This window comes from Gallinula chloropus, assembly GCF_964237585.1.
Source record: "Gallinula chloropus genome assembly, chromosome: 4".
Lineage (NCBI taxonomy): Eukaryota > Metazoa > Chordata > Aves > Gruiformes > Rallidae > Gallinula > Gallinula chloropus.
In genome coordinates this window covers 45,160,238-45,231,415 of record NC_140088.1, presented here as the reverse complement: position 1 = coordinate 45,231,415, position 71,178 = coordinate 45,160,238, and the positions used below count along the sequence as shown (strand labels likewise).

At 46.3% G+C, this 71,178-nt stretch overlaps 3 protein-coding genes across 3 annotated transcripts; 1 reads left to right on the top strand and 2 right to left on the bottom strand.

Moving 5' to 3' along the window:
* Positions 1 to 701: 701 nt before the first annotated feature.
* On the top strand, positions 702 to 21,504 carry MIDEAS (mitotic deacetylase associated SANT domain protein; the record flags this gene model as incomplete). The annotated part of the gene is made up of 12 exons (XM_084263803.1): positions 702 to 2,156; positions 8,791 to 9,102; positions 9,997 to 10,342; positions 10,983 to 11,049; positions 14,186 to 14,328; positions 15,552 to 15,655; positions 16,478 to 16,553; positions 17,574 to 17,662; positions 18,751 to 18,900; positions 19,103 to 19,279; positions 19,692 to 19,891; positions 21,291 to 21,504. The coding sequence occupies 12 exons, from the start codon at positions 702 to 704 to the stop codon at positions 21,502 to 21,504; spliced, it is 3,333 nt and encodes a 1,110-aa protein (XP_084119929.1).
* An 11,801-nt stretch (positions 21,505 to 33,305) lies between these two features.
* On the bottom strand, positions 33,306 to 54,745 carry DNAL1 (dynein axonemal light chain 1; the record flags this gene model as incomplete). The annotated part of the gene is made up of 10 exons (XM_084263238.1): positions 33,306 to 33,352; positions 35,668 to 35,814; positions 36,183 to 36,309; positions 37,431 to 37,486; positions 40,209 to 40,264; positions 40,912 to 41,021; positions 44,722 to 44,760; positions 50,303 to 50,755; positions 51,182 to 51,384; positions 54,190 to 54,745. 10 exons carry the CDS (start codon positions 54,743 to 54,745, stop codon positions 33,306 to 33,308), a joined length of 1,794 nt encoding a protein of 597 aa, XP_084119364.1.
* A 222-nt stretch (positions 54,746 to 54,967) lies between these two features.
* On the bottom strand, positions 54,968 to 67,888 carry LOC311191139 (uncharacterized protein; the record flags this gene model as incomplete). The annotated part of the gene is made up of 6 exons (XM_084263237.1): positions 54,968 to 56,718; positions 58,416 to 58,618; positions 60,274 to 61,378; positions 63,229 to 63,792; positions 64,403 to 64,605; positions 67,279 to 67,888. 6 exons carry the CDS (start codon positions 67,886 to 67,888, stop codon positions 56,113 to 56,115), a joined length of 3,291 nt encoding a protein of 1,096 aa, XP_084119363.1. The 3' UTR covers positions 54,968 to 56,112.
* Positions 67,889 to 71,178: the final 3,290 nt, after the last annotated feature.

The following is a 71,178-nucleotide window of genomic DNA, read 5'->3' as shown; positions in this document are numbered from 1 at the left end:
GTGAGCTTGGCTGCAGCCTTTGCATATATGTGTGTGTTTTATATGTCTCCGGGAAACGTGGTCTGACTTGTTTGTCTTTTGGTGAGTCAGGAGGGTTTTTTTGATTTGTGTTTTTGAGTTCAGATTAAAACCAGATTATTCTGGCTACAGGAAGACAGCAGTAATTGCCCAGATGAGAGGGAGTCAAAGAGAAAAACCTTCAGGATGAGCTTGAGTGATTAGTCAGAAGTCTGCATGCAATTGGGGGTTACGTCATGCAAATACAGTGTGATAACTTAGCTCTACAGAGCAGATGTTTTGTTTTGCATTCTTCTAGCAGGTCAGGTCTATTCTTTCTCTACACATATTATCCTGATCTTAGGTTCTGCGGGAAATGGGACAGACACACACTTGCTTATCACATTAGGGTTTGTGTGACAGTTATGTCTGTTGATGATTCATTGCAATTGCTTCTCTATTTCAGGACCTGTAACTGAGTGGACCCTACTGACCTCTGAACCACAAAGGATAAGAGTGAAAAGAAGCCGGAGAAGCAGCACACGAAGAAAAAGGAAGTGGAGGCACTTTCATCTGAACTTCTTTCCTGCCCTTCATTACTAAAACTGAATGGAAAAGAGAGACTTAGGTGCCTTTCCTCCCCCAGCCTCAGGGATGGGTGGATTGTAAACTCAGTGTGTGCAGCTGGGAGAATAGACTGAACCATGAATCTTCAGGCTCAGCAAAAGTCTTCAAGCAAAAGGACTGGGAAACGAATTGCCTATTTTAATGAGCAAGAAATAGCTGTGTCACCGAAAGAATCACAGCAGCAGCTTAAGGAAGGACAGTACTATGGTCACGGAGGGAATATTCCAGTCTCCCAAACTATGGAGATTTCTCACACAGGAGGATTAACAAGTCCCCCCAACAACGTTGCTTTGATGAACTCTGTTTATAGTCAAGATAGGGGAGAACCAATGATGATGTCCCAGACAGTAACAGCTGTCAAATGGCAGAATTCCCTAATGGCAAACCGGCTGCCAGAGAGGAGTGACAGCCACTGGCAGTCTCCACCTTCCATGTGGAACCATAGTATGGTTTTTGGGGGCAACCCAAAAGGACCTCACTCCAATACTGGTGCTCCAGGCTTCTATGGCCATCCAGAAGCCCTTAAAAGAAATCAAGAGAAAGGAGTGTTTGTGTCACAGCTGGACTTGTATGGAGATGCTGTCCAGCAGATGATGTCCCAGAAGGCTCAGCTGGAACAGCAAGCCCTGGTGAGACAGCAAGCTCAAATGAATTCTTTTCATCAGATGCAGAAACAGCAGCAACAGAATCAAAGCCTGCCATTGCAGCCTTTCCAACTTGCATTTGGTCACCAAGGCCAAAAGCAGGGTCTTCCTGAATTGTTACATGTCTTTCAAGAAGCCCCAGCTTCTTCCAGTCCAGCATTTACTGCTCAACAAAAACAGCAAGCTCTTCCCCAGCTACAACTGTTTGAAAACTTCTATCCTCAACAGCAGCAGCAGCAGGCTGCCACACAAGCCTTCAGTCTGCAGCAAACTACTTCCATAGGGCAGCCTCATGTGGCCGCTGCAGCACCTCAGCATCACATGATGGCACACCAGTTCCAGCAAACAGAGCGGAACCAGGAACTCTTCAAGGCTCTGACAGAGCAGAACCAACAGACTGTGCTACCTCAGACCCAAATTCCCTTTCCAAGACGATCACGGCGACTCTCCAAAGAAGGTGCCCTGCTGACATCTACAGGAGAAGCGTTGGCTTCCAAGCAGGCAGAAGAACAACCTAGCAATTTATTTTTGCATCACTGGCAATCACATCAGCAAGAAGTCCCGTTACAGCAGCCACCCGAATCACTGGCCCACAACAAAAGTAGCTATTCACACCCCAAGAGAATGGATCCAGGGCAGAAGGATGCCTTGGTCAATAGTGAGCTGTGCCAGATGGAAACAGACAGGCAAGCCACAGCCCAGAACGGCAGAGATGGGGAGAAACAGGCAGCAGAGGCTGAAGAAAACACTCAGAGAACTAATGATTTCCAGGGTGTCAGAGGTGGTGTAATCCAGAGCACGCGACGGAGACGGCGTGTTTCTCAAGAAGCCAACTTGTTAACTTTGGCCCAAAAAGCTGTTGAGCTGGCTTCTCTTCAGAATGTAAAGGTAAGGCATGCATCCTAACCAACAGAGCACGCTTTAGACTACAAAATAGAACTGAAATGAATTTATGTACACGTGCAGGATAGGATGGTGCATTGATGCCAGAAGTGGTGTACAGCAAAGGCTGCTCTGGAGCGGTACCATGTAATTTCAGCTACTGTAATTCATAGATGCAGGAGAGAACAGAGATCTGCTGCAGTGAAAACACCTAAGGGCAGTTTTATTTTACTAATGCTGAATATGGTTTTAGCCCAGGGCTTCAAAATGTGGATGCTGTCAGCCTAGGCCTCAATCCAATCAGGAATTTAGAGAGAGGAGTATAAGCAGTTCACCTGGTGTCTTTTTACCAATCTAACATTCTCTTCCTGTTTAACTGCAGTTTTAGCAGTAAAAGTGTTTCTAAATTGTGCACTCTGAAAATGACATAATGAAGTTTTACGTGTTCAGTGTTTCCCAAATATTCAAAACCTGAAGAAGCCTCACATGAAGAACTTGTACCAGGCATAACAAAGGTCTGGCTGATGCAGTATCCTGTTTCTGGCAATGGCCTGTAGCAGATGTTGAGAGATCCGTACCCTGAGGACAAAGTCTGCCTGTAGACTTTGTGGGGCTTGATGAGGGAGAAATAGCATTCACCAATTAAGTAGTTGACTACTCTTGTCCTCTTGTTCTCCCATCAGTCTAATCTCCGCAGTAGGTATTCCATATGGCAAGCTGATTGGTTTCAAAGTTATCTAGCCTAGAGGAAGCAAGTGGTGGGACTTTGGGGTTGGGTTGGGGCTGGTTTTGAGGGTTTTGGGGAGGTTTTCTTTCAGTTGTGGATTGACTGACCTTTCATTGAGCACCTCTTGTGATAAGTAAAGATAGGCTTTTCTTTGGAAGCTTTGTTGCCAGAGGCTGAGGAAATACCAGTGTACTGCACTGTCATGTACAGTTTTGCTATTTGAGTTGCTACGCAGTCAGGCAACAAATGGAAGGGAATTCTATTCCCTCTCTTGTTCTCATCATCACTTTTTTCCTAGTCTGGCTCTAGTGATTTTTTCCAATCTCTTCCTTAGAGGAATGTGGTATTTGGATGAAAGAGATGAACTAATAAACGATGAGGAAAATATCCATAGCCTGTTCCATCATTTGCACAGCAGACAGCAACTGGTGACTGGTGATGCTGCCTCAATCCTTTTTGCTCTAACTTCAGTTGAACAAGCAGATTTGATAGCAAAACAGTAGCAGTGTGAGCTATTTGCTTGTGCTCTCCCAGCTGCTGTATGTTTATATTTCAGGAGGGTCTGCAGTTCATACTGCAGTGTGATCACCAACACAGTGTCAAGAAAAAGCTATCAGAGCATCTAAGAAAATCCCCTGAGAGGCGAAGCAAGGAGTTGACTGTTTGAAGACGTCTGCTTGCAGCTCGATTCATAATGTAAAGACCAAATGGAGAAGTGTTTTGACATATGCTCTTTTGTTCTTTGCAGTTATGCAAGCAGCTTGTTTGTTTCTGTGATGGCACTAGCAGAACTCTTTCATGATTAGATTGGTTTTTTAGGCTGTCAGGATGAGTTTTTGAAAGATGTTAAGATTCTTACCTGAGGTCTGATGGATTTTGCATCTTTGGGGGGTTGGATATCATGTGAGGGAGGAAAAAAACCCCGAGTTTACTGGAGGAGAGTGGTCTGCTTCTTTTATCAATGCCTTTCTGCTGTAAACAACCTAGCAGCCTTCTCTAGTGTAGGTTGTGAAAAGCGTGTAAGGTGACCATAGGATTAACGTATTGATGAAAGAAGGTGCATTTATAATTTGAACCAGTTGTTTGAACATTCCAGTGCAGATGTCTGTAGCTTATGTGAATCGTTACTTTTGGACAGCAGCGTCTGTCGTAGTGTCACAGCTGATGCTTTGCACCAGAACTGCCCATTGTACTGTCTGGCTTTTTCAGATGGTGCAAGCTTATTGCTGCCTCCCCCTCTACTCTGCCCTGGTCAGGCCCTACCTGGAGTATTGTGTCCAGTTCTGGGCTCCCTGGTATGAAAAAGACAGGGACCTCCTGGAGACAGTCCAGCGAAGGGCTATGAAGATGATTAAGGGCCTGGAGCATCTCCCCTGTGAGGAAAGGCTGAGTGAGCTGGGGCTGTTAAGCCTTGAGAAAAGAAGACTGAGAGGGGATCTGACCAATGTTTATCAATATCTTAAGTATGGAATGCAGGGGGAAATGGCCAGCTCCTTGTCAGTGGTCTGTGGGGACAGGACAAGGGGCAGTGGCCTCAAGTTGGAGCACAGGAAGTTCTGCACCAATCTGTGGAAGAACTTTTTCACAGTGAGGGTGACAGAGCTCTGGGACAGGCTGCCCAGGGAGGTGGTAGAGTCTCCATCTCTGGAGATATTCAAGACCCGTCTGGACGCCTCCCTGTGCGACCTGTCCTAGGGACCCTGCTTTGGCAGGGGGGTTGGACCTGATGATCTCTGGAGGTCCCTTACAACCCCTATGATTCTGTGATCTATAACTTATTTTTGTGTCTTCATTTCACCTATAAAATTTGTATGCAAATAAGAAGCGTAATTTGCTTTTTTAATGTGCAAATTTTTTTTTTCTCAGGTCTTAAGTGGTCATCTTAGGGGTGTCTGGATTTAAATATTCCAGTATGGGAGATGGGTTTTTATTACCTGGCCTCTTTTCCCTTTTACAGGGCAGGGTACCAGCTGCTACATACAAAAGAAAAAGTTTTATTTGTGGAATTGCAGTTCTGGACTCACCTCCTTCATGGACAAGCTTCAGTTTGGCTGCAGTGAGAATGATGCAGAATGATGGTAGAAAGCACTGTACAGCTAGGTGTTTCTGAAAGGCTGGTGTGGTTCTTTGTCTGGTCACAGTAGTGGCCTTCAAACAGTTCTTCCATCCGCCACAATTAGGTGTTGTCTGTGAATTCTAAATTTAAGAAAAAACCAAAACACTTGAGGGTTAGACAGAATCAATGCCAGAATGACTGATGGGTGTCTGTGGGTGCCTTGCGGGACTCCAGATCACTAGCTCATCCCTCAGTGTTTATGCAATAGTCTAAATGGAAGTGCAACAAGTTACACTTGCTGGAGTTACCCAGCAGCCCTCCTGCCCCAAATTCTGCAGCAGAGATGCTGAGGCAGTTGAAAGCCCCCTTGCAGTTCCTCAAATGGAGGTCCTGTCCCTTGCTCAGTGACTCCTTTCCACTTACCTCTAAGTGTGATCAAACAGTTGAGAAACTATTTAGGGATCTGAAACCAGCAGCTTAATTCCAAAATCAGTTGTGTTCCCTCTTAGTAAACCTTAGATATATATAATATTTCATGACCAGAAGAGCTCTGATGAGGACCAGAACAACTTTAAAATTATTTCAATTACTTATATTAAGTTTCCAACTGATGCCTTCTCTCTGGCTTTACTACTGTTCAGGTCTCCTCCTTCCTCTTTCCTCATTAAGGGGTCATCTCTCCCTTTGTCTTCAAGGAAGAGACACCTTTACTAGTTACCTCCCAGTCTTGAAAATAAAAGAGGCATGGTTAACCGACCATACAGCCAAAGAAATGTGACATCTTTTGTGTGACTAGCTGCCAGAATTTCCTCCTCGCAGTCAGGAAATTAATTCATTTCTCTTGACCTACAGAGATCTGTGTAGCACACAGGAAGTATCTGAGGTTTGTAGATTGGTCAGAATTGGTGCTTGTTCACATACTCGTGTTTGGTTGCCATTATTCTCTGGGGTACCCAGAGCACTTGCACTGAGAACAGGAGAAAAAATAATTTGATGAAAATCAAGGCTTTTCTTGGCAGTGCTGTAAGGAATGTGGTGTAAACATACTGCTCTAAAAGGTGGTGTAAAACTGTCTGCTGTGGCTCTCACTGCCAGAAGATGACCCCCCAGAGCTATCCCAGGTGTTTCACTAGACTTCAGTAATCACATAACAGCATACATTTCCCTGATGTATTGGAGGCCCACATACTGCAGTGTGAAGCTGTATGTGAGCAGCTGTTTCAAGTGTGGGCAGGACTACTGGAAGTAGACATCTGTTTCCAGTAGATGACCTGTTTGGGTGTTTAAAAAGGTATCCTTGTTAGTCTCTCTTTCCTGGAGTAGAAGAGGGAGGCTGCAAACATTTACAAGAGCCTCTTACTACCTGGAGGTAGTGATCTGTAGTGATGTATCTGTCAGCATGATGAATGCCTTCCAAATCCAAAATGTACAGTATCCTGGGAAAATAAGGTGCATGTCATCAGCCTGGAGTGAAGGGAAGTACTCAGCTCCTTAATTCCTCCTGCAGAACAATCTGGGGCAGTTGATGCTGGTTGTGGCTTCTCAGTTGTGTATTTCATCGCTGAGTAGAGGGGGCAGATATCTCCAGTCACTGTGAAGAGGCAGTCAGGTGATGTGATGCGGTCAGTTTAGTGACTCTAAACTGCAGAGTCACTTGTGAGGTAAACCTTCTCATGCATGCTTAGCATCACTGTATGTCGTGGTTTTACCCCGGCTGAGAGCCAAGATCCACGCAGCTGTCTGCTCCTTAAAGGAAAAGACCAGGGGAAGGTGGGGGGGGGGGGGGCGGGGAGTGAGAGGCAAGGGAAGGGAAAAGGAAGGGGCAAATAACCCCAAAACCAAGAAACCAAAAGGCCCGTGGGTTGGCATAAGGATAGTTTACTAAAATAGCAGAAAGATACAATATAACAATGCTAACAGGACTTTAGAGCAAAAAAATATATGAAGTTGTTGATACACAATGCAGTTTCTCATCAAACCCACAACTCTGGCCGTGCCACCCAGAGCCGTCCTGGAACCCGTCCCCCAAAACCGCGCGTCCTGGAGCCGCCCCTATGCTCCCTCCCATCAGCCCCCCTTTATACTGAGCAGGATGTAGTTGGCATGGAATACTCTCTTTGGCCCGTTTGGGTCACCTGTCCTGCCTTCGCCCCTCCTTTCTCATGAATAGAGAAATATGAAGAGCTGAGAAAGTCCTTGATTGTCTGACAGCAACTAAAAACATCAGGGTGTTATCAGCACTGCTTTCATTTTAACTCTCAAACACAGCATTCCATCTGCTGCTACAAAAGAAGTTAACTCCATCCTGACCAAAACCAGGACACTGTATTAAAGTGTCTTGGAAGGAGGCAGTCCTGAATCTTCTTGATGTAATTGATTTGCTCAAGGTTGCCACCTGGCTGTTTTCTGAAGGCTCAGTGTCTCAGATTGGACCTGTTTGCTCTTAAAAGCAACAAAAATCACCAAGACTCTCATGTGGGGAGAGGACAGAGCACTAACTCCATGCCCTGATGCATGTTGTGACAGTACAGCTGTGCTTCCCTCAATATACTATCAGAGAGAGGGACTTCAGCCTAGTTAGTGGGTTGACTCTTCACAGGCCAACTGGAGCATATTGTCTTGTCCATCAGTGAAGCTGTCTTTCTCAATCAGTGACCACAGTGAAATGACAAGGGGTGTGCCTAAATCCTTAGGACAGAACCTGCTTATGCTAGCTTTTAAATTAGGATTAGGTACACAATGGCACACGAGATTCTTTTTGAGGACTTCAGTAAGTCTTTGCAAAAATGTCTGAAGTTCAGGTTGGAGACCTGATCATGTCTGAGAGGTAATGTGCCTTAGCTTCCTCCTACAAAGCAGAGCTGTTCAGGTAGATTCCTCAACTAAATTGTGGCTCTGCGTTTGTATCCAAAGGCTTTCCAAATAGAGCTCTAAGTTAGAAGTTCTGAAACACCAAAAGGAGCATCTTCTACAACTTCTGGATTGCACTTCAGAGTTCAAAAAGGACTTTTACATCTCTGAAGGGAGATGTTTATTAAAGTTGTACTTCAGCATTTGGCTTCTAAGTGAGCTGGCAACTGCTTTTGAATTGAGAGTGAAAGTATGGATGGTAATTTAAAGGACATTTAAATGATTTAAATTTAAATCATTTATCTGGCAGCACCTGAAGCCATTTGGTGTTATGCTATCCATGTGTTTATTCAGTAACTCATCCTCCATTCCCATTTCCTTGGAGCTCAATTTTCTAGGGTTTCCATGAGGAAGAGGAGACATGGAAGCTGTGATACCAATGCAGAAAATTCTGGCTTGCAGTTATGCCTTGTGGATTCTGCTGAGCCGAAGTCCTTCAGGCTCTAGCCTATTAGACAACAAACCTCAAAGGTTCTGACTATAAGAAGGAAGGTTGCTTCTGTTGTGTGAATAAATAAAAAAAGCCCTCAGTGAAAAGCTGGCTCTATTTTTTTGTATGAGAGATTTAATTAAGATTATCATGGTTCGGTCTTTCCTGAAGTGAAATAAATAACCTGCAGCTTCTGATCATTGCTAAAACCAAAGAACCTTTGTTGGAAGCTAGATGGCTGGGCATGGATTAATCTGCAACATAAAATGTCAAACCATATTAAGAATGAATTAGACAAATATTCTAGCAGTTGAGACTTCAATTAATCCCCAAGTAATTAAAAGAAATTTTGGTAACATTTTTGGGAAGCATTTTTTTTCCTCCAGTAATGCTTTTCCAAATCCATTTTGGCTTGCAAAACATATTGAGAAGCTTGATATACCCTGAAAGTGAGATATTGGCTGATTGGTTATGTAAGTATTTCAGAACTTTTAAGGAATGTATTTTTCCTTTTCAGGAGCTGGATACCTCAGAAGAGAAGAGGAGTGTGTTGATAGCAGCTCCAGGATCTACAGCTGCAAAAAGCGTGGTGGAATTTGCTTCAACTCCGAAAAGAGCCAGGGAGGATAATAGCTTGGTGCCTCTTATCATTCCTGTGTCTGTGCCAGTGAGAAAAATTGACTTGCAGAGCCTTGGAAAGGACAAGCCTGAGGATGGAAAGCTCCAGAGAGGCCCAGTAAACGATCGTACTCCTTGTGAGCGCAAGCCTTCTGTGATAGTCACACGGAGGCGATCTAATCGTAATACTAACACGGAAACCTCAAATCAGGTATGGATAAACTAAGAAACCAAAGATGAGCCAAATCTGTTGGATTTAATTTTGTAGGCTTTATCCATAAGCTTTTCGATTAAAGTAGCTTTATCTCAAGGCTTGAACTTGGAATGGATGTTGTCTGGGAACTGTGGATTTTTTTCACTGTAATATGGCCATGTATTTGAGCATCACTGCCTTTTCATGACCTGCAGCTAATGCAGAAATGCCCTGCTACTAAACAGTGTGAATAAAACCAGATGGATAAATAGCCCAAGTAAAGAGTGCTTTCTCCATAGGTGCGTAGATAACAAACTGTGAGTAGTGCACCTATGCGAATAAAATCTGACATGAAGATTTAGTCTTACTTGCTGAGGTTCTGCAGGTCAATACTTGAGTGCTCCCCTTCTGTGGTGTGACAGGGGTTTTTGTTTTGGTGGTATTTCTTGTGTCTTCTCTTCAAAGTACAACAGAATGTTCACATACCAGAGGAGTGGCAGGCATTTAAGGAGGCTTCTCTGCAGTTAAATTCTTGACAGTATCCTTACACTGTCTTCTGTTCTTACTGTTATTTGGTGTCAGTATATATCTGTCCCAGGGTTCTGCTATACTTTTATGTTCTCTTTTAAGGCTACCATGAGGTCATTATCTTTCCAATCAAAGGTTAGACCAGACATATGTGTAATTGTTCTATTTTATAACTTCATAAGCACTCGGAGCTAGTGTGGCTACCTAACTGTTCCCGTGACCATTTTCTTCCTACCATTTTCTTCCTCCCTCATTATTAAGACACCCTCTGACTGCACTATCCAGATTTCAAGCTGCTACTAAAAAATGTCTCACTGAAGTTTTTCAAGTGACCCAAGATTTTAAAATGAAATTAAGCATGTAATATTTTTTTTTTGGTAATAGCATGAAGATGCTGTTCCGAAGGATGAAGCAGAGGGCTTTGCCCGGAAACCAAAGCAGCGGCCAAGACCTGAACCACTCTTCATACCACCAAAAGCTGGCACCTTTATTGCACCACCTGTTTATTCTAACATTACTCCATATCAGAGCCACTTACGATCACCTGTCCGCCTGGCAGATCATCCTTCGGATAGGAACTTTGAGCTACCTCCTTACACTCCTCCACCAATTCTAAGTCCAGTGAGAGAAGGATCTGGGCTGTATTTTAATGCCATCCTCTCTTCAAGTGGTCATTCAGTTCCACCTCCAATGACTCCTAAAAGTGCACACAGAACTCTGCTTAGATCAAGTAAGTTCCACTTTGTTCCTCCTTTCTTGGTTAACTTATCATAGAATCATAGAATGCTCTGGGTTGGAAGGGATCCCAAGGATTACAGAGTTCCAACCCGCCTGCCACAGGCAGGGACACCAACCTCCAGGCCTGGATCTACACAAGGTTGCCCAGGGCCCCATGCAGTCTGGCCTTGAACACCTCCAGGGACGGGGCATCCACCCCCTCTCTGGGCAGCCTGTTATCATTAGGAACTGTGGAATAATAGGACAAAGATCATGACTTGAGGAGATGTGGTTATGCGGAACACGGATTTCTTCATGGTAGTTGGGAGAGTTAGGATGTAGGAAATGCTGTGTTGCTTCCACCTGGGTGTGCAGGTTAAGATGCATTCACAATCTGCAACACCCCCTGCTGACGATCTTAGGAATAGAAGAGTAGGCGACCATCATCTTCAACTGACAGGACAGTAAATAGTTGTTACTAAAAAGTAGTAAGGATGTAGTAAGTAGTAATTTCGTGGTCATCTTAAACTGCTTTAGTGTATGGGTGCCGTTTTTGAGAGATGAGTAGTTCTGACAGGCTTATGAGCTGTATGAGGAATTGAAGCTCAAGTGGGAAGATGAAGTATCTGAGCAGTTTTTTCTTTATCTTTCAGATAGTTCAGAAGTTACCCCTCCTGTTCTCACAGTAGTGGGGGAAGCCACACCGGTCAGCATTGAACCGTAAGTACCCAGGAAGGAGATTCTTAGCTCGGTAGTAAATGTGCTGCTTTTCTTCCTCCTAAATCTTCAGGATGCTCCCTGGACAGTTGATCTCTCTCTAGGAAACGTTGAAGCTATTTCTATTAGTGACTTAAAACATAAATTGCCTTTATTAAACAAATACTCTATACAATAAACTCTGTTTAGGCAAACACACCTTAATTCTGGTGATGTTACCGGCTTCCTGCTACTGCTCGTCTGTCTCTGGGCTGAAACAATATTAGTTAGCTATAGGTGAATCTGCCCTGTTTTGTTGTATACAAACACTTTCTTTGCTTTCTGTATGTTTGTTTTAAGGTGGGGGAGTAACATTCCTTTAGAGGAAAGCCAAAAGGTAATATGGAAAAATGTAGCTAGCTCTCACATGGACCGGTCAGGTTGCAGGTGGTCTGTGGGGTGTGTTACCCGCACTGCAACTGCAAACAAGACTTGGCTCCTTCCTGCGCTAGCTCCATCTGGAAGCACTACAGCCAGTGGCAGGCAGTGTCTCTGGCCTGAGCTAATAAGCCTTGGTAGTCTTTTTTTATCTGGCTGTATGCCGGGAAAGCTCAGGCACATGTGGACCCAACAGAACTAGGGAACATGGTCTGGAGTTACTGAAGCTGGAATTAGGAGCTTGGACTTAGTGCCAGTCTTGCTAAAGCTGAGCAGAGTAGCTGAAAGAGAGCAGCAAATGTCTCTGCTCAGCCCATGCAAACCCTGTGAGAGTGAGATCAGCTTGAGTTCGGTGCTCTAGACCTGAAGGTACTTCCAATTCATGATTAAACCTACGTTAATGAACTTTTACAAAGTCTGGCCATGGAGATGCATGGCATGGAAACACCCATGTGGCACTGCATTGCTGACTCTGCAGTCAGGAATCTCTGCTCTAAGTCTGCAGCATATCCTGTGACATTTGAGAGATTTAACTCAAGCCCTCCCCAAATTAATACCAGGCTTCTTTTACTTCCTCATCCAAAATGGCTTATATTTTAAAAACTGACTGGAACGTTTGCTGTCAAATTATTTTTTTCACACCCTTTTTCCATTCTGCTTTCCTGTTCAGAACTGAGTTTCTGCACTTTTGGCAGCAGGCTGTCCTGAGTAAATGCTGCAGTTAGGAACAAACCCAGGTTATTCTTGATACCTTTGCACATCCCTTCCAGGCTGAGCACATTAATGGCAATAAGCACCTTTGGTGTGTTAAAAAGCTGTTGGGAAAAATGGCTTAATTCATCTTTTTGATCTTGGTTCATTTTGCCGCAGTCCACGGGGGAACCGCTTTTTGAACAGATACTTACTGGTTCCCTTCAGGCCTTGATCTTTGACTCTGTGGTGCAGTTGTCTTTAGATGTTATGTCTTTAAACTGCTGAAGCTTACATCACTGTTAGCCACAATTTTAGTCAAGTGTGAAGGTTTTCAAATTTGTCGCTGGCAATTTCAAACCACAGCAACTAAGTAATGCGAGTTCGTTTCCTGGTCCCAGAAGGGAGTTGTCTCTTGCTGTTGTCTTAAGTCTTGCTGAATGGACCCTTAAGCAGGTAGATAGGCCTAACTTTTAACCAAGAGAAATTAACAAACTTGTGTCATTCTGTCTTGTCAAAGTTTTGCTGCTCTGAAGCTAGTTTGCACAGCGCTGTCATGGTCAGTTATGTAGATACATCTTTTATGAAGGAAATATGTCAGGTAGCACTCTTGATTTACAGGGGAAAAAAATGTTTAGTTTGATTTATAGTCTTGACTCTGTCAGTAGTTGACTGTAACTTGGGATTACCCAATATTATGTTCTTAATTGCTTGTACTTTACTAGGCCCTGTGCTCGTGCTTCTCAAAAGGTTACTTCATTGCAGAGATTTGAAAAAGAAAATCTGATAAGCTTAATTCTTCTGTATGTGAAGTAATACAATGGGCAACTGGTGTCACAGATCATTGTGTGGAGTTGGACCTGATGATCTCTTGAGGCCCCTTCCAACGCCTACAATTCTGTGATTGTGTCCTACTGGTTCTGGAGTTCAGTTGCTTCAAAATCTGAAAGTCCCCCCTCAAGTATAGCTGTGATGTCAGCTGTGGATTGCCATCCCAGATTCTGTGTTACCAACACCCAGCTGCATACCAGGGTGTCCCAGTAGCGCTGTGAGAGCTTCCAAACAAGAGTTTTTGCTGTACTAAAATCTAGGTTTCATCAGTCAGGGAATCATGGAATAATGTAGTTTGAGTGCACCTGTAGAGGTCATCTGCTCAGAGCAAGCCAAATTAGACCAGGCTACTCAGGTCAACTCTTGCAGTGGAAATCTGGTTTTATTCAGACATTGCAGTACATGATCTAATTCTTGGGCTTTTCTAGCCTAGGGATGCCATATGCAAAGTTCAATTTCAAGATAAAAAGTAACTTCTGATAAGCCTTCAAGCCCACATTCTTTTCTTCCAGCATTTCTGATTTCCTCTGTCCCTCACACAGGTAAGGTCAGAGGAATCTGTGTCTCAGAACACAAAATTTGCCAAATTTCTGATTGCAGTAAAAGCCTCTTTATCTGTTTCTTGTTGACAGCAAAGTGACAGTTTCTGTCAGCCATCCCTCCTAGGGTGGATCAGAATCCATTACTCTTGCCTTCACTGTGAAACTGTATTCCATAACAATTAAGAAGACTAATCACAGCGAGTAGAAGACTCCGCATGAACATCATTCTTCAGTCCATCACAGTGTGCTGAAAAGGAAGACTTACCAGCCTGTTTTGGCTTTCATTTTTTAGCAGGGTTTTCGCACTCTTGCATTAAATCTCTTGCTTTTTATTTTGGGTCTGGATTGTGCTGTTTCTGTCTTAAGATAATCAAGACACGTGCAGGAAAAAGGGAAACTTATGTGGTGTTATACTTTCAGTAGATTTTTATACCTGTAAAACACTCAAAACCAAACTTTGAGGTTTTCTTGGAGTTCTTGTTGATAAGACCATGCATGGAAACCAGTAATGGATGTAAAATCTACATCACCTGAAAGCTGTTCATGTTCTTTGCAAGAGCCTGCTGCATTTCTGTTCATAATTAGTGCTTCCAGCAGAAATGGAGGCTTTCTGGATATTGTAAAGGGGGCCTGACCATTACTTGTTACCTTTTCTGCAGGCGAATAAATGTAGGAACTCGCTTTCAAGCAGAAATCCCATCACTCCAAGACAGATCCCTGGCAGCAGTTGATGAACATAAAGCAGAACTGGTGTGGCAGCCATGGGGTGACCTGGAAACCAACAAAGTCACCCAAGAGAATGGTAAGAATGTGGAAGGCTGGTAAATAGGACTAAACAGGTCTTACGAGGAGAGGCTGAGTGAGCTGGGGCTGTTCAGCCTGGAGAACAGGAGGCTGAGGGCAGACCTTGTTGGTCTCTACAGCTATCTGAGAGGAGGTTGTAGTGAGGTGCGGGGGTTGGCCTCTTCTTCCTAGTGACTAGCAATAGGACAAGAGGAAGTGGTCTCAAGTTGCACCAGGGGAGGTTCAGATTCCATATTAGGAAAATTTCTTCACCAAAAGAGTGGTGAAGCATTGGAACAGGCTGCCCCATGGGGTTGTGGAGTTGCTGTTACCAGGGGTGTTTAAAAAACAGGTAGACGAGGTGCTTTGGGTAATGGTTTGGTGGTGTAGGGCTAATGGACTTGATGATCTTGGTATCTTTTCCAACCTTGATGATTCTATGACTCTGATTCTATGAACTGTCACAGCTGTTGTAGGGGTAACCACATATCTACTGTAGCAGTGTCATGTTTGAGTGGTCTTGAAAATAATTGTAGGAGTAAAACTTAATTATTAGGTTGTGAGTGTGGGGGGAGAGTTTGGTAGGATTGGGTTTTTAATTCAGTTAAAGTGGTACCATTTGTTACTGGTCAGGCAGAGAGTGGCCTGTTGCTCAGTGAAGCTTCCTTGTCGTTGTTAACATGTGAATGCTGTGTGCATGCAACTTCTGTATTTTCAAGGGATGTTTTAGACATAGTACTTTTGAAAAATGAAGTTGTAGACTGAAGTTAGGATGAGGAAGCAGGAGTTGCGGCAACTGTCTGGGCAGCTGTCTGCTGTCAGTGCACGTGTCCTATGGCATGTATAAAACCTGAAGGGAAGAAGTGGACAGGTGTGGAAGAAGTCTTTCTGATGAGAGGGTGGGGGGAAAAGGGTGTTTTGAAATGGAAATCCACACTATAAGGGGGAATTCAGGAAATATGAGGTGAATGGAGATGTTGAAGACTTTACAGGAGGGAAGAGTTTTGAAAGAAACTCCATGTGTAGAGTGCTGCGTGCTAAGTAATGCAGTGTGACTTTGGTCTAATGAGCTCTTGTGTCCAAATCTGACCCAGATAGGTTTGCAAGGATCTTCAGCTTCTCTGAGAGTTTTGCTTTATGTCTAACTCTGTTTCAAAAGAGCAAATTAATGATGCAAAGCCTGTAGGAAACTCTATTTTGATCTTCTTACCTTGATTTTTTTTGGTACCTCTGTGTAAATAGTGGAAAACCTGCTAGCTGCTGCCTGTTCAAGCATTTTTCCTGGGGGTGGAACCAACCAGGAGCTGGCGCTGCATTTCTTACATGAAGCAAAAGGAAGCATCCTGGTGAGTCTACCCAGCCTCTGACCTTGATGTGGTTAACATACGAAGGCCAGGTAACCTTCGAGAGGAGAGCTTTGGAGCTTAGTGTCCCTTGGAGATGTTACTGTCCCTCAAGTGGGTTCCTCCTGATGTATACAGTGCCACACTCACTGTCTTGCACATTTCAAACTTTAATGTGTTTGGCTTTTTAATGAACAGACTGTCGGTCTACCAGGGCAAGTGAGCTGAGGCTGGTAAATGACTCTTTAAGTGTCTCCCTGGGAAGATTGACTATTTTAGAAGGGAAAATAAGAGGCTGAAGCTGAGGCATAAAGTGTCTTGCTTCTCTTATTTCTGGCAGATCCATTTAACTTCTCTGTGCTTGTCTATAAAATGACTGTGCTGCTAATTTGATATCAACAGTGTAAGACATGATACACTTTGACACCCCTGGGAGGTAATATCAGAGAGAAGAATCTAGCACGGAGTTGTCATCCTTTTATAGTTCTGTGATTGACTTACTCCTGACAACAGGGCTGATTTATGTCAGGTTATCCCACACTTGCCTGGCCACTTGTATTGCCTGCAGCGCACCAGTGCTGATGCTTGTGAGATTGGATTGACCTATGCTGGGGAAGAGAATAAATGAAAGTGATTTTTGTGTGTGTTTTAGGCTTCTACTAGGTAAGTTACTAAGAGTAGTTTTTAAAGTTGAGTCACATTCCCTGCCCTAAATGCTAAACTGGGCTATAGTTTTCAGCTTGCCAGAAAAGAGGTGATTAACAATTGCCTGAGCTTTGTTTTGGATAGCCCAAATGCTAATTATTTTATGCCTGTTTATCTTAGGGAGCTTTGACCAACCTTCTGCTGAAGAGGCCGGTACGATCGCCTGCCCACCCTTTGGCAGACTATCACTACACAGGTTTGTTAACCAGAGCAACTGTGTGACCTGTTGATGGTAAAGGAATGTTTTTACACACGAATACATGTGGGGTATTTGCACATCTGTGTGTTCTGGTTTCCTTTCTGGGGAAGAGGGAATGTGGTCACTTACACTAAGCTACAGAGAATGCAGAAAAACAGCTGGCATTGTATAGAAAGGCTGTGGTGACCTCAGAACCACAGCCTCTCTCTCTCATGGATTTCCAGGGTGGAGTTAACTCCAGGGGAGGTTATGGGAAGAATTTTCAGGCTTGCTGAAGAACGCTCAGCCAGCTATTGATGCCTGTCAATGTTTCTGCAAAATTTAAATGCTGTAAACTGCCTTTATAGGCTTGTACCTATTTAGAAAGTAGCCAGCCATATTACACTAACTGCAGTGACCTAGAGTTACCCTAGCTACTTGAAAGACCTGATGTAAGGTGGTAGAGACACCTCTATAGCTGGTACCACAAAGCACAGAAATTATAATTGTTCATTATTACACACTCATAGTGCTTGGGAAATATTACTTGGGTCACATCTATAAGGCAGGAGGGTATTTCCAAATGTGCTTCTTGTTAGAGGCAAGAGTGCCAGTGTAGTGGGAATATCAGACATGTAATAAATCTTCAGGTACAGTGTGTTGCTGCTGAAAGATCCCCAACTCCTGCCCCATCGTTTCCCTTGTATGAAATCTAATGACTGAGCCACTTGTGCCTATTCACCTTGCTGTATTGTTGGGAAACATCTCAGGACTTGTAATTGTCCTGTTTTAGTCCAGCTGGCCTGAGTTAACTGTGGTGATGAGTACTAGGGCAGGAAGTCATGAGAGGAGGGCTGAAGGAGGAGTGGTAGGGAGGGGTTAACAGCAACCTACAGTTATGGTGGCTTAGGTGTGGTGTGAGGCTGCTTGCTTGTGTGTGTATTGCTCTTATTTAATGTGAACACCAAGTAAAAGTATGTAGAGGAATAAACACTTGAAACTACAAGGGCTTTGGTTACAACTTTTTTTTATCCACAGGATCAGACAAGTGGAAAGTTGCTGAAAAGAAACTTTTCAACAAAGGCATTGCAATCTACAAGAAAGACTTTTTCTTGGTCCAAAAGCTTGTAAGTGACTCTTTTTTTTTTTTTTTTTAAATGACAGCAATGATACATTCTTAGATGTTTGCTGAACGTTTAACCTTGATTTTGCTGAAACCTCAATATTAACCATTACATCCTGCACTCAAAAGACTTCAGACAAATTTTATCTAGCGCAGCATGAAGTCTGAGGAGATAGCTAGAACAATAAATAGTGTGTTTGTTGCTGTTGTGTAGGTAATCCTTGTACTTACTGCATTACTCCATTAGTCCACACTGCAGATACCGCTTTTACAGGGCAAGTTTAGGTAGTGCTGGTAATGTTGCAGTACTGTTTAAATGGCTTGCTTGGAAAACTAATAGAAACACAGCCTTGCTGCAGATGCAGAGGACCAGAGGAGGATACATGAATGATGCATTTTTTTAGGGTCCCTTTTTTTTCCCAATTTGCTGTGCCAATATTAATAATAATGATCCCTGCCATGTATTTTCCTGATGGGGGACTAATCAGAAAGTACAAAATCAGGAGCTGTTACAGAAATACCTAAAAAGGCATTGGAGTGCAAAAGCCCAGAAACTAAGAATATATTTGAAAATTTCCAGAAAAATCAAAGACAGGCAGTCGCAGGTCTGCACTGATAATTGCCCACCACTGTATGGGTATGAAATGCACGTGGCCAGAATGGGGAAGTGCCTCAAACCTTCCTTTCCTTTTTTGGATCGGTATTCTGATCCGGTCTTCTCTGAAGTGCTGCTGGAAAACAAAACTCTTCCATAAAACTTGAAAGGCTTCTCCCTAACTTGACAGCTGAATTGGAATGTTTCAGAGGCTAAAAGGTGCATTAAGCTTACAAAGTGCTGGGTTCTGTCACCTTTACACTGACCAGCTTTTCTTTGGAAAGTTGGTCCTGTATTTCTTGGTGAGTAACAGAGGCTGTGGGGTGGGGTGTGCAGGTGAACACGACAGAGAAGAAGGCTTTAACAATTGTGGTGGAATGGAGACTATCAAGAAAGAAAAATAGAAAATGCTTTTTTTTTTGTGCCTTTAGTAGCTATTTATAAGCCTTCTTAGTACCATGGAATCCACTGTACTTTCTATGTTTGCTATACACCAGATAAAAACCAAAACAGTGGCTCAGTGTGTGGAATTTTACTACACGTACAAGAAACAGGTGAAAATTGGTCGGAATGGAACCTTAATCTTTGGGGACATTGATGTTACCAGTGAGAAATCTATGAGGGATGAAGCAGAGGTTGACATCAAGGTAATTCCCTAATTTTTTCACCTCTTTTGGGCTGTGGTGTGGGGTCTGATTTTGTGTGTTGGCTCCTTTGCTGGTAAACCTAGCAGCAGAACCAATCTGTTCAGTGTGGTGGAGTCCAGACCCTTAAGCTTTTGTCCTGTGTCACATAACGATATTTACTTACAGACGCCAAAATTAACAGTTCCTTTGTCTTCTGGTGAAGAGTTCCCATAGGTTTGCACGTGTTCTTCCTCCCAGAAGGGACATTTACAGTGAAGAACAGGGGCATATAGAGGAGGAGGAAGAGGAGGAGGAAGAAGAAGAAGCAGAGGAGGGGTTGGATAACAGAAAGAATACAGTTCTTTTCAGAGATGAAGAAACACTACAAGATGGTGTAATAGTAAGTGCTGCATTGTGTGTGTTGCTTTGTGCCACCTTCATTCTGCAACTAGCTTAAAAACTAGCAGATGAACAGTTCCAGATGTGTAAGGAGTTTTCACCTTGAACTTCTAGAGCAAGAGACTGATTCTAGGGTAGCTTAGAGCATTACTCACGAGCAGACTGTGTGTTGTGGTGGGAGAACTGGGATAAATAAGAGGGGGAAAAAAAACAGTATAATTCTTTGTGGTTGGTGCATGCATAGGACTATGATGAGAGATGTCCTGAAAATATCCTGAAGACTTTCTCATTAAAGAAAACCTCTGGAATAAATGAAGTCTGGAGTAAATGAAGCATGGGAGCGCAGCCATTGATTTCCTGCTGACAGTGGGTTTAGGTTTCAGCTTGCTTTAACTGTTTCCCACTCTCCAAAGGGCCACGATGTGAATATGAGGAGTCAAGAGGGAACTGTCACTGGGAGAATGGGAAGGAAGCCAAGGGAGACCACAGTGAAGCCACGAAAGCCTATTGCTGCTCCAGTCCAGAGGAAGAGACGGAAACAGAAGATAAAGTCAGATGTTACCAGTAAAACTCAGAACACAGAAAACACATTTCCCTGTAAAAAATGTGGCAGGTAAGAGCAGCTCTGCTTCCAGCAATAGTCACAGAACTGTAGTAGGGCATCTCCTGTGGAAGCTTATTCTCAAATGAGCTTTCCTTCTGTCTGTTTAGGCCAGAGACACTGGCAGTAGGTTTAATGACTTACTACCCCAGTAATACTTGCAGATTTCGATTTTTATGTATATTGGTGTTGAGATACTACTGCTTGGATAATTACTTGCAGCTCACTGGTTTTCCTCAGATGGCATGAGACACCACCTGCATTTCAACTCAGTGCAGTGCTTGCTGTTAAGCTGCACCTTCAACCAGCTGCTGTATTGCCTCTCTAATGTTCATGTGTGTGTAATTTCTGTATGTTTCCTAGATCACATATTAAGTCTAGACTTATGAACAGTATTGTCAAAATACAAGACAGTATCATCACAGCAGCACATATCAGACCAGTGGGTACACGGTTCATTGGGTTAAACCTGCACCCCCATCTCTTGTGTCTCTCAAATACATCTATTTTTCCTCTTATGGTTCTAGTAGTTTTTGTAGGTTTGTTGCCAACAGATTCATAAACATCCAGAAAATTAAGTTCCCTACATAAACTGCTCAATCTTAAAACAACACAGATTCTCATAATACCAGTGGTTATCCCTTGATTTAAAAATGGCACCGAGCTCCAGGGCGGTAAGAAAACGTCTCCATTTAGCTACATCACTGGGCGTGCTGTCAGATTCCTGCTGTGGCTGGGATTTAGCTGGTCCTGCCAAGCACCCTGTCTCTGTGCCCTCAGGGAGCAGGCGGCGTTGGAAAGGGCAGTGCTGTCAGAAGGTAGGCAGTTGGGATTTGGCCCTGGCTGCTGACCAAGGAGAAGCAGGCAGGGATTTCTAACTCTGTGTAAACCCATCTTGTGGCATTTGATGTAAAAGCAAAGTAGTCCGTGGCAAAAGTGGAGGGATAAATCATGGAAGTGCAAAGTCAGGCAGAAAAAAATCAAGTGTTTCTAGCTGTCTGGACAAGGCTCAGGAGTGTTTGGCCCTTGTTCACCTCCATGTTAGTTATATTTTTGCAGCACAGGCAGAATGCCCAAAAACCAGGGCCCCTCTTTGTGTTAAGTAGCACGTGTGTGTTTTGGATTGCAGCACCGTCCCTCTGAATTTAGAAAACTTTAAAGCTGAATAAGAGATGAGAGGAAAAGGCCATGTAAAGAAACCAAGTGAGTGGTTTGAGGGTGCTCAGGACCTTGTGCTAGCGTTCCGGGTCAGAAGTATTGTTTGCTCTAGAAGCTCCATTGCAATACCAACCTGAGTTCGTGTACCAGAGCTCAAACCTGAGGCTGGAGCAGCAGAAGCTCTTCTGGAGAATTAATGAAAGAGACCGTTGGGGAGAGCAGTGCTAATGTACACATGTGCTTCCTTCCTTAGGGTGTTCTTCAAGGTGAAGAGCCGCAGTGCTCACATGAAGAGCCACGCAGAGCAGGAGAAGAAGGCAGCTGCACTGAAGCAGCAAGAGAAAGAGGCAGCAGCGGCGGCGGCAGCTGCCCACTGCCAGGCCCGACAGGAAGAGAGCAGCGAAAGTGGGGGGAGCAGCAGCAGTGGAAGCAGTAGTGTGAGCTCGGATGAAGATGGAGAAATATAGCAGCAGACCAGAAGTGGAGGGAGAAGCAAGGCTGGACCCGACCTCCCTCTTGGTGGTTTCACTTGTTCGCTTGCACTTTCCTTACCTGAACCATCAGGTTTCAGGTTCAGTGCTGCCGTCTCCTCACGCCACGTGTTCCACTTCACCTCACCAGTACTGACCAATCCGGAATGGTGGATGAAATGATTTGTTTCAACTTGGATGTTTGGGTTTGTTTGGGTTTGTTGGGGGTTTTTTGAACAAATAAGATTTCTATTTATAACAATATGTGAGGTACATAATAGAACAATGTCATCTGCAGTGGAAGAAAGTTCTCTCTCAGGTCGGTCAGACCTTTCTTTTTGTGCTTGTCAGGAATCATGATAACAGGACTCCTGGATATAAAGGTTTCCAGATCAGCATAAGAAAATGACTCTCTGCTCTGAGGTCGCTGTATCCAGTTACTATGACACTGGTGATTTCTAGACATTTCCTTTTTCAGCACATTGTTCTTCCTGTTACACTTTCCTGCCTTTCTGAGCATTTCTTCAGGCAGCCAACAAGTTTTTTGGAAAGATGGTGTGCACTTTTGGCCTCTGCTTCACTAAAATGAAAAGTGGGATGAACAAGACACTCTTCTTCCTTTTGAGAGGAAGCTTTATTTTTCAAAAGTAAGCCTGAGGTGGTTTCTTTTAATGTTGTTATAAGAATACAGCAGTGAATATAAAAATAACCTCTGGGATTAGAGTAGCAGCAGGCCTTGCGGGTTGTCTCATCTTGGAAAACACAAGTCTGCCTTTGATTAACTTGATGGAAAGTAGTCTGGGCTTCACAAGTGCAATTTGAATTGTAAACTGCTGGTTTTGGCTTTACATAAATGGGAGCAAGTTTGTTTAGTGAAAATGAACCAGGACCTCATGCACTGGATTTCGTGCACCTCAGATGGGAGGAATGCACTCTCATCTTCTTCAGTCCCTCTATGAGTGGCTTTTACCTCTCAGCACATCTATTTCTCTCTTGGGGCAGCCCTCATTTATTCCCTGAAATTGCTGTCATTGAAAGAGTTTGTGTGGTGGGGCCCTAGTTTCCAAAATGCTTCAATCAGGCAGTGTGTACATGCAGGATGAGCTTGTCACTTATTGCCACATGGGTGACTGGACAGCCCTGCATGCTAGGTTGTCCTGCTCTGAGCCTTCCCTAAGGGTGGGCTCTTCCTTCAGAACTGACACCAGCTAATAGCCCAAGTGGTCCAGCTGCCAAAAACCTGCTGGTAAAAGAGTTAAGAAGTGGTCCAGGTGACACAGGTGTGAGATGTGCACAGGATTGTTCTGTACATCTTAGCCCTGACTTCCTCCTGCTTCATGGCCGGTCAGTGCCGGCCCTGTATCCCGGCTGCCCAGCTCCCTCCTTCCAGCCAGCGCTCAGAAGCAGCTCCCCAGGCATCACATTGCATGTGTGCTGCTCTGGGGGTGCAACACCAAAGAAGCTGATTGCTCCTGCATTCCCAAGCAGGCATTCAAGGGGGATGCTGCATGTGAACTACAGAGCTTTCCTGACTGGCTGATTTATTATCATTTTTCAATCTTGACCCTTGGAAGCTGCTAGGTAAACTCCAGGTTAACTACAGAAAGTGGCTCTGAGTCCAGCCTGCCACCTGTCAGTCTTTTCCTGTCCTGTGGTTTTATGCAACCATGATTGTTTAAGGCTTGGAGGCTCTGTATTATACTGTGCTTGCTTTGACATAAATATGCCTTTGGATAGAATCCTTTCTCTTAACAGCAGAATCAGTTACTGCTCTTACAAAACAAGTAGGAGTATCATTAAGGATGGAACTTTTTCCATGTTGACACTTTTGCCTTTGAGTGTGCAGTTTTCTGCCAAGGCTGTACTTTTCATCTCTAGCATGATTCGGTTTCCTTCCAGCATTTGAATGGTTGTTCCATCTCCCTGCACGCGGAGGTCTTGTTGAATGACTAGGCGGTGGAAGCAGATGGCATGTCTCAAACTGTTAAAATCATTTCAAAGCTGTAAAGAACTAAAAGCTATTAATCTTTAAAAAGAGGCTTAAGCAAATCAGTCTTCCTATTAAGAGTTGCAGTGTTGAATGTTATCTTTTGCCTTTTATGAACTGGAGAAAATGCTTGTCTACCGTTATCCCAGGGCCCTTGGAGAGAACAGAAGCTTTAATGCACCGTGCCAGGACTGACAGTAGGGAAAGCAGCTGGAGCTCACGGTCCGCTTGGAGTTCTGGGATTGATACCAGTGAAAAGCAGTGATGCAATAAAATTTCAAGTTCTGAAATAAGTTACTGGGAAGTTTCCAATTGTTTCCAGATTTTGAGAACCGTAGGGCAACAGTTTTAGAAACAAGCAGGGTTTGTGAGTGTACCTACAAAAGATTTGAAGTGATGTGGATATTGTTGTACTGCTGTAATTGAATGGATTTGCCTGGAGCACCAGCGTTCCAGCAGCAGACTGGTGTGCAGTTACTTAACAGGGACTGGGAAGGCCGAGAAACACATAACGGAAATGGAGATAAAGGTAGAACTTGCACACATTGGAAACATGGCAAAAATTATATATATATATATATATATATATATATAATTATTTTTGTTAGATTGGGGAGATCTGCCCAAACTTGAGAACTAGAACAAGATTAATCAAACTGTCATATGGAAATGATTTCACTGTTCTTGCTAAACAGTGCAAAACCAATAGCTAAGTAATCCCTTAGGAAAAAGCAGACTTCATATTAGGGCAAAACAAAGCTCTGTCTAGCTCCAGGCCTTTTTTGTGACAGTTGTCAGGAACAGATGCTATTAGGAAAAAGTAAGGGATAGCATGGACCAAGCGGGTGTTACTCCAGCTAGAATTTAGGATGCCAAACTAGCACTTAGATGTGTTCACTGATAAGGCAGAGCTGCAGAGGTTTGTACTGAAATGTCCTGTTCTCCTTGTGGGCAGTGTCATGGTGTTTCTCTGCTTTTTACTCTTCTGCTCTGCATATCACCTGCATTTACTGTAGTATTTTTAGCATCTAGTGGCTGGAATTATGCCAGCAAACATTTAAATCGTGGCCCTCAGGAGTTTTCAAGCTTGAAGTACCTTTAGCTATGGCATAGCAAATGATGGTGACAATTGATGACATGAAATGAAGTACAAATACTTAGGGAGTAAATAACAGGATTGCTTTAAGTACCAATTTAGTCTTCTTTCAGATATGATGTTGCTGGAATGCAGGCATTATTACAGTCTTCCCAAGACCAGATCTTTCTCACTGGTTCTCCCTGGTGTGGGAAATTGATACAAATGGGGTTTTTTCTGGTTATCAAGAAGCAGCCATGGAGGTGCTGATGAGAACAAACCAGAGGATTTCTTGAACTGCACAGAAATGGTGTATGTACACACACTGAATTAGTACCAGTTGTTTCTCTCCCACCTTGCTGCAGTAGAAGAGCACAGGAAGATTTGGTACAGTGAGGTCTGTCACTGGAAGAAAATCAGAAAAGGCTTTTCTGAGGATAACCTCTAACAGCTGTGGGTTGGCATGGCTGGCCAAAACCAGGTAAATGTTTCAAGTAAGTGGCATCAGGAGCACGTTCACATATTGCTAGTAGCTGCCAGAAGACCTGTTTTCTGTCATGCTAATGAGTAAAAGTGCACCTCTGAGTGTCTTGCTTAAAAAGCAGCAAGCAAAACCAAACCTGCTTCCTGCTGGCTTACGGTAGCAGTTTGGAATTGATCCTGTGTCTGAATTAGATCCTGCCAGCTACTGAAAGTTGGCAGAGAATTGGCTTTTTACTGCAGCACTGTGTTAATGCAAGGCTGAGTTGAATTTGAGTTGGACAAAAGAAGAGATTTGTCCATTAAAAAACCCTATGCTCGTTATTCTCCATCATTGAAAGGCCTGCTTACAGATCCCCACTTAGTATAAGGGTTTACTGTTCATTTCAAAACAAGGCAGTGCGTGCTCACTCACTGAGTGTGAACAAGGCGTCTCTGCTGTGGGAACAAATAGAAGATTTTTAGACTGCAGTTCTGTAAACACGTACCAGTAGCTTTGCCTTTTACAGTGTGGGATCAGGCTTCAAGTGGTTGTGTACCCAGTAGTAAGGTGGCTGCATTTCAAGACCATTACCTCTTGAGTCTTGACGCTGGCTTTGGGCGTCACGGAGACGGGGCGATAGGTTACATTTCGCCCTGATCATGCATCTCTGCCTTTCCACCTGTGTTGTCTGCCCTTTACTGATAGATGCAATCTTTCAGGTTTGTGATCTGCATGGGATAGCATCTCAGTTTTGTTAAGACTGTGTGTGTATATAATTACTCAATGTATGCATGCACTCCTGATGCATATCTGATACAGCTACAGGTGTGTCGCAGTCTAGCTGCTGGGACAACTCTTATGTGTTTATTTGTTTTCTCTTTTACCATTTACTGATACAGAAACAGTATCCAAGAGAACTCAACTCTGTAAGTAGAAGGCCTGCAGAATTTGTCAGCTGTGAAGGACCTCAGCAGTCTGCTAGCTAGGACCTGGTAGGAATACAGCTGTTTAAAGACAGGGCAAAGGTAGACTTTATAAAGCTTAAAGGTAACTCATCTATTAACCCCATGTTAGGTAATGTGAATTCCAGGTTAGCTAAAAAAAAAACCCAACCCCACAAAAGCCCTCTGATTTCTCAAACTGAGGCTTCTGGTCACTTTTGTCATTGCAGCAGGTTTAGATTGAAACCAGCATTCAAAAACAGTGTTTCCTAAACCATGGAGTGAGCTTTCTCACTCAGCAGTTTCCATACTTCTTAATTCTATTTTGGGCAGCGGACTAGAAGCCCCAATAGCCGTGTATCCTGTTTTAAAAGAGAAGTGGGGACTAGGGAGGGCTGTCTGCTTTCCTACAGCAGCACTTTCAGTCTGGTTATTACCTCTGCCAGAAACCTTACTCTAAAGCGCATTTTCCCACACAAACTTTCTCCCTTTTTTATCTCCTGATGTGTATCTGAAAGTTGAGAAAGCTTTAAAGAGACAGAGAAGTAGTGTCTACAAATCATGTCTAGTTTTTTGGGGGGTGTCTATGTAAATTTGTCACTTGGGTTCAGCTGCTTTATTCGCCCTCTTTCCTGTGTCTGATGTTGGAAGACACAAACTTTGAATCCCCTGCTGTCTAAGGATATTTTTTCCAAGACTAGGATTCCACTGACAGCTGAGCCTGGGAAAAAAAACCCACAACAAACCCCCTAACTTCTCCAGATTAGAAAACAACATATATTTTTATAGAAATGTATATTTTAAAAAGTTTCCTGCAGCTTCTCCATGTGTATTTCCCCCCCTTGTAGTTCAGATTTGATATAAACTTTTTTGTGTTGATTCTTTTTATGTTGTTTTTAAATTTGTAGTCAAAGCTTTGGTGTACTGTACAGGAGCAGTCAGCCTTTGTAATTACTGTATAAATGCTTTATAATAAAGTATATTACTTTTATTTTAACAAGTGAGCAGACACTTCATTTTGTGTGTTTGCTGCCTAGGGCACCTTTTTAAGACTGTTACATGTTTAAAATGTACATATATAAATATATTTACCTGTTGCTGTACAGTTGTGATAGACTGGACTGAATTTATTTTTTGTGTGCTTTTTTATAAAATATTAATACACTAAAGGAAATCTTGCTGATGTGATTGTAATGTACTATGTAACTTATTTACTTAATATCCTCTATATACCTGAAACAACTTTTATTAAATGAGGTTTAAAAAACAGTTTCGTAGCTGCATTTTTTTCATGGTACTGGGGAGCTGCTGGGGGTTTGGGGTGATGGTGCCTGTGGCATGTTTGCACAACAGAAGCAGTTATGCTGAGTTCTTCTAGCTATTTTGCTCTCACCATACCCACGTCTGTGCTTTCCATAGCAATCCTTGAGGCTGTTTCTCAATGTGAGCTTTTCCCCAAAGACACCAGCCTGCCCTGGGCTTTATGTCACACATCCTGGAAATAAACCTGGCAGGTGCAGCTCCAGTTGTATTATGGAAGGCATAATGGGGTGTGTGTCCGTCCCACTGCAGGCCAAGCGCAGTAACAGCCTTCATTGTGTGTTAGAAATTCATGAGGAATAGTCCTATGATACATCTAGTTGAACCTGCTGGTTGTAGTAACTACTTCAGTTGTAAATCATATTGTATCATACTTTTCAATGTAGGGTTCAAAAAGTAAATGCTGCCCTTGAAGGCAGCATTACTGTTACCTGAGTCTAAGGGGTGTTTGAGCGTTGTCTTGTTACCTGAATCTAAGGGGTGTTTGAGCGTTGTCTGTTATACAGTGGATTGTAAATATTAATATACTCCTGTCCATCTGCAAAACAAAGGTTCCTTCTGTTTTGATAGTAACTGGTTTAGTTACAAGGCTACTGTTTCTCCCACCCATGGGGCGAAGGCCTTAAAAGCTGCAAATGGTTCCCTGCATCAAGCAGAGGGGCATCTGACCAGCCTCCTGCCAGACTGCAGTGACAGTCTGGGGTGGCACACTGGCTTTTCAGTTGTTAAATTATGCTTGCAGCTTTTCATGTCAACCTTCCTGGCAAGGCTGGCAGGAGGAAGGATTAGTCCAAGATGTTAAACCACGCTTTTTTCCCCAGTTTTCATTTTTTCCTTGCTTCATTTACTCCTGTGCGTGTGGCTGTTGATCAGCAACAGCATTTGGAGAAGCAGTTGACTGCTTTGTGCTAAAACTGTGAAACCATGCAAACAAACTTTCCATGATCAAAACAGTCACAAATGTCAGGCATTTTTGTTTTAGTCATTTTTTAACCGTTGGATCCAAGCCCAAGCTTCTGGAAGTTATTTCAACTACTGAAAGATGTATTTTAAAGCATTTTAGTGGTAAGTAAGCTTTGAGGGTAGTGGCAAGGTGAGGAATTCTGCAGTAATTCCCTACATGTTCTTAAATAGCATAGAAGCCGTTGCTGTGGGATGCTATTCTTGTCCTTGGTGAGCCCAAGTGCTGTGACTGTGGGTTAGAAAGCTTTTTCTTGATGTCAGAGTTTGAAATGACATTTCCATGACACTATCTATCAAAGGCTAAAGTTTCTATTACAGAAGTTTACTATCAGTTAACCTCTGGATTAATGGTATTGATGGTGTATTGCTGTGTCCTGGTTTCAGTCAGGATGGAGTTAACTTCATTTGTAGCAGCGGATGGAATGCTGTGTTTGAGAGTTAAAATGAAAGCAGTGCTGATAACACCCTGATGTTTTTAGTTGCTGTCAGACAGTCAAGGACTTTCTCAGCTCTTCGTATTTCTCTATTCATGAGAAAGGAGGGGCAAAGCCAGGACAGGTGACCCAAACGGGCCAAAGAGAGTATTCCATGCCAGTTACGTCCTGCTCAGTATAAAGGGGGGGCTGATGGGAGGAGGAGCAGGGGCAGCTCTGGGACATGCGGTTTTTGGGGGACGGTCGGGTTCCAGAACGGCTCTGGGTGACACAGCCTGAGTTGTGGGTTCGGTGAGAAACTGCATTGTGTATCAACAGTTTCATAGATTTTTTTGCTCTAAAGTCCTGTCAGCATTGTTATATTGTATCTTTCTGCTATTTTAGTAAACTATCCTTATGCCAACCCACGGGCCTTTTGGTTTCTTGGTTTTGGGGTTGTTATTTGCCCCTTCCTTTTCCCTTCCCTTGCCTCATCCCCCTCCCCCCACCTTCCCCTGCTGTGTGGATCTCGGCTCTCAGCTGGGGTAAAACCACGACATGCTGTTAACAGAATGTGCCTTCAAAGTGAATTTTGTACTGAAGACAGACTAGCCATTTATTGAACTTAGGGGGTGGGAAAAACCCAAATATAAGTAGACTTTTCTCTCAGGGCCCAAGAACAAAGTCGGACGACCCATGTCTTAAAAGATTGAAAAATATTTATGTATCAGATGACAATGATCACAATATATCAACATTTTTAAAGTCTAAGTTGCTTGTCTACTCTAAAATATAGAGACAATAAGGAACAGCATTTCCAGGCTATAAATACATTGCTCCCTGAGCAGCTAGGAAAGTTTAATGAGAACAAAATGTAATTTCTGAATGCTCTCCACAAGCTGAACTATTTCATTACACAACAGCCAAAGATGTTGGTATAAAATAATGTTATATTATTGTTAAACAAGTTTCACAGAAGAACATTTATAAACATAGGCCTAAATAATTTAAACACAGCAAATTGAACAGTTTGGTCATGCTACAAAATTACTGTATACAAAAAAGATAGCCAGAGGGGATGCTGAAAGTGCTCTCTTGCTTGAAGACTTTTCTAGATGAGTCAACTTTTGAGTGTAACCTGAGTCATCTGCTGATTCTCAGGTCTCTTCTCACATTTTTCCAGCACTTCTCAATATAAATACTGCATACATCAGCTCTTTGAAGAGAGGTCAACGTGCTAACAAGTAAAAAAAAAACCCCAAAACCCTAGATATTTCCTATCACTAATTTAATTTTGGAGTATTTCTCTAAGGAATAAAGTGGATGCTAATCCTCCATCATTTCCCTGGGGAAAGCAGAATTCCACATGGCTTGCAAGTTTTACATGGGTGCTCTTTTCATCCATGAATACTAATGTGCTTCCTACTTTGCTGGATGCGATGAGAGGGGGAAGACCAAACAGTAACACAGGAAGAGGAGCCTTGGGCTCGCAGGCCCAGGTTTGCTGTTAGCTTATATGTGACATGGTGTAGCACCGTCAATATGCACATCAGCTGCTACCACTTGAACACACCTTCCACCACATCCAGTGCATAATTTTAAAGTGCAAATTTTAAAATTTAGGAAAACTTCACATACTTTGGAGGAGAAAAAGTTGGGGGCGGAATTGATTTGTTCATGAGAGTAATCGTGATTGGTCAGGCAAAGCAACATTAACCTTCCATCCAGCTCTGAGCTGAAGCATTTCCTGACAAGTGAGTACCACAGTTTATTCTTCTCTTACTGCATTGTTTCACAGACATACAGTTTTTCTCAGAAGAGGTTTAAATGATAAGCAAATTTATCACAGCATTAAGAGTGAAAGGTAAGGGAAACCTTGGATTCTATGTGGCCTTTACTGCTGTTATAATTGTGCTGAGACTGGATGTCTCATTCCTTCAATAAGGATTTTTGGTCTGGTTTTTGGTGGCATTTATAAATGCAACCCAAAAAAAGCATGAGACAATTTGTGCTGTTAATCTGAGAAAAGAGCTGGTGGCAGTGGGCCACATGATACCCACAGCTCTGTCACCAACTGCAGCAGTTCTGGGTCTGATTCCCATAGGCGTGGCCTGAGTGGGTCACTTACAAGAGGCAGAACTGCCCTTATCCCTCACGACCTGTCAGTGGCGCTGTGCTTCATTCCAGTTCTCCCCACAGAGTTGGAACAGTAGGTTTCTGTTCTGCTCTTACATTGTCCCAAAACAGCCAAAGTAGAGCATCCGCTGTATCTAACACAACCTTCAGAAATGTGCTGGCTTAGGCCATAATTCAATATTTTAAAAAAATCAACCAGTGGAATTACTTGGCACTGGCTCTCCTGTGGCATGTCATCCCAGGCACTAACTTAGCCCCACGTACCATGCCTGCAGACACCAGCCACAGAGGTTCAAACTCTTTCCTTTGTGACCGAGTGGTGTGACAAGAGCACCACATGGTCCCTTCTGAAAACGTCCCCGATCACAGAGAGGAATTTGGCATTTCTGTTGGTTGGTTTTACCTCACTCAAGCTCCTGCTCACATCAAAACACCCTTGAATTACAGTCGTCACAGGCACAAGCCCTGTTGCCCCACCACAGCAGGTGGGGTCAGCAGGGGCTGAGCGTGCCATAGGCTGTGTACACTGTGCACATCCACTTGGCCAGAAATGGGTGGCTGCAACTGAGCAGCTTAGGTTAAAAAGAAGCTGCTATGAAACAGCTGGTGACTGTGCACCCTCTCTCCCGCTGTGCTTCTTGGTCAATGGTGCCTTTTTTAGTGATAAAGCTAGGAGAATAGTTCTAAAATAAATTGCATACAAATATAAAGTTGTGTGGAAGATAAACCCAGTGAGTTAGTTAACAAAGAAACTGCTTTTGATCAAGAGAACAGCTGCCTGGAAGTAGCTTGTGCTAGGTGAAGAATGTCCACCGTTTTTGCCAGTGCTCTCTTGACCTTATTTTAAGGAATTAATCTAACTCAAACTCAAGTCTTAACAGCAATTGTCAGTTTAAATTGGAATCCCTACGAAGTGCTCTAACAGGCACGGAATAACTAGCAATATATTGACACTAAACTGTGATTGTCTTTAATCTTCACAGCCTTCACCTAGAAATTGATTAGAGAATTGTCTGCTACTGCAATTACTCCTGGAGTTGAGATCAGTACCGCTGTTGTCAGAGCCAAGTCTACCTTTCCATCTCTGACCATGACTTCCAAGATTTGAACTCCTGCCACACTTTCACAAACAAAATAACTGGGTGGCGTTCTGCCTCCATCTCTTCTACGCCTCGTCTGGAACCAACAGGTACCCTTGCTGCCATTTCAATTTAAACAAAAGATGGTACCATGAATTAGAATAAGGCTTTTAAAAAAAAAAAAAAAACACCCAAAGCTGCAGAAAAAAAAAAATCTACTAACGTGACTTGACCTACTCTCCAAAAAGAGGAACAAAACAACACTATTTGCATCCAGCAGTGCAGTCAGGTATGTCTTCCTCATTGTTTAATACTTTTCAGCAAAAATAGTTCCCTGTCACATAAGGGGGCTTTCCTAAAACTGGTTACCCTGCAACACAGCACATGTAGTACATCTTCAACATTTTCTTTTCCAGTGCTCACTTTCCATCTCATCTCACCTCACCTTCCCCACTAACTACATACACTTCCTCTCACTGCTTACATCTGTGCTTTCATAAGAGATTAGTATCCCCAAAAGCCAAGTTTTCTGTCCTCAAACCTTTGTGCCCTGTTTGTTTTGGTATTCGTACCAGCCTACTTAGTTTACAGGGAGAGCTGAGAATGGTCATGTCCACCAGTGACCCAAACTAGGAACCAGCTGTACGCTTAGAGGCCACATATTCCAATTGAAATTAATTTATTAGTAAGAGACACCCCACCCACCCCCCCAAAAAAAAACCCCCAAATAACAAACAATTTAGTCTCACTGAAAACATGCAAATAATTCCCATTGTCTCTTCAAAATAAATACATGTGTTATACATGGCCACCTGAGCAACTGAGTTCCAATGTGAGAAGCCCAAGTCAAAACTTAAGGCCAGTAACAAGTGATCACGAGACCGACACTTTCTTTGTGCATAGGTCCATAACTACTGGGCCTGTTTGGTGTAACAGGGTGAAAAGGCAAACTCACATATCCAAAATACCGAGGGATAGCCATGGCAAAATTAAACACAACAAAGCCTGTAACGTGTCTCTAAACCACAGCATCACTCTTTTGGTCTCAGTGTTTCCAATGGTAAATGCTGGCCAGCTGTACCTAACAAGATAAAATGGTTCTATTATAACCCAAGAGTGAATAACAAGCACCACTAATCAAGAATTAAAAAAATACCTATGTATTAGTTTAGGTAAAGATCTCTGGCTAGCCAAATAGCAGAAAACCTCAGCTCCACTGGTCTCTACAGAAGGTATTGTAAGCTTGATGAAATTGGTTTGCCTGAATTTTGGTAACTAACTCTTTGGGTGAGAGTCTGCAGAGATAAGCTGGTCTTTTCAAAATTGCCCAAAGGTTTTCTTCAAAACAAACATTTATATAAAAGTTCTATGTGCCAAGCTCTCTGGAGTTACTTAATTAACTACCCAACAAGAAAGTGTCATCAGTTTGCTCCTTCTTCATCGTCTTCCTGTTTAATAACTAGGATACCTAAGAGAAAAAAAGAGAGAGAAAAAAAATTCTGCAAAGATTTATGACTAGATTATGCAGAGAAAGAGATCATTAATGCTGTGACAGATCTGAAAGCTAATCTGGCCTGGCAGAAATAGGAGAGAAATGTCTTTCCTGCCACTGCTTCTGACATTAACTTCTACATCCCTAAACTGCTCCTAACCAAACAAGCCTACAATTGATGAGATCTGTTAGGATTTTTTTTTCCAACTTCTTGCATAATAGGGAATAAAAAAGGTACTAAAACAGGGCCTGCAAAGATCAGCCTAATTTGGTCACTGGGAGATGCACCATGTCAGTTCAACTACCACCCAACCAGCACATCATCCTTCCCTTGCTGCGCGCCTACTTTGTGCTGCTATTTCCATTACAAATGTGACCAGTTAGCAGGGGATGTCTCCTCACCAATACCTGAGACTGGGAAGTCCAGACTACAAAATACAGTGGATCTAAGAAGCAATGTGGCCACATGTATTAGGGATAACTTGGACATCATGGAATAAAGCTGCACTGCACAGTAGCACCGTAATCTATACCCACCCCTTGGGTATTTAAAAAAAAAACCAAAAATGATCATTTTTAAACTAATATGTTGAGCAAGGGCACCTCAGATTGTGGCAGTCTGCAGGGTTCACACTACCTCAGAGTGATGTGTTTGTTAATTTAAAATAAACTGAAATGCTAACTAATAGCCCCAAAAGGATTTATCAAGTTATAAATCTTCCCCACAGTATCCAAACCCCAACAGTACAGGCAAGCTGGCAGCATGCTGAAATAGCACAATCAAATACACGTCTGAGTAACTAGTACAAGAACAGGGAGCGTGTGCAGGTGTGTGTTCCTTCTGCTGTGCTGGCACCCGGGCAACGGGAACGGGGTCATTCTGATGCTTTGCTCAGCTTGAGGCAGAGACCTGAACTACAGTAAGGCTTTGTGACCAGAGCCCTTTGCTTATGGTTCTTTTTTTCACAGGTAGGAAAGGGAAAATCAAATCACCAGAGTCTGGTTTCTGTTGTGCCTTAGGCCCCTAACTGCTGAGCAGGGTTCCTCCGGGGGAGCTACAGAAAGGAGAAACCTACCTGCCAGAAGAGACCTTCAGGACTTATTTTTTTCCAGAGTGTCTCTGAGCATGCCAACAATTTTGAGGTCCCTACATTAGTTATCTCACATGAGCATAAAGGACCCTGGGACAGTGTGACAGCAAGAACCTTATGGCCAGTTACAGCATTTCTGACATCTTTTTTGCCCAACATTCTGTGGTTTGTTGTTTTCTTTCTTAATATTTTCCTCTTTCTGCATTGGAGAGGAAGTGTACCTCCCTGATTCAGAGCTGTCCATTGCTCCAGGCCACAGGAATGCTTAAAGAACTAAGGGTCTAACCTTACACTAACAATGGTACTGTACTCTTTGCCTGTACAAGTATTTGCCCTGTTCCATTTTTTGTTTCACCCTCTAAATGCTTCCTACAACAAGAGCAACCAGACTACTGCAGGCCATCCTTCATAGCCATACACTTCTCTCACCAGGCTTCCACTTCCTAGTAATTCTTACTACTGCTTCAGCAGATCCAGCTTCAATTTCCCATCAGTTGCTCCACACATTGCTGCGATCCTCTTGTTGCCATCCCTACACTTGTACCTTCCCTGCTGCTGCTCTGACCCTTCATAAGCTTTACCAGCCCTGCTCTCCTCTTTGTTGCTTTGGGAAATGGGGTAACAGCGTACAGTGAACATCTCCGTTTACAGGAATAAACACATTTCAAAATAGAATTTAAAACTATCTTTTAGTCACAAATCAGGACATGCTTTTAGATACCTTCATATCAGTGACTTAAAAAGAGGACAGCTCACAAACAGAGGCTTACTGCAGGGATGAGGGGGGATATTCAGGTGTTCAGGAAACCTGCGTGAAGCTTTCAAAATCACCGTTGCACCAGAAGCAATATCCTGGTCTATCTCCATTCCACCATGTCACCCTCTTTTGTTAGGAAAACTGTAATTCAACTTGGCAGATGAAAGCCTTGTTAACTTTGTAATGCTAAATCTTTCCATTCAGTATTAGTTAGATGCCCTATAGTGACTGGATGACTTGAAGAGTAGAGCCCAACTGTCGGCTGCAGAACCACTTGGATGCAGCACTCCAAAATCCATCACTCTCAGGAGATCCTACAGCCAGAATCTGAATAACTATTTCTGAATAACTCCAAGGACAGGAGGGAGGAATATTAATTACAGGGGGTTACAATTTATTTCTGTGCTCTTAACTCACACCAACTGCCTCACCATCCAACTCACCATCCAGCTTTTTCAACTTGGGTACCCGTTTGCTTGCTTCTTCAATCCAATTATTCTTCTGATCAGAGGCGTACTTCTCTTGTAGTGGATTGCCTACAAACACCAGATCCTCTAGTAATGGCAGCTCTGCCAGTCTCACAAACTCTGCTGCAACCACAAAGGTGAAAACACCAACCAGATTGTGGAACACGGAAAGCACATCTGCACCAAATCTGCCCTGCAAACAAAACTAGAGCATGGGATACAACAGGACAGGGCTTGCTTGGCCTTCTACTGGTATCAGATTAAAGCATAGGCATGCATTTTAAAAGAAGTCCAAGAACGACAACTCAAAGAACAAACTACTTGTGGTTTAGAAGTTGAATTCAATATTAAAACTATTTTTACTCTCTTCCATGAGTGGATACTGAGAGATCAGATCAGTGAGACAAACAGAACTACTTTTTACCTGGTGACTTAACTCATGCATTCACCGTACTACAGGAGAAGTTACAGAACAGAGAGGCGTGGCTTACCCCAGTCTTTCACCAAATTATTTGACATATAAAGAACCTTCAGCTTCTTCATTACACGGATACCCTTCAGTTTCTCAATGAAGTTGTATGAGATCCACAGCTCCTCCAAAGTATCTGCAACTGCCTCCTGGAAAATGGCAGAACTCCTCAGGTAAGCAGAAGTCTTATCTTATCTTCCTGATTCTTCACATTGTCTCTCTAAGGTCACCTCTAAGGTACGGGCCTCATTTCCTTTTAAGCAGTCCCTAATTATGCATGTCAAGTACTCACAGGAATTAAGAGCTGAAGTATATTCAGGAGGACAGAAGTCACGATTTTACAGTAGGACAAAGAACAGCTGGTGGGAATAGTTGTTCTTAAGGCATATGGGCAGAGGACACAGATTTGGCTGCTTGTGCGCTGAAGCGAATGCGATTCAACAACTCCTTTAGAGGGGGGTTTATACATTATGAGGGAATGATCATTTCAGACTCATGTATGCTTCCACCTGTTAGACAGAAGTTGCTTTCATAATTCTCTCAAAAGAGAGGTGTTTCTAAACCTGCCATTACACATTGCCTCTGCATTTCACACTTCAGAGATACAGCATCTCTGAAGGTGGGAATAGCTTTGAAAAGAAACATTCGCAGGAGAAATACACATTATCTCTTGAGGAAGGAAAGAATTTCTGTATTACCTAAAAAAAAATAAATAAATAAGTGGATTGAAGAAAAATTCTTCTGTCCTTAATTAAAATGTAATGAAACTGATGTAATTTCTTTCCTCAACAGTTTTTCCCCTATCTGACAGACCTGTAGTGCTGCCACCATCTTCATAAGAAGGACAAACTTTCACCAAGTGTGTGTTCAGAGGACTGCCAATGTTTGTAGTAAAGCAGCACAGCCTAAGTATCTGCAGATAGAAAATTCCTCATGCCTGTGGGAATTATTTTCATGTAAAGCCAGTAGAATTTAAAGGGCTGTACAGGCAGATAGTTTTCAAATAGAAGTTTTGCTCATCTTTGTCAAAGACAATGGAATGTCTCTTTCAAAAATCCTTTTATGTAGTAAATTAGCCCCAAGGAATCTCCAAACACAAGGAGTGTTTAAACAAAAGAAAAAAAATGAGAAAAAGAGCAAATCTGGAAGGGATGTGTGAGAGGATGAGCAGATCACAGTGCAAGGAGAGAAGAAATGGTTAGGCAATGATGTCAATTCAGCACAGACTTTTATGAACAGAGGGAAATTATCCCACATTCTAGACACATACCAATCCATTCAAGTTCTTTATGTTATTTCTTCCCAAAGACAAAATCCTCAAATTTTCTGTAACAAATAAAAAAAAGTTTATTGTTAATAAATGTCTGTTAATATAATAATGGTTTGTAATATAATATGATGCTTTAGTCGGGTAAAATGCCATATGCCACATCAAATTGCACTCTGAACAGGCTGCCTTAAGGAAGAATGATGTAACAGAAGCAAAACCTCCTGACCGACAGATTGTCAGGAATAGATGCAGTGGACAGCTCAAAAACATGCTTGTGAATACAAAGCTGCTCATGTGGAAGTTACCTAGTAGAAATTCAGTCCAGAAAAACACTGAATACCAATTATTGTTCGATGTTCACTTGACTGCTAACTGTTAACTTGCTAGTTTTGATCTTAGGTAGCCCACATCCCTTCTCCTCCAGGCAAAAGTTGTTCCAATCTTAAAGCAGCAGGTTTGATTTCTAGAATAGATGGGGCATATGTCTGCTGAGATGAGAGACATTTCAACCTAGTCTAGACAAAACTCCTTTCCGAGTGAGCTGTTCTTGCTGGGCCTTAGCATAGTACAGGTGTAAGTCAAAGCTGTCACAAGACACAAGCTTTCTGGCAGGTGTACATCAGCAAAAGCCGAGTTGCAGCATGAAGCTGGGTTAACTTTGGAGCTGTACCTTTCATGATGCTTCTTCTTAACTGCATTAACGACGTTAATACTTCACAGAATCACAAGGTTGTAAAAGACCTTTAAGATCATCAAGTCCAACTGTTCCTGTCCTGTGCTAAACCATATTCCTAAGTACCTTATCTACCCTTTCTTTGAACACACCCAGGGAAGGTGACTCAACCCCCTCCCTGGGCAGCCTGTTCCAGGCCCTCACAACTCTTTCAGGGAAGAACTTTCTCTTAACATATGATCTGACCCTGCCCTGGCACAGCTTCATGCCATTTCCCCTTGTCCCATCTCTTGTCACCTGGCTAAAGAGACCATTGCCCACCTCTCTACACCCTCCTGTCAGGTAATTGCAGGGGGTGATAAGGTCTCCCCTCAGCCTCCACTTCTCCAGGCTCAACTCTTCTAGCTCCCTCAGCTGCTTCTCCTAGGATTTGCCCTCCAGCCCCTTCACCAGCTTTGATGCCCTTCTCTGGACTTGCTCCAGGACTTCAATGTCCTTCTTATGGTGAGGAGTCCAGAACTGGACACAGCACTCAAGGTGCGGCCTCACCAGTGCCAAGTACTTAACTGTCTTGTTTTGCTCTTCCATGCATAATGATTGTAAATAGATGGTGCTGTAATAAATGGCAAGACCGAGTAGCAACAGATACTCCACAGTATCTAGTCACATGTAGTGCCTAGATGTTGCTACAGATGCAGGTGCAAGGCTGAGCTAGAACAGACAGGTGCATGTTCTGTCCTGAGAAATGCAGGGATGAAACCAGAGCTGATAAAACCACACCTGGCAAACAGCCTAAAGCAAGATTAGTTTGCATCAAAAAGTTCAGACATAACGAGAATTCTTTTTCTCTTTAAGCACAACAGCTTAATACCTGACCATGCTCAAAAAATGAAGAATCATAACCACTAAGTCTGATGACTACAACAGGTAAAATTCTCCAGAATTTCCCTAAGGATCCCCATCCAATAGGGAGAGCTCTTGTGGTCTAGCTAACCATTCTCCCTGTATAAATACAATTTATAAATTTACACTAGCTTCGGAAATTTGTAAGAAACCAAAGGATACTTACAAATACAAAAATGACAGAGTGCTTAAAAAGCTGCTGTTACTGGTTTTCTTACTCCTGTTCTGAGATACTTTCTGTTTAAAAGGAAGAAAGATCTCCCTCATGGAACATGAGAACTGCTGAGACAATGGAAAGTGGAAGTCTCTAAAACAAAAAAACCACTTGTTGCTGTCACCAGAAACATCCTCCTCACATGTACGGATACAGGGGTGTGATCCTTTACAGAGCATTACCTATCTGATGTAACTACAATATCAGCTACACACATTCATGCTAATCTGAAAAGGGTGTAGATGCTTAAAAAGATTTCTCAGCTTCCTCTCTGCAGCAAGCAAAAGGAAACATGTAATAATTATGGCTGGTTTTCATAACTGGAAACACTACTTTCTCCCTCTTTCACAGGAGCCAACAGAGATGGACAGTTCCTCATATTCTGTACCTTGAAGAGATAGGCTAGTTTGTCTGTTTGCTTTAAAGGCATTGACTGTTTTATCCCACTACAAATTTCATTGACATGGCTTTTATATATAACTGCCTAATTCTTTTTTGCTCATGAAAGAGTTAAACTGAAATCCTACAGTTCAGTTATTTGGAAAGACTACTGGGAATTTTTTCCCCTTAATTAGTATTTGTAAATTTCCTGAAGTCTGAGCACATTATGAAAACAAGTAAGTTCATCAAGCTCCTTGACAGCCCCACTGCTGCGTAGTTGGAGGGGATGGGATGTAGTTGTCCATCTGGAGACAGAAAAGCCTGGAAGCTCCAGCCCCAAACCTGCAGCTCCTTGTCAGACTCATGCCACAGAGTCAGAGTCTTGAGAACAGCCCATTAAGACTCATGTCCTAAAGTCAGTAAGCCAATGAATTTCAAGGTGTCATTCTCCAGTAAGATGGACAGTTTTAAAGGTCCCTTGTAAAATTCTAAGAGGAAGGAATTAAAAAGGATGTGAATAAGTATAAAGCTGGACACGGATAACAAATTGTGGTGTATGTCCTACCCAAACAACTTGGAAACAAACAATCACTGTCTTGTCACTTACTTAGGCTGTTCAAGTTGGCGATTCTTTCAATGCAGTTTGTAGACAGCGATAGTTTCCTTTAAAAGCAAGAACAATCAGTTCACAGTACACAGGAGAGCACTGTATCGAACAGTCCAACATCCAAACACCACTGCATTAGAAGTAATTGACAATTCTTCTCTCATTAAGATAGTAAACTAACCAGATGTGTAGACAGACTCAAAATGTCCTCAAATCAAAGGATTTCTGCAACATTCTTAGCTTCTGGAAAAGTACCATGACTTCCATGACATTTTGGATTGTCTTTTTCATGCCTAGCCATGCACGGACATTTGTTTCTGAAAAGGCTCTTTCTGAAAGTCCTGGTGAGGTCTCTTCCTTTTTTAATTTTTTTTAAATAAATTTTGGAATAATCCTAAGTGTGCCAGTTAGCTGACAGACTCCAAACACGCACCTATATATGCCAATAAACAATATACCAGTTTTCTGGGACCAAAGATCAATACAAAATCTACCCTAATGTATTGTCAGTTCAGTGACAGGGATCTTAGAATTTACAAATGGAACTGGGTGTGGAAAGAGAAGCTTAGCTGAGAAAAAGAGAAAGCCACTTTGAAGGCCACACTTAAACACAGTAAATACATACTTGCACAGCAGAAACATTGAAAATTAATAGACAGCTAAGAGAATGTTTGGTTTCCAAATCTTTTTAAACTGAACTTACTCGCAGTTAACAAGTGTGGAGAGCGATTCATCCATCTTCTCTACAGGAGGAATCTGACCATACAGTTTCACCTCCTTTGCCTCTGAAGCCTTCTGGCCATTTTTTTCTTCCTAAAGAAAAGAGAGGGTGAAAAGAAGGGCTCACTGCTACATGTGCTTACTAAAAATTACTGTGCTAAAAAATTACTATAAAAGTAAGTACTGTGGAAGTAATTCCAGGATGCTACTAAAAGAAAAGGGAAAGCGTTTTCAATACTGTTTTTATCAGGACTTCTGCTGGTGTAGAATAAAGAGGAGAAGGATATCTAATTGTATATTTCTGGGCTCCCTGGTATAAAAAAGACAGGGATCTATTGGAGAGAGTCCAACACAGGGCTATGAAGGTGATTAAGGGCCTGGAGCATCTCGCCTACGAGGACCTGGGGCTGTTCAGCCTTGAGAAAAGAAGACTGAGGGGATCAGATCAATGTTTATCAATATCTGAAGTGTGGGACACAGGGGGAAATGGCCAGCCTCTTCTCAGTGTCTGTGGGGACAGGACAAGGGGCAATGGCCTCAAGTTGGGGGAAGAACTTTTTCCCAGTGAGGGTGACAGAGCCCTGGGACAGGCTGCCCAGGGGGGTGTGGAGTCTCCTTCTCTGGAGAGATTCAAGACCCGTCTGGACCACTCCCTGTGCGACCTGTCCTAGGGAGCTGCTTTGGCAGGGAGTTGGACAGGATGATCTCTGGAGGTCCCTTCCAACCCCTATGATTCTGTGATGCTGTTATTCCATAATTTTGCTCATTTTCAAGCTATCAAAAGAACTTACACATCACATGTGCCTTTTTAAAAACTGTGTTACTCTTGAGCAATTTAATCAAGGAGTCCTCTGTCATAAAGAAATGGAGACTAGGTGGAGGTTTAAAATTCAGGCTGAAGGCGCTTCCATGGAGACTGACATCTAGGAGCCTCAACTAGGGCCAGGCTGGAGCAGAAGTCATTAAAACTTTGACAGAAAACTTTCACCCAGAAAACTCAGTCCTCACACCTAACTCACAACACAAACAGAACAAGGGGAGGGTATTTCCAGGGAAAACTTCCACAGAATTACAAATCCCCGCCCCCAAAGGAAAGTGGCCTAATTAGCCATTAAAAAGGGGGGGCGGGGGGGAATCTCAGCTGCTAGAGAATACAGCAAAAGACAAATTTCCTCTTTACAGTCCATGCTTTAGGTTTATTAAAACACACAGTCTATTAAAACTTTTAAACTTCTGAAGCATGGCACTGCCAGTTTTGACAGCTGCCTCCCAACAGCACAAAGGGAGCGTTCTGTCCATTCACTCAGCGTTCGGGGGTGGGGGGGGTCTGGAGGTCCTCCTCCATTAACAAAGGAGTTATCTACTCCGCATTTTCAAAACACACACTCACATTTTCTCCCCTATTTTTATGCAGCTACTGAAAAGAGAGAAGGCCAAGGTCTGGCCTGCTTTGTATGGCTACTTTGTAGTGAAATGAATTTCATCCCAGAAGACTTTAGGAATCCCACAGCGCAAGATCAGGTTTTGATAACATTATTTTCTTTCTTATGTACCCAAAATACTTCAGGCAATGTAATTTAATATAAAATTAGTGTGTTGCCCTCTGCAATTTACTTATAGTCCAAATTCTGTCTAAATTCAGTGTGATAATATTTTTACTCTTAATTAGCAATTTAGCAAATAAGCATGGGCCATGAAGATGATCAGAGGGCTGGAGCACGTCCCCTACAAGGAGAGGCTGAGGGAGCTGGGCTTGTTCAGCCTGGAGAAGAGAAGGCTGCAGGGGGACCTCATTGCAGCCTTCCAGTCCCTGAAGGGAGCAGAGAAACAGGAGGGGAATCAGCTTTTTAAAAAGGCAGACAATGGCAGGACAAGGGGGAATGGATTGAAGCTAAAGGAGGGAAGGTTTAGATTAGCTGTTGGGGGAAGTTCTTTACAGAAAGAGTGGTGAGGTGCTCGAACAGGCTGCCCAGAGAGGTGGTGGATGCCCCATCCCTGCAGGTGTTCAAGGCCTGGTTGGATGAGGCCCTGGGCAGCCTTGTGTAGATCCAGGCCTGGAGGTTGGTGTCCCTGCCTGTGGCAGGAGGGTAGGAGCTCTGTGATCCTTGGGGTCCCTTACAATCCAGACCATTCTATGATTCTATGTCAGATGTTTTGCCAGAATATGATGAATGTGTTCAAATGAAGGCATTATATAAAGGTGAAACTTCTGTTTTCTAAGTACAAGGCTAGTTGCATTTATACTCAGTTTATAATCTATCAGTTTATAACAACAAATAAAATTACCTTTTTTTCCTCAAAAACATGAAAGGGAGTGATATTCCAACCTTGGCTGTGGCCAGCAGTGAGCACTTAGGGGAAGAAAATCAATCCTGATTGCCACATGCTTCAGGAGAAAGGTCAGCTGAACAACCACAAGAAGCCACAACGAAACCACAGGTAGAACAGATACTTTTTTAAGAGCGGGTTCCACGTTTGCTAAGTTAAAGTTTCTTTGATTAAACTAGTGCCACCCTGGCTGTAGGGCACAGGTAAAACTTTATGTCAAAGGGAAGAGAAAAACATCTGGAACACCACACAACCTCAGATCCAATTTGACAAACCACATGGACCTAGATTACGAGTAGTAAAAGGAAGATTCAGACCTGCTCCCACCAACAGCATTTATGGAAACTCATTAGCATAGGTCTGCTATCTCCAAGAGACATGTGACAGAGGAGCAAATGGAAAATAAATCCTTAATAAGAAACATGAGGTTGGGGATTTGGAGATCAGAAAGAGTGAGGGAGGAACAGCTAGAGGTTTAAATACTCAGTTTACACCTCTAGTAATGTTCATGTCTGCAAGTTGTTGCATTGTAGTTATTCTAGTTCTTATTGGGGCAACAGGAGTGAAGTCTGTGGGATGTACCAGTATCACTGAAAATAACCCTGAAATCCTGAAGGTGTGGAACAATCACAAAATTCAGAAAGCAAGTAGTCTTTAACTACAGACTAATCCCTTGAGCTGATTGTACAAATCTTCCCCCCTTCAACTCTACCTGCCCACACTGTCTCACATCCAGATCTTCTCGAGACCAAAATATTTATAAACTCTTGCTCTAGAAGCTGGCCAGAACTAGCAGGAGAGTGCAGGTAGGTATACCAAATGGCATATCTGTGCTCCAGTCTAAAATCCACTGAGGCTGGGGAAAGATCCTCACTGGTTTTACTGGACTGAACCTGACCCCAGAGCGCCCTGCATCATCATTTGACATTACACCTGCATCCTTGCCAACAAACAGAAGGCTCCAAAATGAGGTCAGTTACCGCCCCAAATGGCTGTATTAACACAGAAGAAAAACCAGTGAGAAGCTCGTTCTGAGTGCAGCTTTGCATAATATCAGGGACAGTTTGTTAAGAGACAATCGTAGACATTCTGCTGACTTCAGCCCAGTAATATTTTCATCTCTGTTTACTCCGTGGGAAGGACTACGCTCAGGTTAAATGAACAAAGTGTAACTCAAACATAAGACATCCCCAACTTTAAGTCTCTCTGTGGCCTTGGGCCTTCCATCAATGCACATTCAGCAGAACAAGGCAAGAGGGCAAACCAGGCACTGAACAGGAGCACACAAAAAGTCTGACAGGATGGATTATACTTCACTAATAACAACACTTTTTATTTTGTGAAACTTCTTACAGCAGCTGTTTCAAGCAAAGACATTTCTTATAATGAGTTTGAAAAATAAATTTAGCTGAATATAGTTAAAACCCACGGCACAGAGTACTGCAAATACTGTTCTGGTACTTACCCATTTGGCTAGAGCTTCTTTGATAGTCGTTGCTTTTGCCTAAAAATGAAACAAATTTAAATGAATATTCATTGCAAATTCTTAGTTGGCTTGTTCACTGCAAACCTACCTCCTCTCCCTTCCCTCTTCCCTCTCCTGCTTGTCTACCCACTTCTACCACTTTCCTGTGTGACATTCCTCCAGCTGAGTTGAAAAAGCTGTAACCCCTCAGTGTTCTGTAATTTTATTTTCTGGGGTACTTGGTAGCATTTTCAGAAGCAATCAATTTGCTTTGTGCAAGGACGTTATTTTCCTGATCACACCCCACGCAGAACAGGGGTTTAGGACACCATTTGTTCACTTCGATGATGCAATTCAATTCAATTCAATTCAACTCAAGAAGTTACTGCACTGAAAAATGTGGTCTAATGCTCTTAAAACCCCACACTTTGTATTATCATGCATTAGCAACTTCCTGCCTGAAAGCAAGTCAGCAAGCAGAGAGAATGAAACATCCTCTATAGATTCTCTGAGAAATAAGGTACCTTGTGCCAAAACTCAAGCGCAATCTGGGTTGTTTCTATTTGTTTTCCTCCAGGCGTTTCAGGTCAAGTCACATCATGCGATGTGAAAATGCCTACTATTCAGTTAGGAAAGACCCAAGAGCTGCTGTATATGGCTTTTGAAGGACCAACCCACTGATCAACTTTCTCTTGTCACCAACTCCAACATTTCTGCCTCACACTGGTCTTATTGAAACCACATGATGATAGGTAAACCAGTAGTATATATAGAGCAAGGACATACCCTAACCATTAAACATATTCCAAGATATCCAACAGATTAAAAAGGTTCCAGAGACCAATCTTTTACAAAAAATGATATCAACAGCTTCCTTTCTACAAAACCAGGAGGACTCTAGTTTGGGCAACTCTATTGCTCTTCAGTGTAGCACTACTACTGTATGTGGACAGAAGCAGCCTTTCAGGTAATCAGATATCAAAGGACTGACTGTAAAAGTTAAACCCAACAAACACGCACCCCAAATCCCACAGGCAATCTCAGAGCTCTGTCACAGAGTGTTGGGTGCTTTACTTGAGGTCCCTGGAAACTCCGGATTCAGTGGTGAAAGACAACAGCTGAGGCAGCTGCATCTAGAATGGCTGCAGTCACTGAACACCCAGTGATGCCTGGCGAGCCAGCAACACTGAGGACTCTGACCACACATCTCAGCTATCAGTACGTGCCTTCAATTAGGGATCACTGAGCATCCTTGGATGTTCCAGCTGCTTCCCCTCACTGACAGACATTCATTTTTCTCCTGTCTATACTGCCTGAGAGCTACTCAAGGTCCCATTTGACCTGGCAAACTTGTGCCACAGCAGGATCACCTCGGTGTCTGCTGCAGATAAACACCTCCTGTTTAGATCACATTCCTAATTCCCAATTAACAGCTACCAGCAAGAACAGCTGGCTTCCAGTTAATCAGGATTTTTGGACAGGAGCTTCATTGCATTTTTCACAATGATGGTAGCCAATCGTTAAGCATTTGGGTACGTGCTCTTGGTCACTGCTGTTGAAGACAGAAACGGATTTATATGACCTGCTTCTCTTCTAAACTCCTAAAACTGGATTGGGCTTTGAAGCTAGCAATCCACATGAGCATATGGAGCAGCTTCTTCCCCCACCCTCTGCTGCCTTGTTTCTTATCTTGGGATACCTGATTTGGTGGAAATGAGAAAACCAGTATATTGGGTTACCAAAAGATGGGGGATTTTGTTTTGCTCTTTGAAGTGCACCTGAATCTTCTCCAAATAAATCATAGGACCTTCTGTCAAGGGAGGTTCCTTCAGGGAAAATTCCCTCTGAGAAGCCTATTTTTGGGGTTCCTCAACCAGCATGTTGGAGAATTTGCTACAGGTTATTTAGCTGTATTACTGAAAATACTCAAAGTGCCGAGCGATGAATAGCTGAAGTTGTCACCATCAACAGGGCAGGAAGAAGATGCATTACACCTTAAGGGGAAGAACCCCCCCCCCCCCCCTCGTCCCTGTACATATAAAAGTCACAAAAGAAAATACTGTCCCCCAAACCCACAGCTATTGGATACAGACTGCTTACAGGCGCCGGGCCCCCAAGAAGAAGTAAAACAGTGACACTTTGCCTTCATTTGCAAAAATTTATTTATACATTAAATAGAGCAAAATCAGGGCTGCGCAGCAACAGATACCAGGCTGATCGCTGTGGCAGCCGCAGATAGCGCTGCCTGAAAAACACGTACCGGCTCGGGCTTGTACCGGAGGGCGGCCCGGACTGCCCGCTACTTGGACCCATCCCGGAAACATCCCTTTTCCCAGGCCCGCCGGAGCCAAAGCCCGAGCACTGCGCTACCTTCTGCCCAGCTCAGGCCGTGCCCGGGCTGCCCGGCGCCAGACACCGGCTCGGAGAAGCCCCGGCCGCGAAGAGCTCGGCTCCGCGCTGCCGCTCTCGCAGCGCCGGCACTGCCACAGCTGGGCCCCGGGGACCGCTCGGGGGCAGCCCCGAGGGGACGCCGCTCACTCGCACGCACCGCGGCCCCTGCCGCCCCACGGCGCCAGGGAGCGGCAGCAGCTCCCCCCCCCCACCCACCGCGGAGCAGGCCCCGGTCGTCGTGTTCCCCCCGCTCTCCGAGATCCCGCCGCCCGGTCCCGGGGACTCCCCGGCGCCCTCCCCCCAGCAGCTGCCAGGCCGGCCGCCACCCCGCAGGCCCGGCGCCCTCCCGCCAGGCGCCCGCGCCGGCACTGAAGGCACCCACCATTGCCGTTGCTACCGTTAACGCTCCGGTTGCTATGGCACGGCCGTCTCCCGCGCATGCGCGGCGCCACTGACACGTCGGGGCGGGGAGGACGAGCGCGAAGCCGACCGCACCTGGCGATCATAGAGACGCTCGGGCACACGGAAAGTCCAATCCCGGAAGTCGCGTAGCGGGCTGTCCGCGGCGCATTGTGGGACGCGGCGGGCGTGGGGGGGTCCTCCCGCGAGGCGTACCTTGGCGGCGCGAGTCTGGGCGCGGCGGCAGGAACCATCCGGGCGCCGTTACCGCGACCGATGCTCGCGAAAGGCTTCAGCAGCGCCAGGCCCGCCCGCGGCGCAGCGGCAGCGCGGCCCAGGAAGGAGCCTGAGGTAACGGGGCCCGGCTCTGAGGGGGAGCAGCGGCCCGGGGGCAGCGGTGCCTCGGCGCCCAGGGGAGTGGGCAGGGCAGCGCGTTTAGCCACCCAGACAGCGGCCTCTGCGCAGCGCTGCGGGGTTTGGCCGGGTAAGGCACGCGGAGCAAGGCGCGTAACCGGGCTCTAGTGAAGGCGGTATAATGGGGCACTCGGTTCAATGTACGCTTCAGGAAGGAGCCGCATCATCTGCGGAGGGGCCGCGGTGTACCTTTGGTCTCCAGGTAGCACTGTGGGTGTACAAAGCACGCAGGCAGGAGTTGCCTGGTTTCCTACAGCCCCTTCTGTGAAGTACTTAATACCCGGATACCCGGACCTGTGCACGAAAGGATCGCCACAGTAAAATGCTATTGGTTTTATTGTTCCTCCTGCCTTTGCTTAGATTATCCTCCAGCTTTCCATATAAAGGAACATTCCAAAACAAAAATAAAGCATCAAGTGCTTACACAGGCTTGCCTTTCAATAAAGGAAGTGGTTTACTTCTCTTTCAGATTGCATATGTCTGACAACATCTAACACTGAATTAATTTAAAGGCTTGTGCTTTAGAAATGAAGTCTGAGGACTTCTAAGCTACCTGGATTTTGCTTCATTTACAACTAAACATTTAGTCCCTGAATCTCCAGCTTGCAGTCTTGCATGGGAATGGATATGCTGAGGTAGGACTGCAGCACACAGACAGGAGTAACCGATACTGGGAGGGTAACAAAACAGGGTGAGGGGAGGCACCGCTCTACCCCAGTTGCACAGCTCCCACTACTAAAGAGACACATAATAAGGCAGAACAGAGACCTTCACACAACCCTTTACAGTTCCAACGTGGAGTGGGTTTGGAAAAAAGGCAGGGTACTAGCCAGGGGTGACGCCCATACACCACAGCAGGCTGTGGCCCTGGATTCTGGGACTGCTGGTTTTAGTGGAGGTTCAAGCACCAGCCAGGGAGAGTTCAGAGAGATTGCACGTGAAGACATTTTGTGTGGAGTGAGCAGGATGGAGCTTCTCTTGTAAGGAGTGATGGATTAAGTGTTCAGTTGGCAGTGATGGAGTGACTTCAATCAAATAATACAGAGTAATAAGAGCTGCAGAAAGCTGATGAGACCTGAGCAGCAGCATAATGACAGTTAACTGGAGAGAAAAGATCCCTGAGAGCAAAGCAAAACTGAGTACCACAAATGAAGGTTTTGTGTCTTCCCAGGCAGCTCTCAAACTGGTCAAACAGAGTGACCTTGGAAGGAGAAATTGTAAAAATGGAGGCCCTTGTTAACCAGGCCTTCAGTGCTGGCACCATTCCAGCATGACACTCATGAGAGAGCAACTCATTGAGAAGTTGTTTCTTCCTACCAGAATGGTGGGAAGAAATAAGGCACTAGCCAGAAATTAATGAGGGTGAAAAAAGCCCCAAATCTCAGGCAGTCATGGAAAAGATGATGTAGATTTGGGGTTGGAGGGGTTTTTGTGGTGTGGATTATTGGTTGGTTTGTTGTGTTTGGGTGTTTTCTAAACATTATGATTCTAAGTTAATCATCTCTGTAAGGTGACAGCTTTTTCCAGGCAGTCTTAATCTTCTACTGGCTGGGTTTTCTCTCTCAGCTCTGCTTCCTCCCTGTGAACAGCTGTCAGCATCTGTTGACATCATTACCACAGAGTTGCACAAGTAATTAATCCCTAACTTAATGACAGATGTTACTGGTTTAAAACATGCAGTGAAGAGAGAAGTAAGACTTGCACGTAGTGTAACTGTCAAACAGAATACCCTGAGTGCCAAATGCCAACCCAAGAAATTCCAGAACAGACGGTTGCATCCTTAACACAAGACAGCGCCAGCGCTGCTGTTCACCTGGGATGGCAGGAAAAGTACTCTTCATTTTCCCACTTTACAGGTAGCTTTTGTTAGAAAGGTGTGATCCATCCTGTCGCTGCTGAGGGTGCTGGGCAGCTGTTAAATTCTATGAGTCCTAAATACTGCAAGTGGGGAAGAAAAGTGCTTTCTGAAGTGCTGTCTTCAGAAACTTGTTTCTTGGCAGCACAACCAATTCAGGACGTCAAATTTGTACTACAGTGCAGCCTACTTATCATGGTTTCACTTCACCTCTCTGTTCCTAGTTAAAATAACTTAGGCTAGTCCAAATAAATCCCCTTCTTTCTGGGTTTATACTTGTAGCTGAGTAGTTATTTGGTTGTTTCAAAGCTTCTCTCAGTCCCTCCAATTTGCCAGTCATTTTGGTGGCTCAAGCTCAGTCCTCTGCAGTTCTGCCATAACTTGCAGGTGCTTAAGTGTTCATCCCAAATGTAAGTGCAGAAACTCCTGAATCTTTCCCCAGGAGTGTTCCTGGGCATGTGTGTGCGCTTTGCGCTCTCCACCCCCCAGAACAGGCACCCCCAGAACACGATCCATAGCTACCTGACAAAAGGGAGTAGAAGGAGGATCGATTCGGTGACCTGCTCCTGGGTAACTCAAGAGTTCAAAGTTTTCTCTCCCATGCTGGCGCAGACGCCCGATTGCCAGCTGGGCATACAGGGAGCTCTTCCACATACGATCATCTTCCCCTACCACCAGGAGAAAGTGACCTTCCGCTTTTTCAATGGGGATTGTGCAAGGAGAATTTGCAGGATTCGCTGGGTCATCCAGAGCTTCAAAGGTGTCAAAGACACCAGCGTCAGAAACACTGACCTTATTCATATCAAAACGCAGCCCAGGCAGAGTCATCTCGCCATAATGGAGATCTGCAACAGTGTTTGAACAACAGCCGGAGATACAGACAGCAGCCACTACTTCTGGCAGGAAGGTAATCATGGAGAGGCCTAATTCTGCCCCTTTCCCAGTCCCAATCACTCCAACTCCTGGTCCTTTCACCTTCAGATAAGGTAGGGGGTAAGGAAGAGAGACAAAAAGGAAAGTATGTATTATCATGGGATTAGCCATTAAATTGCTTTGGAGTTGTGTTATTAAAGAAAAAGGTTAATTATTGATGTGACCTGTTGGAAAGCTCCAGTCTGGAACCAGGCTCCTCCCTCTTCTGCCTTATTTTTCAAAGACAACAAGAGCTGTGAACCCCCCACCCCAAATAACACAGGCACAAGCAGTACCATCACTTGGACCTTGCTTAATCCCTACTGCATATGTTGATGCAAATACTCTCTCTTTTTCCCAAAGTGGGTTGCAGGATATTCAAGCCTATTGTTGTATAGGTCTGAGGCAAATAAAAGTAACCTCACAAATTGCAGTTGAAGGATTAGATAAGTCTTGCCTCTTGTCTGAGAGATATCTCATTATACTTACCTTTGGGTGACGCTGTAGGAATCGAGCTGCCTCCTCAAAGTACTCAAGTTTGAATTCCTTCATGACCTTAGGCAGATCTTCAAAGTCAAAATAGGGCAGAGAAAGAGCAGCAAAACCATGGGTAGCCAGGAGACTGGATCTAAATTCAATCAAACCTCCTTCATCACCGTACATATCAATCACTCCTGGAAAGGGGCCATTCCCTGTATGAAGGAGCAGTACAGAGGCTAAGTTATTAAACAGGACACTGAAAACTATCTAGCAAAGAGTGAACAAAATATAGAAGGCTTAAGACATTTTCTATTAATACTCATTACTTTTCCATTGGCATAGCAGAGATTAAGAGAACCAGTGCTGTACGCCACTCAAGCTATTTCAAACTAAGAATAGGTCCTTACCTTCCTGTAAACCTATGTGAACAGTTTGTAAAAATACCCCAACAAACCACCCCACAAAAAACCCCAACCCTGTTCTAAATGTATTTTTCAATGGTCTTAACCTTCCCACCCTCAGAACAATCATCTTCTTTTCCACAAAGTGGTGATACCTTAATTAGCAAAATGCAAGCTCATTACTAACGAGGCAAGAGTAAATTCTAGAGAACTCAGACAGACTGTGGAACAAGATGTGTTGGGCAAAGCACAGCAAAGAGACACCATCGCTAGATGCAATCGACTGGACTTGCGAGATCTTTCTCAACATCAACACTGTAATATTTGGCAGCAGAACTGCTCCACAGGTGTGAAGAGTCAGGGGGAAAAACAAAGCTCTAGAGGTGCGGTTAGGTGTACATGACCGACGCACAGATAAACAAGCATATATATGTGTACAGTCAGTCCCACAACACCGCAGAAATAATCAGAACCAGCATTTTAAATCAGCACGCTTTGGCAGCCAAGGTCGGTTGTGGTATTACTGTATGTCGTGTCAGCAGATCTCTGGCTAAAAGGCGAAGGATATTACCTCTTGGAACTATAAAGACCCCAGACAGGGAACTTCTTTTCCCCCCTTTTTTGTCCCTGGCCACCAGATGTCACCACTGATGTACTCAGATCCAGCTCACTACAACCTGCAACAAAGGCGTCTCTGCAAGAGTGCATTCGCTCTCTGGCGCTACCTACCTGCAACAAGGAAAAGATCTCTGGCATTTCAAAGCGCCTGAGAAAAGGAAGTTTTGGAGAAAACATGCTCAATGGTGGAAACCTCCTAACTTAAAGCATTAGGAAGTCAAAGAGGACTGAAACATGCTTGGGGTTAAGTTCTGAAATCTTTTCAAAGTAGTTCAATATTCTACTCAAGAGAAAATCTGTCTGGAGAAATTTATCATAATGCCATGATCAACAGTAGGCTTTAGTTTACAACAGTCAGCCTAGGTGGCTGGGAAAAAAGCACTCATTTATCACCCTGACCTGGAAAGCTTTCTAGCAAGAATGTATGAGAAGAACAGAGCCCACCATGAATGTGTTTCTCTGTCATTAAGACAACCTTTGACTTACACAAGGATCCTACACTGCCTTTGTGAGTGCCTACACATGCCCAAGTATACCGTTTCTGCATAAAAACAGGATAAAATGGGCTAGACTTTACTACTGCTTAAAAGCAAACAACCAACCCCCTGCCCCAACCCTTATGCCTGAATTGAGAAATCTCTTTCACATTAAAATCATAGCATAAGCCCACTCATGTCATCTTGCGTTTACTAGGAACGCCTCACATTTAAGATTCCTATCTTAATATAAACATTTTTCCATGCCTGAAGCAAGGATAGGTATGATGGTAATGCTCTAACTGGATCCTCCATCAACAAGGATGCCAGTATCATTTAAGCAATGATTCCAGACTTTTCCATGCTATTACAGCTCCAGACTTGCTAAATGGAAAAGTGTAGTTCCATCTTGCAGCTCTCTCCATTTCCACTAAACTCATCAGAAATCCAGCTCATCCCTTAAGGTATCAAAACAACCATGTCTCAAGTGATGGAAAATCCAGAATGCTGACTAAACATTTGATCCAAAATTCAAAGTTCACTCTCTTGTGGGTTTTTTTTGTCAGTGGACTTTGAATCCGTATCTAAATGGATAAAAAGGTTATTGGTTTGGAAATCATTCACTGAAAATACTTAAATCCCTAATAACCGTAGCGCTACTTACGGGCTCTCCTGAACCAAGTGGTTGTACATTAGACGTAACATGGAGGGCTCTCCTAGTAGAAATTTAACTCATGGCTCGAGCGTACAAACACCATCATGGGTGTACGGTTTCATTCTCCAGCACAGCCAGCAGTCCATCAGAACATCACACCTCACAAAGCACAATCACCCCACCAGCAGAACAGGCAGAACTTGCTCAGAAGTCTCTTTTGCCTTTATACCATGGTCCAACCATAACAAGTATTAACTTGGCTTTGGCTCTCGTGTTAACAGAGGTGAAACACCTACATTTTCTAGAACCAATTCCGCTGCTCTGCTTACTGACAGGTGGTTCACAGGGAGGAAAAATGCCTTTTCAATTCAATCTTTGTGAGATTTACCACATGATGAAACATATCAACTGTTCTGAATGGTTACAGATGCTGGTAGTCCAGAGCAAACACCAAACCTACTGAAAAATCGTAGCCTGAGAGCAGCGACATGGTGAACTCTACAACCCCGGTTCTCACTTAGCTTCTGGCTGACTCACAGCAGCCTCCTGCCCTTGCCTGCCTAACGGTAAGGACCAGGCAGTGTAGCCAGGCACAAGCAGAGCCGTGTCCCGACGAGCCTTCTGGATCACCTCCCGAAGAGTTCAAGGGGAAGAAAAGAAACCAAACTACGACAACAAAACCCACAAGCAACCAACCAAACAGCCGCCCGTCTGCAGGTCGGCACTCAGATCTGCTGTGGAGCACGGACACCCCGAGTGATTTCCTCTGCACCTTTCCCTTTCAAAAGAGCCTTTTTCCTTGTTCTAGGCAGAGAAGCCGGCGGTCCCGCCGGCCCCAGGGCAAAAGGCTCTGGCCGGGGCACTCACCCGGCGGCAGGAAAAGGGAGCCCCTTACGCTTCCCTCCTTCAGCCGGATCCTCCGCACGCCGGGGGCCGTGAACCATCTCTCCACCTCGGCCTTGGCCAGCACCGGCCCGGGGATGGTGCCGGGCGGGCTGTGGCCCTGATGGACCAGCAACTCCACCTTCATCGGGGTGCCAGTGCTGCGGGGAACGAGCCGCTGGTACGGCCTCTCCATGCCGGCAGGGGCGAGGCTCCAGAAGAGCCCCATGGGCTCCACGCCGGTGTAGTCCCCGCCGTGCGAGGCGTCCGTGCCCAGGTGCAGCTCTCCGCGGCTGTCCGCACGGTAATACGCGCACGACTGGAACATGCAGCCGCTCTGGTCGGCCGCCACCGCCCGGAGGGTCACCGCCTGCCCCGGGCCCAACCCCGCAACCCGCGTCTCCACCCGCTCGTCCGCCAGGCCGGCGGCGGGGGACACGGCCACGCTGACGGCCCGCCGCCGGGGCGGCCGTAGGGGCGGCGGCGAGACGCGGCAAAGGGCCCGCACCGGGGACGAAGCGGCGGCGACCGCTCTCCACATGACGGCGACCGGTGGGTGAGAGTGGCTGCGCCGACGGCGGTAGCTCGGCCACCGCCCCTCCAGGCAGCCTCAATCGATAGCGGAGCCCCACGGCCGCGGCGCAGCGCCAGGACGGGAGAGGCCGCCTTCCGCGGGGCCGAGCCCCCCGCTGCGCCGCTCCCCCCGCTTACCCCGCCCGCCTTCCCTCACAGCGGTCGGGAGCAGCCAGCCGTTAGTGGAGGTCAACGTCCGCTTTTAATACATTAACACTACAGGGCACATTAAACGCGTAAACACGGAATCCGCCCACCCCCCACCAGCCACTCGGCCCGGTCCTCTCAGCCCCGCTTTGTAAGGCACAGGCGTGTTAGAAACCTACTTGTGTACAGCAGCGCAACCTCTCTGGTGCCTCGCGCGCAACGCTGGGTGCTGCTTCATTCCAGCTCGTACTTGGGTGCAAATGTAACGGGCAACCCCCACGCGGGGGAGCACACCCCGCTGCACCCCACCACTCAGTTTAAAGCCTGCAGAGCCCAGCAGGAGAGAGACACGCTTTTTGCACTGCCATGCTGCCATCCCTGCCCACATGGCCCTGCCCAGCAAGGCAAAGATGCCTCGAGGAGCTGCAGCAGCTTTGCAGCCTCGTTGGAGGAGGCACTGAAGGCACGCACGGGCAGGGAGAAACTGCCCTCCAGCAGTGCTGCAACGCTACAGAGACACAACCCAGCCCTGCTGAGGAGATGCCGTCGAGCAGCCCCAGGCATGACTACCAACAGGTCCAATTCTGTTGTTTCCACACATTTACAAACTTCCTAGAACTGTAAAATGTCTGATTTCTGTTGTACTTGCCCAGAATGTCATGCCAGGCTTTGGGCTGCTGTCACCTATAACTGGGAGACGTGTTATCCCAGGACGCAGGCACAGTATTGCTGCTTTTGCTAAGTGTTTCAGTGATGTGGGAGAAGAGGAAGGAGAGGGAAGTGCATGGGGAAAACAGGAATACTACTGGAGGCTGGAAGAACAGCTGTATCCAGAAGAAACATATCACAAAGTTGGCTCTGGTAAGGCCGATGGCATATGACTTTTCCTCTGAGAAAGCCGAGGCAACTTTTCATCACACTTCTCAGCTTGGATGGCTTACCTTCCACTTAAATTCATATTCAAAGCAGACCAACCTTACCACCATCACTTTCCCACAGCTTGTAATCCCATAGTACACACAAGAGGCCGATCTCTAACTGAGGTTAGAAGAGGATGTTAAAAGGAAGCAGCTCTTGTGCTCTTGCCCACTATCCAAGAAGCCCAAAAGCTTATTCACATCCAGAGCCATTTAACACAACCCACCTTGAAACACCAAGATCTTAACCTGTAAAGTAACCTAACTCTCATTACAGCTTATTGGATGTTCCAGAAGGCTTGCCCATAAGGTGTTTGCGGAAGAAAGCTTGCATCTGCTGCCAAGCATCTACCTGTGCCTCGCAGTGTGCCTTGGGCTCCCCTCCCCACAACACAGGCTTGCCAACTAGTGTGTGCATTGAGGCAGCACACATTGGGAAAAAAGGGGGTTCAATGTAGTGCCCTGCTCCAGGATAACAGACTATCTCAGGCTTTTCCCTCCCGTGAGCTTGCAAACGTTTGCTCCCCTCAACTGCAAAGAATTCGCTTTTCCAGTTGTGATCATCCTGGCCAACAATGAACAAGAAGCGACACTCAGCCTTCTCCAAAGGGATAAAGCTTTGGCGGTCTGGCCCATCTAGTGGGTTGTTCAGTGCATCAACAATATCGGCAACCCCGGACTCGTTGACCTTGATGCGTTTCACATTGACGCCGAGGGGCGGAATAGTGATGTCCTTGTAACGGAGCACTGCACCCACGTTTGCCACTGAGCCGTTGATAAGGACAGTGGCTGTGATGCCCTTTAGGAAGGAGGCCATGGAGATGCAGAGGTCACCCCCCTTGGAGATTCCAAGCAACCCAATCCCTGGACCTTTAACCTGCAAGGGAGAGAAGAGAAACCACAAGCAATGAACCACGGCATCCCACATCTTTCAAATGTTGCCATGTTCACAGGAGCGTCCATCCTAAATCTGAACCCCAAGTATAGGCATCTACGGTCCTGTGAACAGCACCCATGGTCTGAGGGACACTGGGGCACAGTCCAGTGCTTGATTTAGGCTCACAAGCCATGCTGAGACCGTAACATTGTCCTAACAAAGTTACACGGCTCGGTGCTGAAACATACACAGAGGGTACAGCCGTCCTTGAAAAAATCATGTGGACATGCAGCCCTGGATTCACTTTGCTTGTAAGACAGTTCAGGGAGGGAACTGGTAGGGGAGGCCTCTGCTACCAATGCTTTTTTTCAGTGCCAAATGCTTAAAGTCAGCAATGACTAAGAAGCTGTCATCAGTTATGAGAACGTATTTCTTATAACTCACCACTGCCTTTGATTCCTCCTACTGAGAAGCTAGTATGTGGTAGCAGACTCCACATTGGCTGCTCTCCTGCTTCTCTAGTATGCTAACAGTGAAAAGGAAGCATTGCAAGGTAGCTTACTTGTTAAAACGTATCTTAGGAAAACCCCCTATTAAAACCATTTTTCTAAGCAAATTGTACAGTCCTCTGGAGTCAGTATAGCATAGGTTACCTTCATTTTCTTTTACATGGGCAAATTAACTAGAATAGGAACCTAAATGGTCTCACAGGGCACTGAAACGCTCTAAGGACATTGGAAGAAGGTTAGCTAATATCACAACTGCTCTGATATCCAAAGCCCCTCAGGGGTAAAATGGCTCTGAGATAACATCAAAGTTTAATACCTTTTGTACTTTATCACCAGTGAAACAAGCTCCAAACTCACTGACTCTGAAACATGTAAAGGGGGAAATGAGACAATATGGCTGTTAAAAACCCAGCGAGGGTGTCAGTGGAGGTGCTCATGGGAGGCTATGGCACCGCTCTCTGGGGAAATAAAAGGTACAGGAGAAGGAATTTTCAGACTTATGTGCAGAGAGGTGGCACGGATAGTAAGGGTTAGGGCAACTGAAAGGCAACCAAAACCTTTAACAATGACTCATCTTTCTGAGGTTGAGGAAGGTATTTTGAGTTTTCCAGAGAAACCAAGACTTGCCTCGTGCAATACTAGTTATTGTCACGCACAGCTGCTTGGAAGGGGATGCAGAACTGAGCACAGCTCTCTTCCAAGAGGTGTCAACTTAGAAGGATCCCCAAATTCACAACTAGCTACTAAAAAACACACTCACCAAATACCAAGATCTGGAGTGAATTTAACAGCTTACAGAATACGTAACAACAAACTGGTGGACTTCCCTGAGACCTGGATCATAGAAGCTTATTGTGCGCTCCACAGCTGAAAAGGGCGTGTAGTTATGAAGGACATATGAAGTATAAACCTAAAAGCCCTGCTGGAACTCCAGGACATCTCCGGGCAACTAGTACCACTGGGCTGAACAGAGCAGAAATTAGCAGTATGTGACCTACGTGTCACTGTGTCACCTGGCCAGTTCAAAAGGAAAAACTGGAATAATCTGCCAGAGAACCACTCTAATGGGAGTTAAATAAAACAGGTTAATTACAACCAATTTGGGCATCTCTGCCCCATCTGCAGACCGACAGGACCTGACTTATGACAGTTCCCTCTAGTGAGAGAATTGTCCATGAACAAACCAACCTGCGTGTGTTGTAACATATAGTTTATGGCTTCTTCAAAATATTCTAGGTACAACTCCTTCATGTCTTTGGGGAGATCTTCATAGCCGTAGAAAGCCAAAGCCAGCACAGCAAAGCCATAGTTGGCCAGCAGGCATGCCCTGTATTCAGGGAGTCCTCCTCCAGCTCCATACAGGTCAATAATTCCTGGAAAGGGGCCGTTTCCTGCAAGAGACCACATAACAGGACACATGAACTGACTAGTTTTAATTTATATCCCAAATTCATTGGCCTGGGGATGTATCCTTTTAAAAAAGAAAAAAACCTGGAGAGTAGCAGGATGGCACTAAGGGTCCTAAACTATGGTGCAGGTTTTCAGTAAGTGGCTAAATTGCTTCAAGGTTAGACAAGACAGCACAAACCAGCAGGCCTGATAATGTTTCGGATAACATCAGGGAACATGTGGCTGGAAGAGAAGGGATCCCATGACAGTCACAGCTAGTTCTCTACATCATGTAAATACACTGCAAAGGCATAAAGCTCTGCTTCAAAAATTCCCAGGAGGCTTCACCCCAGCACATTTCTCAGAAGAATGATCCAAAAAAAGTCTCATCTTCTGATGCTTCCAGCTTCTCAGTTCCAGTGTAAATGTTCTCTAGCAATTTAATTCTGGGACAAAGAGCAGAAAATGTTTGCGACCAGCCTTGCAAACCTGGTGAGGGAAGCTGTAATTAAGTTCATCAGTGGGCAGGGACTAATGTTCAGAGCTGAGAGGGATTGCTATGAACCAGTAATGAAGTATGGAAAGAAAGAAGCCTGGAGGGAAACTCCCATCCCTGCTCAGAAGGGAGGGTGAAGCTTCCCTCAGGTGCCCGCAGACTAACAGGCAGAACTTGAACAACAACTGTAAATTCCCCTCAAGCCACACGGCAACTATGCAGTCGGAGTGCAGGACACTGCGACAGCACGTATGATTTTGGCACTATCACGGAGGAGTTACCAAGGATGGACAGGGAAGGAAGGGGGGAGGGGAAGGCACGCGCTCTGTAAAGGAGCTTCTTGAGTACATTGAGTTCCAGAGACATGCTTGGTGAAAGCCTCTAGATTATGGTGAGAAGGAAAAGTGGGATGTGGTAGTGTTGTGGCTGCTACAGACCACTCAACCAAGAGGGGGTAAAGGATGAGGCTTCCCAGGGACAACTAGCAGGAGTCTGGACACCTGCTGGGAGGACAACACAGCATTTGTCAGACAGTCTGAAAACCTCACAGATCCTCTCAACCATTACTTTCTGACAAAAATACTGTAGAACTGTTGAATGCTTTCCTTGATCTGCTGCTCACAAACAGGGAAGAGCTAGTGACAAGCACAGCAGCAAAAGGCAACTTGGGCTGCAGCAACGATGACATTAAGGAGTTTGGGATCTGCAGAGAGGCTGAGAAGTAAAAGGAAGCAGCAGGCTTAGGCCTCTAGACTTCTGGAGTGCAACTTCAACTTATTCAAAGAATTACTGGCTGAATTCCCTGGAAAACAGCCAGGTAGAGGAAAGGTACCTTGATGACTGGCCCACACCACCTCCCTAGGCATCTGGAAACAAAACCCATACTTTGATCAACATCCAGTATGAGTCAATAAAACAAAAGCACATGTGTTTTAGACCATGTAACTGCTCCATAACAAACGTGGTCAGCAGATCAACCCTGGTGGGGCTGCTCCTTGACTGCCCAGTGCCAGCTGGTGAGGTCCAGCTCCCACTTGTCCTCTGCCTGGTACCAGGCTCTAAGGGAGCATGGTGGGCGGCCGGCTCAAGGTCGGGGAGCACAGGGCCAAGGGCAGGAACAGCACCCGCGGGGGAGAAGAGCCCGGCACAGCCGGTACTCACCAGGGGGCAGGAAAAGCGTCGCCCGGATCCTCCCCTCTCGCACCGGGACTCGCTGCACCCCGTCCCGCAGGAACACCCGCTCGTGCTGGGCCTGGGCCAGGAGCTGCCCGAGGGGCTCCCCGTGGCCCTCAAACACCTCCAGCTGCAGGAGGAAGGGGCTCTGCACGTCCCGCTTCACCAGCCGCCGGAAGGGCTTCTGGGGCTGTAGAGCCCAGAGCGGCCCCATGGGTTCCAGGCCAGAGAAGCTGCCTCCCGGCAGCGCGGGGCAGCGGGCGAGATCTACCTCCCCGTCGTCCCCCGCCTGGTAGCGGGCACAGGCCTGGAACAGCTCTCCCGTCTCGTCCTGCAAGGACGTCCGCAGCGTGACCTGCTGCCGCGGGCTGAGGCCCTGCACGGCGATGGCCAGCGGCTCATCGAAGAGGCTGCGGGTGGCGGGCGAGAGGCGGATGGAGGGAGCCGTGGAGGAGAAGCCGCGGACAGAGGCCATCCCGTAAGTCTGCGCGGAGCCGCGGCGCTGTGGGGCTGCAGGAGCGGGGCGGGGCTGGGGCCAAGGTAGCCGCCGCTGGCAGCCCCGGGAGCTCTCCCGGCAGAGGGAGTGGGCAATGACCCGCCACATGCCGCTGGTCGCTTCCGCTTCTCCGGGGCGGATTGCGGGGCAGGTCCCCGCAGCTCGTGGGCAGGGCTCGGATGGGCGGGCCGGGAGCACCGCCGGCACGCCCCGGCGGGGAGGAGTGGGACGGCGGGTCTGTCGCCCCGCCTGCCTCCCCGCTTCGCTGCCTTCTCGCCCCTCCCCGGGTGCAGGAGTTTGCTCTGGCGAAGGCTCGGGGTGCGAGAGGCGCCTTGTCCGCGCGGTGCCGCTCTTCGGTGTCCCCCCGAGTTCCCTGGGGCCGTGCGGGGCAGGGCGGGCAGAGGTGGTGAGGAGCCGCTGAGCGAACTCGCAGTCGGGATTCACTGTGAGAGCAGGGAGGGGAAGGGCCTGCGTGCGACCGCCTACACGCAAGCGGAGCAGCCCGGGCGGCGCGGGGCCTCCTGCCCGCCGGCAGCCACCCTGAGCGGGCCGTGCTGCGCCCTGCGGCCCGGTCAGGGGCGAGGAGCAGGGCCCGGCCTCAGCCGGGGCAGGGGGAAGAGAAACCGGCGGCAGACGGGCACTGCTTCATGTCTTCTTGCCGCCTCTTCCTCCGTGTCGGTCACCTCAAAGCCTGGTCAAGGCGGATGATGGCTCTGCCAGGCTCGGCCTGGCCCTGACACCTGCACAGCTCCGTGAATTGGGAAGGGTGATTGGGGGAATGAGGGATGAGTCTTCAGGCAGGTGGGGAAATGCCTGGCTCTTCAAACAATGGCTTGTGTGTGGGTATAAAAGAATGGAATTCAGTCCGGCTTACCCAGAGCTGGATCTTTTGCTCCAAAGGGAACTGAAAAGGGAAAGCTGCTTCCTCAGGCACCTTAACTCCTCCTGGTAGGTGCAGGCTGAAGTGTCTGTGGCTCAGAGCTCCCTCTGCCTGACTCAGTAGTATGAAATGGGGGGAAACATCTGAGGGGATCCTCAGCATTGTGCTGTTTCGAAATACACAGTGATCAGGGGCATTAGGCAGTCTTGGCAGTTTTTTCTTCCCTGTGGAGATTGCCCTCTCTCTCCTGAACAGGTGATCTGCTTGTGTGGTGGTTTGACCCTGGCTGGAGGCCACCAAAGTCACTCCATCACTCCCCTTCTCAGCTGGACAGGGGAGAAAATATATATTGAGAGGCTTAGGAGTTGAGGTAAGGACAGGGAGAGATCATTCCACAATCAGTGTCATGGGCGAAACAGACTCAACAATGAAATGCATCTAATTTATTACACATGCACCTCCCCCTTCCCCCCCCTCCCCCCAAGGAAGTACCCAGTGAAAACAGAGTAGAATAATGAGAAATAAAACCAAATCTTAAAACACCTCCCCCCACCTCTCCCTTCTTCCCGGGCTGTGCTTTATTCGTGATCTCTCCTTCCCCCGAGCAGCACACGGGGAGATGGGGAATGGGGGTTTTGGTCAGTTCATCATGAGTCATCTCCTCTGGTCCTTCCTTCTCAAGGGGGACATTCCTCACACTCTTCCTCTGCTGCACCATGGGGTCCCACCCATGGGAGACAGTTCTCCATGAACTGCTCCAGCTTGAATCCTTTCCCTTGGGGCTTCAGTTCTTTCTGAACTGCCCCAGTGTGGCTTCCATGGAGTGCTGACCTTCAGGAAGAGACTACTCCAGCCTGGTCTCCCATGGAGCTGCAAGTCCTCCCAGAAAACCTATTCCAGCCTGGGCCTCTCTACAGGCTACAAATCCAGCAGAACAGTTGTTGGCATGACCTCTTGCAGCCAGAAGTACCCATGAGCCAGAGCACCTCCTTCCAAAGGGAAGATGCAAAGGCAGCACAAACAACCCTTCCTGAGGCACGCCGGCATCCTGGCTGTAGCATCCATTCTTACCCACTTCCAGCAGCACAGAGATCAGGGACATTTTTGTTTGTGATGAGACTTTGGCCACGAGAGTGGTGAAATCCCTGCTCCAAAACCAGCATTTGAGAGGTTTTGGGTTAAAGTATCACCTAAGGACAGTATGTGCATGTGGAGATCACAGGGATAAGCAAGTAGCGTCAAGTATTAAAAGAACAGAAACTGCCTGGAAAACCTAACTGCGCGTTTCAAACATGATCTATTTTACCGTGGGCTAATGCAAAGCTATTTGCCATTCCTTTCCTTGATGCTTCATCAAAAAAAGGTTTGGGGGGAGGGAGGGGGAAGAGAAAAGGCAGACCCCATTCTTTCCTGAGTTATGGATATGCAAAGTCATGGAGCAATCTGTAGTTGTATCAAACACCAGGAACAAGGTCTGACCGGAGAAATATGAAAGAATGTGTCAGAGCTGGCTGATGAGGTTATGTGTCACTTGCTCGTTGCTTTTTGCACGTTAGTTGTTTAAATATTTGTTGAAAAAAGCCTGAATCCGTGGCCAAGCGTGAACCTGAGCCATAGAAGAAGCTCCGAGCTTCCCACCCAAGACAGCCCGCTTGTGAAAAACAGGGTGGTTTCCTATGGGGTAGAAGGGGAAAAAGGGGGGGTCAATGCAGTGCCCTGTTCCAGGGTAAGAGAGAATCTGGAAATTTTCCTTCCCTTGAGCCTGCAAAAGCTTGCAGACCTGGGTAGCAAAATAGTCGCTTCTGACAATGTGGTCATCTTGTCCCGCAATGAACAGAAACTGCGCCTCGGCTTTCTCCAGTGGGATCAGGCTTTGGTTGCCAGGGGCTTGGAAGGGGTCAGTAAGGATGTTAGAATAATCAAGAATATTGTCATTGGTGACCTTGATCAGTTGTTCATCGATGGGCAAAGGGGGGATGGTTTTGTCCTTGTAACGGAGAGGAATAACTGTATTGGCCACTGGCCCATTGAGGGAAGCAACGGCCGTGATGTTCTTCAGGAAGGCGGCCATGGCGAGAGACAGGTCAGCTCCTTTGGAGTAACCAAGCAGGCCGACCCCTGGTCCTTTCACCTGTTGGACAGGAGGAAAACCCCATCAGTACTCAGCTGAAAAGCACAGCAGCTCCATCATGGGGAGGGACGTTGTATAGTGCTGAGAGTTCGCAAAACATCATGAAGGAGGTGATGGCAATGGGTAGGTTTTCTTCTAGACAAGTGCTAAATGCATTGCCCCTTCAAATCACTGCCTTTGCTAAGGTTCCCTGGTGCAGGGACATCAGCCAAGAGAAGGGTAGCACGATTTCACTAATTTGAGGACACAGCTAAGAGTTGTGAGTCTTAGGCACTTGTAGATGCTTTTTACTTTTAATTTTTGAGACTGCAGAGGGACATTTGGCGGCAATTTATGTAGAGTTTCTCCTGTGCAACCTTCCCACCTTGTTAGGTCTCACCTGCCTCCCATGAGATTGCCTTGTGATCTCTTCCCTCTGCCCTATCAGTGCGTATCTGTCTGACCCATCTTCTTTCCTAGACCCCTGGCACCCAATCCCCTGGCAGATGCCAGCCATGAAGCCACGCTAGTGTTTCAGCAGCTTCCTCCAGAGGGAACTCAGGCAAAGTGACAAAGCTTTGGAGAAGAAGCATTCCCAGGGGAACCCATGGGACACAGAGGGTGCTCTTACCTGCGGGTGCTGTAGCATATAGTTCACCGCCTCTTCAAAATATTCCAGGTGGAATTCAGTCGGCTCCTGGGGCAGATCCTCATATTTGAAATAAGCCAGGGCCAGTGTGGCAAAGCCATGGTTGGCCAGCAGGCTGGCTCTGTGCTCAAAGAGACCTCCTGCGTATCCGTGGATGTCGATGATTCCTGGGAAGGGGTCTTCTCCTGGAGCAGACAAGAGGAAGAGCAGTAGTGCCTGAGATACCTCCTTCCAATGTTTCTGTGGCTTAGAATGTGTCAAACCAGGTACAGGACAGGAACTGCAAAGCAGTGTCTTTTGGGAATAGGATGTGACCGGACATTTCGCTGCTGAAAATAACCTGGAGCATGTCGCAGAGGAAAGAGGGCTCAGGAGCAGAACCTCTTGGGTGAGGTGCAAAAACCCTTCTTTGTTTTAGGAGTTGGTATTTCTACACTGTGCTTAGGGCCAACCAGCATTGAGAAAAGCCTGGATCTATGGCCAAGGGTGAACGTTTCCTGCCCAGGACAGCCCGCTTGTGAAAAATGGGGTGGTTTTCTATGGAGTAGAAGGGGAAAAAGGGGGGGTCAATGCAGTGCCCTGTTCCAGGGTAAGAGAGAATCTGGAAATTTTCCTTCCCTTGAGCCTGCAAAAGTTTGCAGACCTGGGTAGCAAAATAGTCATTTCTGACAACGTGGTCATCTTGTCCCGCAATGAACAGAAACTGCGCCTCGGCTTTCTCCAGTGGGATCAGGCTTTGGTTGCCAGGGGCTTGGAAGGGGTCATCATGGACCAGTCCACCCCTGTGACATGATTGTGAACAGGAGAGGGCATTGTCATGTGTGGCTAGCTGTGAGCATGGGAACAGTGCTGGGGTAGCATGGCAAGGTCTAGCACAGAGGCCCTCTCCACTCCTCTCCGCCCCAACTCATTTGGGCCTCTTGTCCCAGCTTCTCTTTGCCCTGTAAGCAGTTCTGTAACAATAACCACGTTACTGTAAAAATCCTCCAGGCATCGTGATTAGACAGACACAATACTGTCACACTAGGAACCATGGGCATTCATGTTCGTACCATGGCTCCTGAGCATTTGGGATCCCTGGAAAAGCCGTGAGTGGGATCCATCCAACCAGCACTTCATCTCTTTGGGGATCACGTCTCTGACTGTGATCACTGTCAGATTCTGCATAGGATGTCATGGGCATCTCACTGGGTGACCATAAGGTCATGGTTTGGATCATCTCAGCCTAGGATCCTCTTTTCCTGTGAAAATCTTGCTCCTGTCCACATGGTGCAAGGTACGAGGGTGCACTGCATATTGCATTCCTACCGCGGGATGGCTTTTGGGACCACAACACCCAGGGAAGCGTCACAGGTGCCAGGCCAGCAAAGGTGACCCTGGCCATGTTGGGGAGTGGGTAAGACCCAGCTCACCCCAGCTGCAAGTGGAAGGTGGGAACATGCTGCTGGGGGGTCATGGAGGAGAGGGGAGGGCACAGCACCTGCTTGCTTGCTGTCCTTCAGACTGATGAGAGCCTTGCCATCCAAAACAGTGCTGTGCTCTTCTTTCTGCCACTGTCTGCACGCAGACAACAGCACATCTCCTGTCTCTCCATTGACTGAGCCTTCAAAGCGGTGGCCATGTGCCCCGAGGCTGGGAGCACAGCTGCCCATGGCCAGTGGCCCAGCTGGGTTGAGCAGGGCTCTGCAGGCTTGCGCTGCACAAACACAGAAGGGATGGTAACGCTGATTAAGGCTGGGGGGGGAGGGGGGCGGTGCGCAAGGAAGGGGAGGGCAGTACTACAGCAAAAGCCTTCTCAGCTCTCCACCTTCACTTGGCCTGAGATGGTTTGCTGAGGAGTATCTGACTCCTGAATATGCACATGGAGTGCTCCCAGGAATACAAATCACAATGAGGGTGTCTCAGTGCAGGAAAATTTGAGTGTGGTGAAATCCTGGTGATGAAACCCATCTCCAAATGGAACTGTGTAACAGAAATACTGACTGCAGACCAAGCTTACAATCTTGCTGAGCTGCAAATTGGCTGGGGTGGCAGCAGGATGAGCACAGATTCCTTTTATCCTGTGCCTAGGAAACAATTCAAAGCTCCAGGGAGCACAGCAAAGGCCTATCGTTTTAAAACACCCACAAAAGGAGCGGGTCAGGAGGCGCTGAGGAAATGCACCAGGCTTTGGCTGACTGTAAGCACCTCAGCTGTGGGGAAGCAGGGACACTGAGCCTGTGGAATCAGCCCTTCTGCACACTGGACTCTGGCAGGGAAGTGTTTGTGTAGCTGCCGAGATGGTGAAGCCCGGCAGTGTCTTGGGCAAGTCTTACACCTCAGAAAGGTGCACTGCACCTTTTCCAGAGCAATTAAATGATTGCCTTTGCCTGCTGGAAAGGTTTCATCCCTGTAAATGTTCTTGAGTCCCTCTTCCCCCTTTCACGATCTGATGATGTCCACAGGAACCCAAATGTGGTGGGGACTGTGGTCACCATATAGTTAGTTGCTACTGTGCTGGGGGGAAAGGAAGGAATTTCCAAACCCTCTTAACAGGGAGGACTGCCAAGGACTGGCACAGAGCCCCTATGCACCGCTCTCCTCTGCAGCTCCTCCTCCCCAGCAGCCCCCCTGGCATTCCCACTTCCACTTGCTGCACATTTCCCCATGTTTATAACTCAAACTCTGCCTGCACCTGCAGCTGTGTCCTGGCACCCAGCTGGCCTGGTGAATTGGAACAATGGTCAGGCTGGTTGGTGGAGCAGGAGGAGGGGAAGGACAGAGGCTTACATGGACTCCTCTTTAGAGAGGTCATGGAAGAGCTTGCACTGGCAAAATACTGGGTTAGGGAAGACAGGGTGGCCATGGCCAGTACTCACCAGGGGGCAGGAAAAGCGTCGCCCGGATCCTCCCCTCTCGCACCGGGACTCGCTGCACCCCGTCCCGCAGGAACACCCGCTCGTGCTGGGCCTGGGCCAGGAGCTGCCCGAGGGGCTCCCTGTGGCCCTCAAACACCTCCAGCCGCAGGAGGAAGGGGCTCTGCACGTCCCGCTTCACCAGCCGCCAGAAGGGCTTCTGGGGCTGCAGAGCCCAGAGCGGCCCCATGGGTTCCAGGCCAGAGAAGCTGCCTCCCGGCAGCGCGGGGCAGCGGGCGAGATCTACCTCCCCGTCATCCCCCGCCTGGTAGCGGGCACAGGCCTGGAACAGCTCTCCCGTCTCGTCCTGCAAGGACGTCCGCAGCGTGACCTGCTGCCGCGGGCTGAGGCCCTGCACGGCGATGGCCAGCGGCTCATCGAAGAGGCTGCGGGTGGCGGGCGAGAGGTGGATGGAGGGAGCCGTGGAGGAGAAGCCGCGGACAGAGGCTGTCCTGGGGGTCCATGTGGGACTGTAGCGCTGTGGGGCTGTAGGAACAGAGCAGGGCCAAGGCAGCCGCCGCTGGCAGCCCCGGGAGCTCGCCCGGCAGAGGGAGTGGGCAGCGACCGGCCACATGGCTCCTGGGTGCTGCTGTAACCGTGTCTGCTCTCAGGCTGAGGCTTCTTCTACAGCCGCAGCTTCCCACACACAGGTGAGGGGAGGAGAATCTGGGCCCACACAATGCTGGGAGATGTCAGGGCCACCTGGCGACTCCCCTACAGCCCTGTCAGTGCCCACGGCAAGGCGGGAGTGGCACAGCCAGCCCCCCGGCATTGTGGGAGCATATCCAAAGGCTCTGCCCAGACACTCATTGACAAATAGGGAGTTTATCTGATGTGGTGGCAATTCTCTAAACCAGGCTGGCTGGTTAATAGGTTTGCAGGATGGGACCCAGGCTCAGGTGGAGCTGCAGCCCTCCTCCATGGGCTTCTCTCATAGGCTCTGTCTTTCCTCTACCAAACTCAGGCAAACTGTCCCCACCTCCCACCAAGGCCCAGCTCCCCACCTTGGCTGCATGCAGACCTGCTGGCAATTGGCATCACAGTCTGAGAGCATTTGGGCAGTTTGTTCCTGCCACTGCCATGGACTGCTGCCTCCCCAAAGACCACCCCTGTGACATGATCCTGAACACGTGAGGGAATTGTCATGTGTGACCAGCTGCACGCGTGGGGACAGCGGTGGGGCAGTGTGGCAGCGTGTGTCACAGAGCCCCTCTCTACTCCTCTCTGTTCCAGCTCCTGCCCCATGCTAGGGCATGGGGCAAGAAGTCTCCTGCAGCAGCAGGAACTGCCAGGAGGAGTCCGGGGGGACCCTGTGCCTCTGGTGTGGGGCTCTGGCCAGAGAAACGGGGCAGGAAGGGACCATGGTCCAGCTCAAGACATATCTGCTCCCTGGGGAAAGATGTTCTGCAGAAGCTCATATGGGATGGGAGCCCACCTTGTTGATCGGGAGCATCCCACAAGGGGCTGGTGTGGCCCTCTGCTGGGGTGGGGACATGAGGCTGTGACCTGGGAGCATGTCAGGGAAGAGACAGCCCCACAGGCCAGCACTGGTCTGCTGGCATCTCCTGGGACTTGCAGCCTTGTGCCTCTCACCGGATGATACAGCTGGCATAGCCACATGCTGCTCCAAGGCTCCTGTGGTTCCCTCCCTCCTCCTCTTCTTGCCCACACCCATAGAGAGTCCTTATCTGACTAGGGCAGGCCCATGGTACCAGCCAGCACTGCTGATAACATCCATTACAAAAGATGCCAGGCAGGGATAGGCTGTGGGGCCCTGAAAGAAGATGCCCAGGTGCAGAAAACAGGACAGGGCTGAGGCAGCTGGCAGCTCTGGGGTCTGTTTCAGTGTGCCAGGCTGGCCAAGAGGACACTCACAGCCTGGAGACACCCAGGATGGCTGGTTCATCAAGGACGTGGGAGATGGCGTACATGAGCGAGGTGGCAGCCCTCTGGGATCCATAGGGATTGTGTCTCCTGGCAGACTGGAGGAGGACAAAGCACTCAGGGGTGCAGGTAGCAGTTTATTGCATGGGATGGGAGCCCACCTCACACAGTGGGGACATCCCAAAAAAGGCTGGTGCCACCCTGTGCTGAGTTGGGCACACAGGCCTGTGGCCTGGGAGCATCTCAGGGAATAGACAGCTCCATGAGCCGGATGTTGATCTCCTGGCATCTCATGGGACTTGCAGTCTTGTGCCTCTTGCCAAATGACAACACATGGTGTGGCCACATGCTGCCCTGAGGCTCCTGTCCCTCCCTCCCTCCTGTTGTAACACCTATCTTTCTTGCCCACACCCAAAGAAAGCCTTTATCTGTGCTGGGGCAGGCTCGCAGGTTTTGGCTGGTCCGGTTGCGATATTACAAAATGTCCCGGGTAGGGAAGGGCCTGGGAATTCTGTATGATACTAATTCTCTTGTATCCATTCTGATCTTTCATAGAAATTTCACAACCCAAACACGAAGCAGGAGGTGTGCATTCTTTGAGAGGAGATTACAGAACAGCTTCTTGGGTGACTGCACCATACTGGGGCCAGAAGTGGAAGTCAGCAGGCAGAGCCCGTCCTTGCAGAGGACAGGTGAACCCAAGGCACAGAAGACACAACTCTTCCAGAGGGAAGATTTTTGTCCCACCGCAGCCTGAGAGCTCTTAACCAGCGACACCAGAGCCACGGCTTCTTCTAACCCCCCATATCGTATGGTTTGGGCGGTTCAGCAATCAGAAGTGGTTCCCTCTGTGATGAGACCTTCACAGGACAGGTATTGGAATGTCTGCACCGAGCAGTGCATGTGCTGGAGGCTGCTTTCAAGTCCAGGCTACCGGAATACACATGGGGACACCCCTGTTATAGGGAGAGTACAGAAGTGCACCAAGAGTTCACAGCCCACCAGCAAGATAAATCAGGTTATTTGCATGTGATCTGCTTGATTAAGATAATTCAAATGCCATCCCTTTTCTCAATGTCTGCTTAAAAAGGAGCAGGGCAATTACGTAACTCAAACACGACCCAATTCTACTCAGGTCGATCAGATTGCCCTGTGGGGTTATCGCGAGGGGGGAGGTCCAATTTGTGATGGGAGGGAAGGGGCAGAGAGGAAGTGCCCGGTGGCAGACAGCAATGTGTGATTGCTCAGAGGAGCAGAGCTGTCTCACTCACAGACAGACTGAAATTCTTGCACCTTCCCTCTCAGTGGAAGAATATCCACCGAGTGTGAGAACAGTGTGAGCCAGCCTTTGGATGAGTTTTCCAGATGGAATTCCAGGTGAATTTGCAAGGTGTCTTTCCTGCCCTGGGTGCAACAGCTTCACAGTTCCACTCGCCACCTGCAAACCTCTTCAGCACCACAAAGTCATCTTGGAAGCCCATTTCTGACTGAACTGCCTTAGGTCATGTGAAAGTGCCATCTCTAGAGCAGGCAAACAGAAAACAAAGGCAGCTGTGGAAATGATGAAAGTCTCCTCCATTTTCCTGGTGCGTATATCACAGGGAGATGGTCCACATGTAAGAAGTACAGGTAAGAACACAATGCCAGGTGTCAGAACACGTTTTCCTCTCAGCGCCAGATCCCCAGTGATAGAATGTGACATCACACGGTCTAATGAGGGCTCTCACAAGCATATATAGCATCAGTAGGCTCCAGACCATCACCACTTGTGCATCTGTCATGGTGGAGCAACACAGGCTGCTCACCAGCCCCTTCTCCATCTCCTCGAGGAGAGAAGCTCCGGCTTGGAGGCCGCCTATCTCTGTGGGTATGGGGAATTCCAGCTGCTATAAAACATTATAAAATCAAGGAATTGCCTGGTTTAGTTTCAGCAGCACCACTATAGAACTGTCAGTGCCCAAGAAGGGTACCTTTGGATCC